The 71,754-nt window shown below is 48.7% G+C and overlaps 1 protein-coding gene across 1 annotated transcript; it reads right to left on the minus strand.

Moving 5' to 3' along the window:
* Positions 1–4,566: 4,566 nt before the first annotated feature.
* NCF4 (neutrophil cytosolic factor 4) lies at positions 4,567–23,105 on the minus strand. Its single transcript, XM_079935946.1, has 10 exons — positions 22,784–23,105; positions 17,270–17,354; positions 16,644–16,797; positions 14,395–14,465; positions 11,024–11,151; positions 9,888–9,945; positions 9,112–9,210; positions 6,697–6,827; positions 6,352–6,417; positions 4,567–5,184 (listed from the first exon to the last, which is right to left on the minus strand). The coding sequence occupies exons 1-10, from the start codon at positions 22,813–22,815 to the stop codon at positions 4,989–4,991; spliced, it is 1,020 nt and encodes a 339-aa protein (XP_079792072.1). The 5' UTR covers positions 22,816–23,105; the 3' UTR covers positions 4,567–4,988.
* Positions 23,106–71,754: the final 48,649 nt, after the last annotated feature.

Consider the following 71,754-nt stretch of genomic DNA (forward strand, 5'->3'; position numbering starts at 1 on the left):
GTTTACTGCACCAGCTTCTGGGGAAATGGAACATTAGCCAGAATTTCAAAGGAGGAAAGTCCCAAAGTTTACAGGTTGGGAAGAGGCTTCCAAGTCTCTCGCCACAACAGCGCCTACTTGGATCCCTGCCTTGGTCTTTCTTCTCCAAGGCCAGGCTCACCAATCCACAACCTCATCCTGGAAAACCCCATTTCTATCACGTCCGTCAGCCAGAAGAGTCGAGAAAACATGTTAAGGTCACATTCACGGACTGCAGCCTTGGGCACTGCAAAGCATAGAAGTCACTCCCTCTCAGAAAATCATCCTCCTCCAATTATTGTAGAGACAGGAAATTGTCAGCCCTCAGTCCTGCCATGGCCGTTCTGGAGCGGGGAGAGAAAGAACTGATCAGTCTCTCTTCATGTCCAAAAATGTACAAATTGACCCAAGGGAGGGAGCCAACGCTCTCTTAGCATAAGAGATCAAATAATTAATTAACACAAAATGAACGCAAAGTTCTGAAGCCTGGAGAATATGAATCTCCCATGGAAACTGACTTTTAAACTTTTTAAAATTGAAGTATAGTTGATTTACAATGTTGTGTGAGTTTCAGGTGTACAGCAAAGTTTCAGGTGAATATACATATTCTTTTTCAGATTTGTTTCCCTTAGAGGTTATTACAAAATATTGAGTATTGTTCCCTGTCCTATACAGTAGGTCCTTGTTGGTTCCCTATCCTATATATAGTAGTGTGTATATGTTAATCCCAACCTCCTAATTTATCCCTCCCCCTCTTACATTTTTAACCTCTAATATACCCTTAATGTCTTAGTGGTACATAGAAAAGAACATATGTAACATGTATGTAAGCTACAAAGTATAACAAACAGCTGTGAACCTACCACTCACACCCTGAGTACTACAACACATTACCCACCATCTGTATCCAACTGTCTTCCTCCCCTATGTATTTCCTGCCTCCCTCCCGGAAGCAACTTCTATCCTGAATTTTGTGTTTGCTATTTTTTCTTCATAGTTTTTGAGCTTTATAGAAATAGAATCCTATCTTCTGAGACTTGATGTTTTTCATTCAGTTATGTTTCTAAACATCATTTGTGTTGCTGTGTGTTTCACCATTGTGCTCTAATCAACGAATGAACCTACTATTCTCTGATTGAGAGTTTTGGATGGATAACCTCTGTTGGCGGTTATTGCAAAGAGAGCGGCCGTCTCCTGGTCCCATGCAAGAGTTCACTCTTGGATCATAAGATACACAACTGTTCAACTCTCCAAAATAATGGAAAATGGTTTTCCAAAGAAACTGAATTAATTTACATTCCTCTTATTATTACTGAGCATCTTTTCATATATTAATTCGCCCTTTATTTTCTCCTCCCTGGTGGAATATATGTTCATGTTTGTTGCTCACTTTAAATATTATAGAATTGTTTGTATTTTTCTTTTCTAGATGTGGGAATTCTTTAATATTTTAGATACTAATCTTTTGTCATTTATATATCTTGCAAATATCTTTTAGTTTTTGCCTTATCTTTTCCCATGCATCTTTTGATGAACAGAACTTTGTATGTTTGACAGAACGTAGTCAAATGTATTAATATTTATTTTTGTTTTATTTAAGAATGTCTTCCCTACTCCAAGATTAGATAGGTAGTATTCTATATATCTTCTCAAAGCATTGCTTTTCTTTCCTACAATCTAATATATCTGAAACTGCCTTTGGGAATTGTTTGACTTAGGGATTCAGTCTCATTTGTTTGGGATTCCGTACAGTTGAGCAATTTGTCCAAGTGCCATTCTTTGATTTTCTTCCTCCTTTCCCCTACAGATCTGCAAAGCTACTTCTATCACATATCAAAAATCATGTACGCATGGTATTCCTGGGCTGTTTGTTTTGCTCCGTTGCTAGATTGTCAATCCCTGTCCCAATATCACACCATTTTCTTTTCCATTGCTTTACAATGTCTTTTTTTTTGCGGTACGTGGGCCTCTCACTGTTGTGGCCTCTCCCGTTGCGGAGCACAGGCTCCGGACGCGCAGACTCAGTGGCCATGGCTCACGGGCCCAGCCGCTCCGCGGCATGTGGGATCTTCCCGGACCGGGGCCCGAACCCGTGTCCCCTGCATTGGCAGGCGGACTCTCAACCACTGCACCAACAGGGAAGCCCTCATTGTAGTTTTGATTTGCATTTCTCTAATGATTAATAATGTTGAGCATTCTTTCATGTGAAACACTGCTTTTCATTAGGTCAGGAAGGGGGCGTGCGTAGCATTTTTCCAGGAAGGATGGTAACATCTCACCAGTGTTTTTGTTTGTTTGTTTGTTTGTTTGTTTTCCGCCCGTCCCTGCACTGAATATGCACCACTGGTACAAGCAGTTGCTAATCAGTCGGGAGATATTTCTCTGGTTACCCACGCTGTCTGGTTTCTCTGGACAGCACTTCTTATCTGAACTGAAAAGGACTGCTGCTTCACATTTGCTTTCTAAAAGTCTCTTGCAAAATGTCTCTTCCGGCCCACGCTACCCTGGATCCATGCAGGGAAGGACGTTCTTGGAAATATAGTTCCAGCTTAGCTAAGTCAACACAAGCCCAAAACTTATGTTCACCTTTTTGTTTATCATTTGTTCTTGCATCTCAGACTATCCCTCTAGGGCCATTCTCCCTCTTCTCGAAGCATGTACTTTAATGATACTTTTAGTTCAGGTATCTTTTCTTTTTTTTATTGAAGTATAGTTGATTTGCAGTGTTGTGTTAACTTCTGACGTACAGCGTAGTTCAGGTATCTCGATGGCAGATCCTCAGTTTGTAGCCACACTTGACTTCATTTCACCTTCATTACTGAAAGAGAGTTTTTCTGAGCATAGAATTCTAGTTTGAAAGTTATTTTGTCTCAAAAATCTGAAGATACAATTATATTGGCTTTGGCTTCCATTGATGCTGTTGAAAAGTCCACTTCTCATTCTAATTGTTGTTATTTTGTAGCGATCGCCACTTCTCTCTGACTGCTTTTAAGATCTTCCCTTGCACTTCCATGTTCTGTAGTTTTGAAATATTGTAGCCAGTTGTGACCACTTTTAATTTATCCGGCTTATCCAAACATGCTTCCAGGCTCTGGACGCACTGGCTCAGCGGCCATGGCTCACGGGCCCAGCCGCTCCGTGGCATGTGGGATCTTCCTGGACCGGGGCCCGAACCCGTGTCCCCTGCACCGGCAGGCGGACTCTCAACCACTGCGCCACCAGGGAAGCCCTGTTTAATGATTCTTAAACAGATGTTTCTAGTGCATTCTTACGGTTGAATTGTACTCCCCCAAAAGATACGAACCCCCAGTGACTCAGAATGTGACCTTACTTGAAGATAGGGTCTGGACAGAGGTTATTAAGTCAAAATAAAATGATCAGGGTAGGCTGTAATCCAATATGACTGGTGTCCTTATAAAAAGGGGAAATGTGGACACCGAGACAGACACTCACAGAGGGAAGGAAAATGTGAAGACACACATGAAGATGGAGGATTAGAGTGAGGTGTCTACACGCTAAGGGATGGCAAAGGACGCCAGAAAAGTACCAGCAGCTAAGAAGAGGCAAAGGAGGATTTCCCAGCAGGCTTCATTGGAAGCGTGGCCCTGCAGACACCTTGATTTCAGTCTTCTAGCCTCTAGAACTGTGAGACAATAAGTTTCTGTTGTGAAAGCCACCAGTTTGTGGTTATTTACTTATTTATTTTATTTTTGGCCTCGCTGGGCGGCATGTGGTATCTTAGTTCCCTGACCAGGGATCGAACCTGTGTCCCCTGCAGTGGAAGCGTGGAGTCTTAACCACTGGACTGCCAGCGACATCCCTGTGGTACTTTGTTATGACGGCCCCAGCACACAGATGTAGGGGGCCGTGATGGCCTGGAATAGCGCTTCCACAACACAGGGCTGTGGGGATGAGAGGCACTGGCCGCCTGCCCTTTCTGGGGCTGAAATGGCAAACGACGGGGAGCTGAGGGGAGAGGGGTCCCCCATCTTCTTGGCTGCATTCACTCAGGATAGCGCATCTGGAGCAGAGTTTCCATCACATGGAGCAGGGGATGGGGAAGGGAGGGGAGCACATGGAGGTTCAAATGCCACAGACTCATTGTTCTTAGAGACTTAGTAGGCTTTTCTAGAATAAATGCTTCTCCACTTCCTGTATGCCCTCAGAACAATTTCCAGAAACTTTCAATGGTTGGTTTTTAGTATCGTTCATCAGTTAAGCGGTTGTGTCACTGGGGAGGGGCGTCCGCCAAGCTCCTCCTGCCGCCCTTCTGGAGGTGACAGCTATTGCCATCTTAGCTGCTTAGGAGAGAAAAAGCTTCAGCTCACAGAGGAAGATCCCGTCATTCTGCTTCCTCTTCCTCCCCAGTGGGGCCAGAGTCTTCCCCCCGCTCACCCCCTACTTACAATGGAGACCACCAACACCACGACCCAGGTCTCTGCCCCTCTGCAGAGCAGCAGCAATAAGGCAGAGGAAGCCCTCGACCCTGGTCATGCAGAGGGCTTGGTGTTGGCCTGACCCAGAGGGCTCCCGGGGCAGTATGACTTCCGTGAGGCAGGCGGCCACTCCTGGGAAAGGGCGTAAAAGGGAGTGACCAGAAGGGACGCGAGTGTCGCTGGGTTTCACCACACGTGGGGACAGGGCGAGGGAACAGGGCAGCTGGATTAGCGGCCCAAAGCCAGGGCCCCCTTCCGTATATAAATGACCCCTCAGTGACGCTCATTAATGGGTATTTTCCTCTCTCTCCTCTCTCTCTTCAAAAGACACTATCTTCCTCAGTCCAGCACTTTGAGATGAAATGGTTTATTTAATTCAGAGACCAAATGTAGAGATGGTACAAGCCGAGGCCAGTAGGTCCATCTGGTGCAGAACCAGGAAGTGTGTCCCGTGCTCCCAGCCTTTCTTGGTCCTAATCCTCTCCGAGGGCTCTTTGCTAGGTGTCCCCTCACTGCCCCAGGGATGCCGCTGGCTCAGGGGACCGTGTTGTAGACCTTGTAGTTGTCCTCCTGGGTGATATGCAGCTTCCAGGGGAAGAGGTGCTTCTGGGAGGGGAGACCTTGGGTCCACTTCACCATGAGCCTCACATCCTCGTCTGATAGCAGCCGAACCAGATCCCCCTCGGCATCCTGATAATTGAGGGCGATGTCCTCCCTCTGGAACTCCCGCCTGGGTGGGAGAGATCAGGGTTCAGGAAAGGTCCAGTGGCCTTAGGCTTAAGCATGGGGGCAGGGAGAGGGGACAGAGGGAGTTTCAGGGCCGGGATCTAAACATCAGAAGAGGTCAGAGCTGGACACCAGCCCTGTCATCCGAGTGGTCCAACCTCCTACTATACAGATGGGGAAACTGAGACCTCCAGGGGACAACGGGACTTTCACAACAAATTAGTGGTGCAGCTTGAAATGTCTTGTGCATAAATGTGCTGAAGACTTAAGAACCGTCATAGGGAAGAAGAGTGGGTTTTGCCGGGCGCAGAATAGAGCAGAAAAAAGCCCGTGTATGTGGCTATGGAGAAGAACCTTTTAAGGATTGGAACCGTCCCACCTGGGGTGCAGGTAGATGGGCGAAAAGCCATCCAATTTTCCATAGGTAATCTGACAAAATGGGTCAGAAGCCCCATCAGACTCGCAAACACCTTGATCCCCAAATCTCACTTCTAGAAAGTCGTCCTAAGGAAATAATCAGGCAAGTCGGCAAATATGTGAATCCCAGCACTACTGACAGTAGTAAAAAAGCGGAAGATAACTTCAATGGCCACAGAAGGGGATGTGGCTACAGCAGTTACCGTGCATCCGCAGAACGATGCTGTGCAGCCAAGTAAATAATATTTAAGGGGGAGCGGGGTGCAGGTGGGGTGTGTGCTGAAGAAATCTGAATACGTGTCAGATAATGAGAGGAGCAAAATGCGAGGGGATTTCACCTCTTTACGTTTTCTGTGATTTCTGACATTCTTTTGAAAAAATAATGAATAGATATCGCTTTTGCAGTCAGGCATATAACGATGCTATTTCCATTCTGTAAAATAACTGTTCGTAACTCAACTGGATCTTGGGAGGTGGTGGTTCCCTGAGGGCGGAGGGTCCAAGTCCAAGGTTTTGAACCTAGAGAGACTTTAGCAAATCCAGGCCCACAAACTGTAAGCCCCTTTACCTCTCTGCAGCCCCCCACTCATCTCTAATGTGGAGAGGCGATACCCACCCCTCAGGGCTGGGCTGTGGATAAAACAAGAAGGTGACATAGATGCAGAACCCCCAGCCCCTGAATGCACTGTTTCCCCTTCTGTTCTCTCCTCCAGGGTGTCTGACGCCCCCAGCGCCTCCCACCCCAGCCCCTCACCTCATGAGCTCCAGCAAGTCCTTGAAGAGTGGGGTGCTTTTGAGGTCTTCCTCCACTGCGATGTCCCTAAGGGGACAAGAGGCAGGGGTGAGGAGGCCGCAGGCTGGAAGGGGGAGAGGCGGATGAGGCTGGCCAGGTCGTGCTGGACCCTGACACCCCGTGACAGCCTTTTGGCTTATCCGGAGGGCGCTGGGAGCCCCTGCGGGCTTTTAAGTGTGTGTGTTTGGTGGGGGGACATGCGATCTGGTTTGGGTCTTAGAGCCCAGAGTGTGACATGGAGGTGGGGGAGGGGTGGGGAGGGGCAGGGAGGCTGGACAGGCCCCTCCCTCCCAGCAGGCCACTAACTTGATGGTGCTGATGGTGTCCTCATAGTAGTAGCAGCGTAGCCAGTTGGTGGGGTCCTCCTCCTCCGGGAAGTCCTTGAGGATCTTCACAAAGGACACCGGGAAGATGCCTGTGGTTCCCCGGACAGTGCCCTGTGGGGACGGGAGGGGGAGAAGGCACTGCCCTGCCTGCTATCAGCAGAGGCAGCGGGGCCATGCCCCGGGGACCCGCCCCTTTATAATGACAGGACAGGCGGATGAGCTCTGGGTCCCCTCAGGCAGAGGGAGGAGAAAAAGTGGGCAAGGTCACCAAGCTGTTCACCCCAAGGCGTCCATTTTAGAACAAGTTAAGACCTGAATTTATCTGGAAAGTTGCTTTCACCTCAGTCATTGATTCACTCAGTCATTCATTCAGAGGCTTCTTGAGTGCCGGCTACGGAGCAGGCTCTGGGCACTCGGAAGGGATGAAAATCCCTGCCCTCCCTCCTGGAGCTTCCAGTGTGATGGAGGGCGACAGACAAGGCACAGGTAAACAGGTGGACCTCACGGGGACTCAGGTGGTGGTAGGCGCTCAGGGAGAAAATTGTGGGGGGAGGGAGGAGGGAGGGGTGGGGCCAATTCACTCATTTGTCCATGGATTCCATCTGCTCTAGACCAGACAGCCAGAATCTCCCTCCAGCCAGGCCTCTCTGCTAAACTCCATCCAAGACCCAGCCACTGCCTGTGCTTTGTCACCTGTTCTCTTAACCTTCGCAATACTATGGAAGACATATTGTTTCCGCCCCCTTTTACAGACGTATAAACTGAGGCTGAAGTGCTACCCTCACTCCTCCCCAACCCTCCCTTCCATCTGAGGCCAGAAGTCGGCCAGCATACTGACTCATAGAACCTTCTAGAAAACAAGAAGTCAACAAACATTTCCTGTTTCTGGAGAATGACCCAGCAATACCCCTCAGCTGTAACAGCTTGTAGACTGCCTGAGACAGAACTCCGGGACTGGCGTAAAATCAAAACCGCCAAGTTGCGAGACCAACGGTTGGTCCACACTCCTCTCCAGCCCCTGGATGCCAGGGACCCTCCCCTTCCCTCAATGATTCCAGGACCCCCGGGGGCTGGCCCTGCCTCCTGTGCCATGACCTCCTTCACACACACACCCCCAGGAGCCCTGAGAAAAGAGAGTTTTTCATAACTATAGGACTTAATCCAAAAGGCTGGCACCAGGCCAGGGCCTCCCACCCGGTGACCCCCGTCCCCCACCTCCAGTCATGCTATGAACCCTTGTATGGGTCACGCTTGCCGCGTGCAGGGACAAAGCATGGCCAAGATGCCACACGCCCAGGCTCCCTATGGGCCGAGCCCTGAACAGCGGCGCCTCCTTCAACCCTTCCCGGAAACCTGTGAAGAAACGGCCACTGTTAGTTGTCTCCATTTATGGGAAAGGAAACCACGGGGTTGAGTAAGTTTCCCAAAGTTGCAAAGCTAGTTAAAAACAGAGCTAGGATGTCACGCCAGACTCTGGAGCTCAAGTCTCCCTCATCACCTTCACCCGCTCCCTGCGTGGTGAGTAACGTTACCCCAGATTACGGACAGTGCGTCTCAGCTGGGTGTGATTCTGCCCCCCAGGGCCAGAGGTCTGGGGACACATTTGATTGTTGCATCTGGAGGGGTGCTACTGGCATCTAGTGGATGGGGGCCAAGGACGCCGCTAAACACCCCGCAGTGCACAGGTCAGCCCCCCAACAGAGATCTGCCTGGCCCCAAATGCCAGTAGTGAACAGGCTGAGATACCCTGTTATAGACCAAGAAATTCAACTCAGAAGGTTAGCTGACTTGCCTAAAGCGACTGTTGGTTGGGGTCAGTACCAAAGGCAAGGGTAGGCTCAGAACCCGCTGCTCCAGCCACACACAGCTGTATCTCCTCAGGCATCCCCGGTCCACCTGCCCAGATCCCCAGGACTACCTTTGGACAGCATCTCTTCCCTGGGGCCTTCTCAGATACCTCCATGTTCTCTGATCCCCTCACGGACTTGAAGTGACTTCACCTCCAACTTAACTTCTACCTCACCTCCATCCTCACCTCCAACCTCACTTCCATCCTCACCTCCATCCTCACCTCCAACCTCACCTCAATCCTCACCTCCATCCTCATCTCCATCCTCACTTCCATCCTCACCTCCATCCTCACCTCCATCCTCACCTCCATCCTCACCTCCATCCTCACCTCCAACCTCACTTCCATCCTCACCTCCATCCTCATCTCCATCCTCACCTCCAACCTCACCTCAATCTTCACCTCCATCCTCATCTCTGTCCTCACCTCCAACCTCACTTCCATCCTCACCTCCATCCTCATCTCCATCCTCACCTCCATCCTCATCTCCATCCTCACCTCCAACCTTACCTCCATCCTCACCTCCATCCTCACTTCCAACCTTACCTCCAGCCAGTCTTTGTTGATCCGACTGAGAAGAAAGATCACATCTCCAACTTTGAAATTCAGCTCCAGTTTGCTGTTCCCAGTGAAGTCAAACAGGGCCTGGGGAGAAGGTGGAGTGAGGAGGGAGGGAGGAAACATTCACTGAGCTCCTGCTAAAGTGCTTACATGCTTCAGCATCCCATTTAACAGATGAGGAAACTGAGGCTCAGAGAGGATAAGTGACTAGTCTGAGGCCACTCTGTTTGTTAGCGGAGGAGCCGGGTTTAGAACCCATGTCTCCCTGACTCCAGAATGGTGCTCCTTCCAGGCCTGCCAGGATAAGCATGAGAGGGAAGGTGCCAGACTCCATGGACTGGGCAACTCCCCATCCCCCAGGCCTCACTGGGGACTCCAATGCCCCCATAACCCCTAGGGCATTGACCACACTGGTTTTGAAATGCCCATTTCTAAGGGTGCATCCCTGGGGAGCTGTGTGAGCCCCTTGAGGGCAGGGCCTGGTCTGAGTCACCTCTGAAGCTTCAGTCCCCAAGGCAGGGCTGACCCAGAAGAGCTTGCTGAATGAATGATGGATGGGTGGATTCCCCTTTGCCTCTGTGTGCTCCTCACACGCCCTCCCCTCAGCTGGCTGGGAGTCCTCAGGCGTCCAAGGCCATGGTTGTGGGTCCTTCCACCCCCACCCCCAATACCCAGCCGCATCCTGGGCACACAGCGGGCGCCAGCAGGATGGGCTCAGTGGCTGAAGGGTGGAGCTAGGCTGCTGCCCAGTGGTGAGGTACCTCCGCTCGTGGAGCTGCCATGCGGTCAAAGCCGGCGCCTTGTGGGGACGTGCTCTTTCTGTGGAGAGAGAAGAGGGGCTTGTCACCTCTCCTGCTTCTGTGCCCAGAGGAGACCTTCAGCAGAGGCAGGAAAGGCAGGGGAGGGAGAGGGTGTTAAAGATGCAGCTACAATTGCTCCTCTGGACCAGCACACTCCCCACAGCTTTCACTGCCCTGGAGGAGGATTGCCTCCCCTTCTGTGGACCAGGAGGCATAGGCTCAGATATACATTTGCTTAGTGCCATAGCTTGCCAGCCCTTTCACATTACTCCCACACTCAACCCCTAATTTTTCAGCTGAGGAAATGGGCTTCAAGAAGTGCTGAGCTCCACCCCAGGACACAGGGCTGCTGTGGGGCACAGCTGGCATTCAGAGCACACCTGCCTGGGTGCACAGGGGAGATGGCCAGGCACCACACAGAGAGGACACTCAGAGATACTGGCCAGAGGGAGGAGGGAGGAGTTGTGTGGGAGGGCGGGGCTCAGGAGCCCTGCCCTGGAATTCTTAGCACCAGCAACCTCTTGTTTGGAAGCCCAGCCCTATTTCCGTGGCTTGGATTTTTGAAGACTTTTTCCAGCTTAGGAGGCTCTGGAGGGAGCTGCGGGCCCTTTGGAATAAGGGAGTGAGTAGCAGCGCCCCCTGGGGACCAGTGTGATACACGAAGGAGCCACCGCCGGCCCCATGGAAAAAAACTAACCAGGGACAAGGCATCCCGGGAGAGGCTGGGAGGAGTGTTTGCAGACAGAACGATCCCTCCTCCCTTCCCTCCTCCCTACTCCCCCCAGGCACCCGAAGCCCTCGGACCATCCCCAGTGGTTGTGAGGCACCAAGCTCTCCCCGTCAATGGCCCAGCCCCTGTCCTCCAGCCCTTACTGTCAAACACGCTTTCTGTCCTCTAGGCCCTACGCTTGATTTCCCAAGCTCACCTAACAAGCCAAACCACCCTGGAGTGCTTAGGTATAGACCTGGTCTCTACTCCTTGCTTCTTTCAGGGAAAATAAGAGCCTTTGCCGCAGAGGCCTGTGGGACAGAGCGCCTGATTAGGAGCAAGTGGCCCAGGGCTCTAGCTGATGAGGGCACAGGGGCCGGTCACTTACACTTTCCGGGTGCGCGGGCGGAGCCGTCGGAGAGCCTGGGGCACCTGCTCCGCGTCATAGGACGACTGGTAGAAGAAGATGCGGACGTCCTCATCCATCAGCACCCAGATGGGCAGGCTGAGGAGGTGCTGCGTTTGGGGAGGATGCAGGACAGGTGGGGTGGTCAGCAGAAAGCTCTCGACATCACAGCCCAGCTGCTCCATCCCCGTCCCCCATGCTGGGCCCACCTCTCTCCACTAATGGTCCTCTGCCTGATAACAAGTAAGACATATTTTAAAATCTCGGTAGGCTGAGGGTAACACGTCACAAGGTTTGCCCCTGGGTTCAAGGTCAGGAGGGGGCCAACTAGCTTGAACAGTTCATTTGGAAAAGACCAAAGGCCTTCAGACATGACGATAACGGTGACGACAGGTAACGTGATGTGGTGGTGACTGTCCAGGCACTGCACTGAGTGCCCCACGGTGTGACCTCGCTCCATCTAACAATAACCTGGGAGTGAGGGCCAGAAAGGTGAAGGGACCTGCCCAGGGCCACACAGCCTAGCGAGTGACACCCAGAGCCGTCTGCCACCAAGGCTCATCCCTTACATCAAAGCGAGACAATGGTGGGGGACGTATTCCCCCAAATAACCCAAATTAACAACAGTTAGTGGAATTACAGCCTAAAAACATGCTTCCTGATACTTCATCTCATATCACAGTTGGGGAAACTGAGGCTCAGGGTGAGAAATTGCCCGGGCCGGTGGGCAGAGCTAGGAAGTGGTGGGGTCGGGACTCTCAATCAGATGCTGGTTACACCCACCACAATGCAACGACCCTCAGGCTGTGAGGATGCAGAGTGCCCAGGACCTGCCAGGGTCCCCCCAAGCTGCCCACTGCACGGGTCCCCAGGAGCACTGTGATTGGCTTTGAGCGCTACCACTCCAGAGGCACCCAGACCCCCTCAGAGAATTCCACGGGGGCAGCAGCATGGGGAGGGGCGGGAACTCCTCTCCAGAGGAACTGGGAACGCAGAGCCTGGAAAAGACACGGTTGTCCTATAGGGAGGGCAGGGGGCCAGCCCAGAGATGGGCTCAAGGGCACAGAGAGAGCCAGGTGATGCCCGGGTTAGCATCCCAGCTCTGCCGCCCATCTGGGTGACGTGGAGCAGGGGTGCCTCTGTATGTTCATTAATACAATGGAGGTGATATTATTTCCCCCGTGGAATTGTGTAAAGATTAAATAATTGAATACGTGCAGAACACTTAGAACAGCATTGGGCATCTAGCAAGGGCCCTATCCAAGCTGGATATTATCATTGTTGCTGTTACTTTTATTACAATACAGCACAGTGGGTAAGAGCACAACCCTGGAGTCACAGAGATGTGGGTTCAAATCCCATCCTACCACATATGTACACTACCAGATGTAAGGTCGATACCTAGTGGGAAGCAGCTGCATAGCACAGGGAGATCAGCTCGGTGCTTTGTGACCGCCTGGAGGGGTGGGATAGGGAGAGTGGGAGGAAGGGAGATGCAAGAAAGAAGAGATATGGGAACATATGTATATATATAACTGATTCACTTTGTTATAAAACAGAAACTAACACACCATTGTAAAGCAATTATACTCCAATAAAGATGTAAAAATAAAAATTCCATCCTACCTACCTAACTGCTCTGTGACACTGAGTGAGTGACTCTACCTCTCTGTGCCTCCATTTCCTCACTTTAAAATAGGGATAAGAGTATTGAACTCACAGGTTATTGAGGGAATTAAATAAGCCTATTTATTTATCCAATAAATATATATCAAGAGCCTCCTTGTTGCCAGTCAGAGCACTCCACATAGTTCTAGGCAATTGTCATTGTCACGCGAGCCCTATTCTTCATGAGCACAGAGGTGCGACCGGTGGGTAGAAGTCACAGGGAGTCGGGCTTTTCTAATAGCTGTCCGACAATGGACGAGCAGCCTGGGTCAGGGGAGAGTGGTAGTGAGCTCCCCGTCTCTGAATGTTTCAAGCCCAGGGTGAGGTTACCATAGTACTGATTGGCCTCTGAGCTTCGAGGAACCCACTCAGACACAGACAGGCAGAGATGAGATCCTTCAGGCTGCTGGTTGCCAAGACCAGGCGTGGATGGAAGAGCTCCAGCTCCACAGCCCCTGCTCCCTCCTTCCAGCCCCGCTGGAGGAGAGTGGAGCCGCCGGCTGCCCAGAAGGAGCAGCTGTCACAGCGCCCCCTGGAGGGGAGATGCCTCCAGTACTGGAGCCCGTGGGCTTTCCCACCCTACCTCTCCTCTGCCCAGAGCCCAGGATTCCTGCAGCCACTGGGGAGGGCAGGCGGCCACCTCCTCCCTCGCCCACCCCCTTTATACTCCTGGGGTCCCCTCATTCCACTAGGAGTCATGCTCTCTCACATTCTGGAAGCAGGTTCACAGTTTACAAAGCACCTTCCTGTCCTTTTCTCAATAGATCCCAACATCACTCCCCTCCTGTGAGACAGGAGAGCTGGGGGCACGGCTCCATTTCATAGGTGAGAAAACCAAGTCCTAGACAGAATGAGCAAATAGCCCTAAATCACCCACTCAGTGTCAGAGCAAAGACCAGAGCACTTAGCTCGGTGCTCTTTTCCCGTAAGAGTAGAACAGGGAGGCCTCACTGTCTGTGACGATGCCTCTGGGCTATGAAGAGGGCTTCTCGCCCCAGTTTCCTAAGGTTGTCATCAAGCCAAGGTTTGCATGCCTCTAGTGATAGGGTGCTCACTACCTCACGAGGAAAACTATCCCTCTCTTGCCCAGCTCTAATTGGTGGAAGGTCTTTCCTGACCAGCCTGGCTCTCTGCCTTTAAGATGTTCCTTCCTCTGCGTTACCGTCCTCTGAGGAGGTAGACAGTTTACAGGTTGGGGAATACACAAGGGCATCCATCCAAGGCCCATGCATGCAACTAAAATCCAGCCTGTGGCCTGTTCATACAGAGGTGCTATGTGAGAAAGCCGGGGCCTTGGTCTGCCGTGCCCTTGTTATACAGACCGTACCCCTTTATGGTTTCATGACCCACCTGTCTGTATTCCCCCTGGACAGCGGGGACCTTGGGGCAGGCATTGGATCCTATTCTCCTCTGTACCAGGACACCCGGCACAGCCATTAGATTTGTCAGTTCAAAGTGTGGCTCTCTGAACTTTCTCCATTGCTCCTGTCCCATCCCCAGGAACCCTGAGGACACATCCTGTTTCTCTCCCTAGGCTTGGCCTTTAAGGATTGAAGATGGGAACCATCAGAGCAGAAGAGCCAGCCCTAGTTCCCAAAGCCATGCCCAGGGATGGTGCCTGGGCCCCGCCCATCCTCAGCATCCTGGGCCCTCCCAGGGGCCCCCTGGCCTGGCCCCTCTGTTACCTTCATATAGGCGTTGAGGGCGGGTATCCGCGTCTCGGCAATCTCCTGTTTCACACCCACGTAGACTTTGGCTGAGGAGACACAAAGAGCTGTCCTGGGAATCTGACCCAAGAGTGTGGCCTCTGGGCCCGGAGCTGCCCACCCGGGCCAGGAACCCTCCACACTGGCTCAGCGCTTTTCCCTTTCCTCTTCCCACAGCGCTGCGGTGGCCACCATCCAACGTGCATTTTCTGAGTTGTACTATCACCAGTTGATATTTTTCTTCTTTTAATTGTTTATGTATTGCCTGTTCCTACACACACACACACACACACACACACACACACACTTCTTCGCTCTGAGAAAACAGGATCTTTGCAATGCTCATAGCTGTGTTCTCATCACCCCAGCTGCACATTCGTGTCACCTGAGAAGCATTTAAAATCTCATTGCATAGGACTCACCCCAGAACAATTAAATCAGAATCTCTGGGAGTGGGACTCGGGCATCGGGATTCTTCTTTTTTTTTTTTTTTTTTTTTTTTTTTTTTGCAGTACGCGGGTCTCTCACTGTTGTGGCCTCTCCCGTTGCGGAGCACAGGCTCCGGACGCGCAGGCTCAGCGGCCATGGCTCACGGGCCCAGCCGCTCCGCGGCACGTGGGATCCTCCCGGACAGGGGCACGAACCCGCGTCCCCTGCATCGGCAGGCGGACTCTCAACCACTGCGCCACCAGGGAAGCCCATCAGGATTCTTTAAATCTCAAGGTACTTCCAATATGTCACCAAGGTTAGGAACCATGGTGTAGAATAATGCCCAAATCGATAAATATTTGTGCAGTGGATGGGTGAATCATTCTTCACAAGCAAGGCAGAGTGTTTGCGGGGAAAGGGAAAGCGATGACGGCTGACCAAAGACAAATGTCCTCTCCAGGAGCCTCAGGTGGGGGTCCTGGGAGAACTGCCCACCCAGAGAGCCCCCCAGAAAGCGAATGTGAGACGGGTCGGCTTCCTGCTGCCCGCTGCCTGTGAGACACACCGGCTGGTGTCTGGCGGTGTAAGGAGGGTAGCGTCTGAGGTCTGGGGTAGAGAGAGACATTGGGGAATTAGTAGCCAGAAATGGGCAGTTAAAATCACAGGCACGGGTCAGATTGCCTATGGGGGAGTGAGAAGACAGAACTGAGGATAACGGTACAGAGGATGCCCGCCTTCCAAGGAGCACCAGCGGAGGCAGAGATCTTTGAGGGGCCTCGGGGCTCAAGGAGGCTTGTGGCCAGAGTGCCCACTTAGGGCACGTGCTTGTTTAAAGATGGAAGAGAACCGAGCCCTCCCGTGGCGAGGCTTGGCAGAGAATCAGAAGATAAAGGAGAAGGTGAGTCTACAGGGAGGAGAGGTCAGCTGAGATCAAGAGGGACCCCTCCTCCCTGCTGCTCGGAGAGGGGGAGGGGGCGGGGCGGGGCGGGGCCAGGGAATGGGCGAACCCCTGGGAGACAGTCTCCTCCCTGGGGCTGGATGCTGGACACTGGAGGCAGGGAACCTCGGGCACTGGCTGAGGCAGAGAGGAAAGCAAGCTGGAGGCAGGGTTTGGAGTTTGAGGAAGGGAAGGTCAGGAAGTGTCTTTGCTGTTTAGGGGAACGGTGATTGGATGCAGCCTGCAGCGTGTGCAGGGCACAGCCATGACCACTCCGTGGACCCGAACCCCCACTCTGGTGGAGTTTTCTCCTGCTGGGCTCATGCAGGCTGGCCTTGAGAAGCCAGAGGTTTGGGCCTGTCCAAGGTGAGGACGGAGCAGGGGAGGCAGGTCAGGAGACAAGCGGTGAGGGGACTGTCCAAAAGCAGAGGTGCGCGCCCACAGCGTCCCAGCAGAGCAGGGAAGCAGGGGGAGCCGCGGGGACCTGGGGAGTGAGAGGGCAGCTCCCCCACAGGGGACAGAGGGAGGGCTGGAAGATGAGTCTGTGTTTAACGTGGGAGACACGGGGATTCCTGTCTCGAAGAGGAGAGGCCCGGGCTGATGCGCTCCGAAGCTGGCGGTGGGTCGCTGAAGCAGGGCGGCCGTAACGCTCATTGGAGAGCAGGGGGTCAAGGGCTGTAAGTCCGGAGAGCCAGAGGTGGCAGCCCATGGCTGGCAGGAGGGGGGCCGTGGACTAAATGAACGGTTTTCACTAAAATAGAAGGGTTTGTGCTAAAATAGAAGCACCGATCAGCGCCCGCAGAGCTGGGAGGAGAGGCTGGCGGGCGCCGCTCCATCCTGGGGCAGCCCGTTGGTGGCCTACCTGGGAGCGTGGGAAGGATGCAGGTGTAGGGGCTGGCCTTGTTCTCCGGCCCGAAGCGCTCCTCCAGCTTGCTCTGCAAGGCGTAGAACTGGCGGTAGCGGCGGTAGATGAGGTACTTAGACCCCCCTTTCGTCTTCACCTCGATGACGAAAACCTAAGGAGGACAGAGGCCAGGGGGTGGGGCCTCGCAAGCCAGGGGGTGGGGCCTCGTAGGCCAGGGGGTGGGGCCTCGTAGGCCAGGGGGTGGGCCTTTGCAGACCAGGGGGTGGGGCTTTGCAGACCAGGGGGTGGGGCATCGCAGGCCAGGGCCAGAGCAGGGGAGAGGTCCACAGGTCCTAGGGTCAGAGCAGAATTTCTCGACCTTGGTATCACATGTGAGGCCAGGTAATTCTTTGTCGTGGGGACTGTCCGGTGCACCGCACTGCGTGAAGCAGCATCGCCGGACTCCAGGCAGTAGACGCTCTGCCCCAAGCTGTGACAGTCAAACCTGTCTCAAGACATTCACTGCCAAGCGTCCCTTGGACGCGGCACAATCGCCCTGTTGAGAACCCCTGGGATAGAAGTGAAGAGAGGAGAGCGCTGGAGGCTCAGAGGTCAGAGGGTGAAGGTCCAGGGGTCTCTCTTACAAAGTGGCTGGTGAAGCCTTTCTTCTCCTCGATGTCGGCGATGTTGGCTGAGGTGGCAATGTCGTCGGGAAGCTGGTTGAAGTCGCTGAGGGAGGCGGGAGGAGAAGAAACCCTGGTCATCACCCTGCTGTGTTGGGTGGCCCCTGGGTGTGAGGCCCCGTGCAAAGTGAACCCGTGTACCTGCATTACCCCGTTCAACACCCCTCTCGTGCCAGGCAGCGACACAGACCAGACCTTGACAGTGAAGGCATTTGGAATCGGAGCCATATATCAACAGCCATAGGAGAGTCTAGCAAATCGCTTTGGGGCTGCGTTATTCATCCGGGAACAGGGAATCAAGCACCCCTGCCTATCAGACCCTGTTCTAGGCCCTGGATCACAGGGGTAAACAAAGTCAACACACACCTCCCAGGGAGAATGGCTCATTATACCCGGGGGGAAATCCTCACAGAGCAGGTGACATTGGAGCCAGGTCTAGAAGGCTGAATAAGAGTCCACCAGGTAGGACCGGGGAGGGGGAAGGGCCTTCCGGCAGAAGGAACAGCACGTGCTAAGGGTCTGAGGCCCCAGGAGTGGTTCCAGGTCTAGTGTGGCTGGAGTCTGGTGTGATCGGAGACTGAATAGGCGGATGAGGCCAGGTTGAGGAGGGTCTCCAGTGCTGAGCTGAGGAGTTTTATAGGCAACGGGGAACCATGTAAAGCTTCAGAAGAGAGTGAAAACACAATAGGACCCCGGCTTTAGGAGGCCATCTGGGGTGGCTGCATGGAGAGGAAAAGGAGGGCAGAGACTGAAGGGACAGAGCTCCCCTGGGATGCCCTGAAGGGGTCCAGCTGAGAGAAGATGTGTCCCTGAGCCAGACAGTGGCGACGGGAGGAGAGGACAGACACAAGGGACACCACCCTTGGCAGGCACTCTTCCATTTTTGTGTCCCCTGCTTCTTCCTGCTAAGCAAGCTCCATTTTTTTTCAGGGTGGCAATGCCTAGCCCCAAGGTGATAGATGACCATTGGTCTGGTCTGAGCCAAACATACTAATCCCATTGCTGTTTCCCAGACCCCCTTGCAGCTAGGAGCAGCCCTACGAGCAGTTCTGGCCAATGAAACCTAAGAGGAAACCTAGAGGCTGTAGCAGCCTCTAGGAGAGTGTTCACTTCAAGATCCAGAGGATTGGACAAGGCTAGCATGGTCTCCTGCCCTTTCCCCTTCTGCCTGCCTGGAAAGCAGGTGAGACATCTGGAGCTGCAGCAGCCACATTGCATCCATGAGGCAAAACCATGAGACTGATCACAGGAATCTCTGGAACGCTGGTCCTGAAGTCACTGAGCTGCAGAACCAGCTGTGACCTCTATGTCTGGACTTCTCGTTATGTGAAAACATAAACCCCTGTTTGTTTCAGCCACTATCAGTTCCTCTGTTCTCTGCAGCCTTATGCATATCCGACAGACACACCACTACTTTGTGAGTCATTCCAGAGTTACGACCAGCAGGGTTTGGAGACGGTTTGGACGTGGAGATGAAAGAAAGGGCAGTGTCAGGAGTGACACCCACATGTCACCCGTATTCTGACCAGGAGGGGTGGGTGGGGGGGAGCCTGGTTGATGGGCTCAGTTTGGGGCATGCTAATCTGAGAGATCCCTTGGGCACACAGGTCGAGGTCTGGCAAAAGGTGGCGTGTGGCTCTGGAGTTCAGCGTGGGTGGGGCTGAACCCCACTGGAGTGGGAGTGGTAGAAACCATCTGCCCTGTGACTGCTGGTTAAGACCCCCAGGGAAGAGCAATCACTGAGCAGAGGAGGGGGCTGAGAGGGACAGATGGAGGAAGAGGAAAGGGACCGCCAAGGAGATGGAGAAGGAACAGCTAGGGGTCTCTGAGTCCAGCCGATTGTGAACAGATGAGGAAATGAGAAGCAATTAGCAATTCTGTTACTGCTGCAGCGACTGGGAAACAGAGTGGGAGTGGGGGGCAGGGCTGCCCCGTCCGAGCCTCAGAGCTGGCTGGGACCTCAGTCGATATTGGTTTCAAAGTCTACACACCCAGTCCCAGCCCTTGCTGGTCCCCACGTGACCTGGGCTGCTTGGGGTCTCAGGCTACCTCAGGACTCTGGAGGCTGGCAGGGAGGTGACTCAGGGTGCCAGAGGGCGGGAAGAGGAAATCCCCAGCACTTCCAGAGCAATTTGGTGGTGGCTGGCAACCTCCCCAGTCACTTTCCACACATGGTCCTGTGGTAGCACCCATGGGAGAAGCTTCCTCCTCCACTTTCTCCCCTGAGACTGTGCATTTCCTGGGTATTTCACCCGCAGTAGGATGGGGGTGGGGCAGGAAGAAACCAGAGAGGTAGAAATGGCCCCTTCCGGGGAATCAGGAGGGTTGGGTAATAGTAACTACAGCTAACGATTTCCTGAGCACACACCGAGCACCAGGTGCCTTCTAAGACAGCGTCACCTTCTTCCAGACAAGGAAACTGGGGCACGCAGAGGTTAACGAACTTGCCCAAGTAAGTAAAGAAGCTGGGATTTGGCTCCAGAATTTTGTTCCCAAACACTGCTGCACTGGCCCTGGTCTGAAAGCTCCCAACAGCTTGCTGCGTGAACTCAGATGAACCGCAGCCCCTCCCTCCCAGCCTCAGTCACCGGATAATTATTATTATCCAGAATAATAATAATAACATTGTTAGCACCTACTGTAGCTCAGACCCTGTTAAGAACATGAGGACATGGCCTCTGCCTTCCTGGGTCTCATAGTTGAGTGGAGGAGTTGGACAAATAATTACCTAATTTCAGTGGTCCTAGAAGCTGTGAAGGAAAAGCCCACGATGTTTCGAGCTGCAGCAGGAGTCTGGCCATTATTGTATTCCCTCAACGAATTGGTAGTCGTGGGCAAAAAAGCTTGGCAAGCAGAAAATTCTAAGACGAGGGTGACGTTTATCAGAGAGAGAGAATCAGGGGTCCTGTGTATATAGGACAAGGTGCGCTCAGATCAAGGATGGTAGGGGAGGGCTTCCCAGAAGAAGTGGCACCAGGTCAGGGGGAGAAGTAAAGAGGACCTGGCCCCAGGATGACAGGCAAGTGAAAGAGCGAGTGCAAAGACCCCCAGCCATGCAAGAGGAGGCACGTTATGAGGGACGAAGCCAGCGAGACAGGCAGGGCCTGCTCACGAAGGGCCCCTGAGCCTCACCCTTTGGTGGTGGGGTGAGGAAGGGATTACGTCGGGAGACCTGTGTGTCATGGGGCGGGAGAGCACAGGTGAAAGATGAAGACCTGAATTCGCGCTCTGCCGTCACCAAGGTCAGCAGCCTTGGGGAGACTCCTCTCTGCACTCTGGCCTCTCCCCGACTCCAAAATGGGGACCATGGAAGTATTTACATCCCTGGAGGGTTCAGAGGTCACATCTGTAACAAGCACAGCTGGAGAATCCCCACGAGAGCAGGGACCCTGCTCACTGCTGCATCCCCAGGGCCCAGAACAGCCCCGGCACATAGTAGGTACTCAGGGAGACGCAAGGCCACTCCCTGTGTCTGTCTTTCAACAAGTCTGCTTTGCGCCACATGGAAATAGCCTGGCTGCCAGGGGGTTGGGTGCGGGGAGCTGAGCCTGGAAGTTGCTGTATCAGGGCGACGCCAGGGGTGCAACAAACCCGGCTGCAAGGCCCAATAGAATAGCTGCCCGCTAGACACCTCAGCCGGGACCCCTCTGAGCTGAAGTCAACTCAGAGTCCATAGATTCATATCGTTCGTGAGAAGTGCATTTTGGGGCCCTGCACGGGAAGGGCTGAGTAAGGCGTGGAAAGACCCTGAGGCAGCAGCTAGTTCAGGTTTTGTGCTGCCCGCGCACAGTAGGTGCTCTAAACACGTCTGTGGGAAGCAAACTCCCTCCCCCCATGGCAGTCCTTTCCATCTTTAGACGTCTCGGGTCTTAGAAAGTCCTACTGCCAGAAATCTACTGCCCTCCCATCACATCCTCCGCTTCGGCCTCAAGCATCGGGGCTCACTTTCAGACAGGCATCCAGGTGCAGGGAGGCTGAGAGACCCCAGGGCCTGGCTCTACAGCTCCATGAAGGAGGGGAGCAGGGCGCCTTTCCTCCGTGGAGGGCCAAGGACATCTGCAAAGGGACAGGGAGCGGGAGGGAGGGGACACACTGTCCGGCTGGCCGGCTCTGGTCATCCTCTCTCTGACCCACGTGCTCTGAGAAATAGGAAGTACCACCAGCCTCAAACAGCAGCTGTTTTCCGAAGGTTTGGGTTGGCGTGCCAGGCCCAGTCTCCAGGGAGGACTCGTGGGCTGGAGGGGCTGGGATCTGGTGGGAAAACCTCACCCCAGCCCCGAGCACCACCCTCTGTGGCTCTCAAAGGCCACTCTTGAACTACCCTCCAAGCATCTGCTTCTGCTGCCCCTCCCGCCATACACACAAGCCTTCGGGAATTCCACCCCGGGTTCCACTTCCAGCCACAGACTCCCCCACAGGCCCTCTGCTGCCCACTTCGGCCCAGAGCAGCCTAGCCCATCTCCAGTGACCCTCAGAGCCACCTCCACACTGTTACCACACTCTGATGTCACCTGCTGGTGTCACCTGCTGTTCCAATCCAGGAGGGCAGGAGCCAATCCCTGTGTCCTCAGGTCCCCCTAGAGCTCGGAGCACAGGCCTGGCTACTGAGGAAACATCCAGAAAGTGTCTCCTGAGAAACGAGGCGAGGCCCTGACAAGGCTGTGCTCTGAGCCCCAGCCTTGCCATTCATTCCATGTGACCCTCAGTAAGTAATTTATTCTCCTTGGGGGCTCAGTTTCCTCACCCATACAGTGACAGGATTGGACCACAAGGATCTAAGAACATTTTCCAGCTCAGTGGTCCATTCATGCCTTTATTCCTTCATTCATTCACTCACCAGCATTTACTGAGCACTTAGTCTGTACTGGCATTGTTCAAACCCTGGGGATATAGCAGTTATCAAAAGACATAAATACCCTATGGGACTTGCTTCTAATTGGGGAGCCAGTGGTAAAGAAAACCAATGAGTTGAGTATAGACTATTATGCCTGCAATGTAAGGACTACACAGGAAAAGGAAACAGGGCAAGTGTTCAGAGGGGGCTATCAAGGAAAGCTTCTCGGAGGAGGTGATATTTGAGACAAGCCCTGGAAAAGAGCCAGATTCTACGCCTCTGTCTGAACAGAAAATGAAAAGCCATTACTGAACAGTGTGGAGCAGCAAGGCCCAGCCTGGGCCCCAGGACACCTGAGTTCCCGTCCAGACTCTACCACCCACTCCTGCGTGACCCTGGGAAAGTCACTCCCCTCTCTGAGCCTCAGTGTCTTCATCCGTGCCTGAGGGAGGTGAGCCATGACTTGGAGTTTCCTTAAAACAGTTCTCAGAGCCTGCATTTCTGAGTATTTGGGTTCTGACTCAACTCCAGTCTCTCAACTTTCGACGTTGATAAGGGGCTGCAGGAGGGCAGGCCTCCATCCCCCAAGGCCTGCCAGGAAGAGTGAGGAGGCCCCGGGAGGGCAGCGCCCCTGCACTCACCTCTCAGCACGCAGCTGTTGGGCCGTGGCCATGGCTGTCAGTGGTCCAGGGGAGGGGGTGGCGGAGGTTCTTTCCCAGCCAGGCCCAGGCTGAGTTTGCCCCTCACTTCCCTCCAGCCACCCTGCGTCTCGGCTGTGGTCCCAGGAGTCGTCAGGAGCTGCCTTTAGGGAAACCCCAGCCTTGCTTCTCTCAACTCTAGAAGAGGCTCCTCCCCCAGGCCCTCTGGGGCTGGCCTGTGGCCCACACTTCCTCTTCCTCACCTCCCAGCTCTACCACAAGTGGGGAAGTGCGCACCCGCTGACACTGGGTATGCAGGAGTGCACTGATGTGGGGGGTGTTGGGGACTTCCTCGATGTCAGTTCTCGGGGCCAGGCTTCAGCTGGGCATCAGAGACCTCCTCTCCATCAGAGATCGGGTCCCTGTGCTGGCCAGCCACCACGGGGACTTATAACCTGAGGAGTCACTTCACATCCACTGACTCATCAAATCCAGCCTGCACCCCTTCACTGTTGAGACTTACCCAACCTATTCCCTAGGCCTGGAGTGCTGGCCTCCACCTTGCCTACCTTCCCAAAGGCCCAGGTCAGAAGCCACCTCCTCCAGGAAGCCTCCCTGGTTCCCCCAACGAAGTTAGTGCTTACAGGTGCTTGTGTCATAGTAGAGTGTGAAGGTTGGTTTATGCTTCCGTCTTCCCCTTTTCCTGGAGCTCTGGGCTGTACTTTCCTCATCCCTAGATCCCTGGGCCTACACGGGCCTGCCATAGCCAATCCTCCCTACAGGGCTGTCACGTTACAAACCTGATCACACCATTCCCTGCTTAAACTTTAACTGCTTCACCCTGCACTTAGGAGAAAGTCCAAACTTCTAGCCCTGTCTGCCTCCAAAGTTCTGAACACCCTACTGGCTTCCCCAGCCCCCTCTCCCAGGCTGTTTCCTTCCCACACTGGCCTCTAGTCCATTTCTAGAATGTTCCAAGATGTTTTCTCCTCTGGGTCTTTGTGCATGCTGTTCCCCTGCTGGAATGTTCTTCCCTGTCTCCTTTAGGGCTCGACTTGGAAGTCACCTCTTTAGGGAGATCTTCCCTGAACACTCACCCTACATATGTCACTCTCTCTCTGATATTCTCTCCCAGATCCCTGTGCTTTTGCTTTAGAGCATTCGGAACTATTGTAACTTCATGTTTGTTTGTGTATTTATATGTTCGACCACTGTCTTCCCAGCTAGCGCAGTGCCTAGCACATTGCAAGTGCTTACCCAATATTCAGGAAATGAACACAATGCTTCTAGTTGGTGATCCTGTGGCCCCTCTAACATGTCTGGCTATTGGATTCCGAGGGAGCTCTCCCTAGAAGTTCACAGCCACACCCAGGAACCCCCAACTGGTCACACACACACACACACACACACACACACACACACTCATATTCACATTCATATAAACTCATGCATCACAGATACAAAGTAGAAAGGCAGCAGGAAGAGGATATAGATGATGGGGAAACCGTGCCTTGTACCATCACAGAATGGGCCCTTCTGACTCCCTCTGCCCCAAACCCATGCTGAATTAAGACCCCCCAGGACTGGGACAGGGTTCTGCAGGGACAAACCCGGCTGGGTGGAGCCTGGAACCAGGACTTCCCACTGCAGTTCCTTTGTTATTTCCCAGACACAGGGACTGGGAATACGAGCCATTCTCAGGATCCCAAGGGCTGTCTGGCTCCAAGAATGAAGGGCAGCTGGAAGCCTCAAGTCCTTCCTCTGAACCTCGTCCCGCTCTACCCAGCCACCCCAAGGGACCTTCTGCCCCCAGTAGAGTTCAGGGTGCAGGCAGAGTCCCCAGGAGGAAATATGCTCTGGGCCCAGCACTACAGTCCTGACCCAGTGAGGATCTCCCTCCCTCTCTTCAGGGCCAAAGGCTCTTCTGAAACCAAGATCCTTTATGGACTCCTTGGGAGGCAGAGACCGCTTTGGAGAAGGACAGAAGAGAAGACAAGAAAGGAGAAAAATGGAGAGAGATACCCAATCAACAACTATTTACCAAGAAAGGCATTTAGAATATAGATATAAACTAACATGGCAGGGTGAACACAAGTTGAAATTTCTCATCCTACTCCAGGCATATAAAAACTGCTAGATAATAAATTTTTAAGTATTTTAAACATAAAGAGTCCAGCTCAAAAGCAAGAACGTGTAATTTTCCGATTTTAAGAGAGGGGAAATCTATACCAGTGAGAGGCACGCCACACCCAATGGGAAAACCAAGGGTGGAAATGGGTTCATAGGGCTGAGATTTTAATGCCTAATCTGGGACTAGGTCCAGGCTATAGGTCCTGCTCAGTCGGCAGGAAGTCAAACCTGCGCTCCCAGTGTGAAACTGAGTGTCAGAACTGATGAAAGGAATAGAACGTCTCAGCTATCAGCCTGGGGTCACTGCAGGAATTGAGATACTCTCCCAGGCCATGGGTGGAATGAGAGAGACATACACCAGATCAGAGCCTCAAGGCTGAAATGTGCACTGATCTAAGATCTAAGCTGCCCACATGGTATAGAATTCCCAAGCTGCAGCATTACCTCAAAATACTTTGGAGTCCATGAGCCTGCAGAGCAATAGCGAAACTGTCCCGTGGGCTCACAGACCAAAATTACAAATGGTGGAAAGAGCCTCTCCACTATGAAAGCTAGCTTATAGACCGAACGTACAGAAGAATTCACACCCAAAGAGCCAGAAATAATACAAACAATGACTCCGACCCAGTCCCTGGTGTCTCAGGGTTCCGCTCAACTGGAAGATGAAACAACTAAATGATCAGTAACAGGACAGGGTTACTTGCGGCCGATGTGGCCATTGTCTGTGAGTTCCAAGAGGGGCAAGCGCTGAGCCGCGGCTGGGGTCCAGGAGGACGCTGGCCTAGAGTTGGTCAGGAAAGACAGGAAGTGACAACAGTTTTAGCCAGAAAGTAGGATCCAGCACTGACATGCGGTTGTGTGCATCACCATACGTGTATAGTTAAAAACACGTATTGTATACAAACGTGTTTATAAACACGTACAAGTCTGTGTAGACAAGCGTGAGTGTGTTTATGCTGTGTCTATCCAAGCATGTGATGTGTACAGTAGTGACATTGTGAGTCTGAGAGGATATATTTATATATATTTATTTATTAAAAAATTTTTTATTGCGGTTGATTTATAATGTTGTGTTAGTTTCTGGTATACAGCAAAGTGATTCCATTTTATATATATATACATATATTCTTTTTCAAATTCTTTTCCATTATAGGCTATTACAAGGTATTGAATATAGTTCCCTGTGCTATACAGTAGGTCCTTGTTGTTTATCTATTTTATATATAGTAGTGCATATATGATAATCCCAAGCTCCTAATTTACCCTCCCCTTCCCCTTTGGTAACCATAAGTTTGTTTTCTGTGTCTGTGAGTCTATTTCTGATTTGGAAATAAGTTCATTTGTACCATTTTTTTAGATCCCACATATAAGTGATATCATATGATGTGTGTCTTTCTCTGTCTGACTTACTTCACTTAGTATGATCATCTCTAGGTCCATCCGTATTGCTGCAAATGGCATTATTTCATGCTTTTTATGGCTGAGTAATATTCCATTGTGTATATATCCCACATCTTCATTATCCGTTCATCTGTCGATGGACATTTAGGTTGCTGCCATGTCTTGGCTATTGTACATAGTGCTGCTATGAACCCTGGGGTGCATGTATCTTTCCAAGTTAGAGTTTCCATCTTTTCCGGATATATGCCCAGGAGTGGGATTGCTGGATCATAGGGTAACTCTATTTTCAGTCGTTTAGGGAACCTCCATACTGTCCTCCATAGTGGCTGCAGAGAGGATATATTTAAATGCTGGAATCTAAGTGGGCACAAAATGACCATAAACATGAATACGTTTACAGCATGTGAACCTGGGTGAGCTAATATGTCCTTTTTCATCCTTTCTTTACTCATGTGTAAAATAGGTTTACCGAATGGGGTTGTAGTAAGAATTAACAAGAAAAAAATGTGTGAAAAGTGCCTAGATGTGGGAATTTCTAAATCTTATTCAAAGTTTTCAATGTGTACGTGTGTGTGTGTATGTGTGTGTGTGTGTGTGTGTGTGTGCGTGTGTGTGTGTGTAGGGTAGAACAAGCCCTCAAATTCACCTTCCCAGGTTTCTCAAGGTCTTCCCTCCCCATCCCCGGCCCCCTCCACCCCCAGAAGCCTCCCGTGGCCCTGACTCGGCGGTAGGGGGGCAGGGACAAGGATGTCCAGGGAAGGGCTAGGGGCCTGCGGTGGGCCAGCTCTTTCCCTCCCCAGCTCCTTCTCTCCCTTTCTTCTGTCCCTGCCCGTGGATCTGCTGAATATGGGTATTTTCCCCGTGGCTCCTCGTATACAGAACACTGTTGCTAATTTTACGCCCGAGCTCTGATACTGTGTAATTTGAGGCCAGACACTGTCAGCAGCCGGCTTCCGTCCCGCTGCCGCTGCGGTTCCCCGTGTCCCTCCGCCTCTACCACTGGTCTTCCGCTGCTGCTACTGCCGTAGGAGGAGAACGAGGCAGAGGAATAGCCAGGAAGGGGAGCCAAACCCTTCACACATTCCAGCAAAGCACATCTGTATCCAGCCTTTCTGGGTAGATACAAAGAAATGCCTGAAGTGACCTTCTGCATCTCGAGAACTGACCTGTGATAACCTCCCCCCTCCCCCTCCCCCCGCCACAGCCTGTGAGTAAAACTCACACACAAGTCATCCAGCTGTCCGAATTGGTAGCTCCCGGTCCGGGCAGTAAAGCTCACATATTTTATTCACAGAAGCATGCACGCTGGCCCTCCCTTCCCGCCAGGTTACTTTGAAGGTTACACCCAAACCTAACAGCTCAGAGGTTTGAAGCACAGAATCAGGAGGAAGAAAACTGCTAGGGGCAGTCGGAAGCCAATGACAGTAAAGTGACATTCAGACAGTGGCAAAGAGGATGCAATATGAAAAGTAAATAGGCTCAAGGACCAAATGCTGGGGGCCACCCAGAGAAGGGGCATCGCTGCATTAGGAAGGTTTACTAATATCCATTCATAACCACGTCTCCAAGGAAACTTTCAATACACTCAGAACATACCTGAGGGATTGCAAGAGCCTGAATGAGGACTGGATCTAAATGTCACCAAATGCACAGCCTTTTTCAAACCTCACTCATTCGGGGGCTGTGGGTGTGCGAGATAGAATGAGGAAACCTACCTCTGAGTAGCCACTTGTTGGGGCTAAGAGCTCCAGCTGCAGGAAAGGGAGCGTGGTGATGGTCAGGGGCTGGGGAGGAGGTGTGCAGCTTCTGCAGGACCAGGAGATGCTCCCAGAAGCCCATCATGGGAACGCAGTAAATGCCTGCTGCCTGAATCAGTGACTCTCTTAGGGAAGAGAAGGAAAATCTTAGATTAGACTGAACAAGATTCCTGGGGAATCCCTCATGCCCTGAATTCCCCAACCCTGACCCACATGTGTCTCTTTATAGTTTATGAGGGGAGCTTCACTGGACCTCCTCTCTGAGCCATAAGGAGCCACCTGGCAGGCCCTCAAGAGCAGTATTTGAAGACAGGAGGCCACGTGTGGTGCCCTGCCCTCCTCTGTGACGCGCCAGCAGCAGAGCTGGGTCTGGAACTCAGGTGCCCTGGCTCTGGCACACACGAGCTCTGTGACCTCTCTGACCATCAGTTTCCTTGTTCATTTTTCTAAATAGAGAATATTTGCTTCATAGGATTATTGCCTTATTCATTTGTTCAAAATGCAGTGAGCACCTTCTACATCCCAGACACCTACTGTGTGCTAAGTTCCAGATGAAAGTCGTTGTTCTTGTGATACGTACCTTCTGGAAGTGTGTTAAATAAGGTGGTTGGACGCCAAGCACTCGGTACGATGCCTGGTCCATGGAAGGTGGGCAGTAAATCATTGATGTTAATGTTATTATTGATGATCATTTCCTTAGTAGGTCTTGGTCCCTTCTTGGTCTATCTCTCCCTGCACACCTTGCTCCCCTCTGACTTAAAACATCACATCGAATTCTATTGTTTTCCCCATATATGTCATCCACTATCCCTGCACTTGAGTTGTGGAAACGGCTCTGCACGTAATCAAAATATTTACGGAAATAGACCACCAGGGGGCGCTGCGACCCAGAGGCCCAGTTCCCACTCTGCCTCGCTACCTAGAGGAAGAATGTCGTAAACCGCAAGAAAACTACCGGTCCGACCAAAGGGTCAAATTGTGTGAGAGAGCCTGGCAGAGCGCTGCCTGCTGGATCTCACAGCCCTCTCCAGACGGCCTCATCAGTCAGAATCTGAGCAAGATTCATGAGAAGATGCTCCCTGAGGCTTAAGGATCCTGAATATCCTCTCCGTTGATAAGTATGATAACGGCCGAGAGGCTCTGAGTTTACTGTTTAACTAACCCTCCACCATAAAATTGCAGGAGTGAGGCTTCCCTGGTGGTGCAGTGGTTAAGAATCCGCCTGCCAATTCAGGGCACACCGGTTCGAGCCCCGGTCTGGGAGGATCCCGAGTGCCGCGAAGCGGCTAGGCCCGTGCACCACAGCTACTGAGCCTGCGCTCTAGAGCCCGCGAGCCACAACTACCTGTGCACCTGTGCATCTAGAGCACGTGTTCTGCAGCAAGAGAAGCCACGGCGGTGAGAAGCCCGTGCACCCAGTGAAGAGTGGCGCCCGCTCGCCGCCACTAGAGAAAGCCCACGTGCAGCAACGAAGACCCAACACAGCCGCCCTCCCCGCAAAAAAAATTGCAGGAGTATATGAGTTAGCACTTGCAAAGCCCTTACAACAGTGTCTGGCTCGGAAAGCAGCTCAGTGCACGTTGGCTCTGATTATTGTTACTTAATCCTCACACCAACCCCCATAAAATAGGTCATATTTTTATCCCCACTCTGAAAATGAGGAAACCGAGGCTCTATGGGATTAGGAAACTGAACCAAAGTGACATAGAGGGTGAGCTGCAAAGGAAGATTTTGACCTTAAATCTGGCTGACTCCAAACCCACACTGTTAATAACTGTGCTATACGGGCCCATTCATTCATTTATTCATTCCACAAGCATTTAGCAACCACTCTTCACAGGTAGAAAGGGTAGAGAGATGAATCTGGCACAGGTGCTGCCTTCAGGGAGCTCACACTCCTGTTGAAGTACACATGTAAATATGCATGCATGCATACACACGTGCACACGCGTGCACACGCATGCAGATGCACGGGCATGCACGCACCTGCACACACATGCACATACACAGACATGTGTGCACACGCACACATGGAGACACACACACGCATGCATGCATGCCCACACATTACACGTGCATACAGAACAAAGCACAATACGGGGAGAAACCAGGAGATACACGTTAAGAATCCAGTTTCCCTGATTCTATGCCCAATGGTGTCTTCAGCCCCCAGGGGGTTGCACACACAAATGTCTCCAGGGACCTGGCAGGTATCCTCAGTTTCAGATGGAGCCAGGGTGGAAAGGCAAAGGGGTGGGCAAGCTGCGGCCTAGGGTCTGCCTTCCATGCCATCACCTTCTGGCACAGAACTCCAAAAGACTCCAAGACTTCTAAATTTGAACCTGGCCTTCTAGCTTGCCATGAAGGTCTGCTTGTCAAGGTAGAAGGGCAGAATTGTTTTATTTGCTGTTTGTGGGCTTGTTCTGCAGCCTTATGTATTTAGACACATGGTACACGGGCCTCCATTTGTCCTACCGCTCCAGTCCCCGTAGTGTTGGGGTCCGTAAGTAGGGCAGAGGGACTTGTAGGCCACAGTCATCCTCTGGATTTCTTTCAAAGGGGAGAGAGAATCCATGAGAGTGTTTTAAAAAAAAAAGAGTGATGTAATCTGATTAACTTTTTTAAAAAAATTTATTTATTTATGGCTGCATTCGGTCTTCGTTGCGTGCGAGGGCTCTCTCCGGCTGTGGTGAGCAGGGGCCACTCTTCCTTGAGGTGCACGGGCCTCTCATTGCAGTGGCCTCACGGGCTCTAGGCACGCAGGCTTCGGTAGTTGTGGCAATGGGCTCAGGGGTTGTGGCTCGCAGGCTCTGGAGCGCAGGCTCGGTAGTTGTGGCTCACGGGCTTAGTTGTTCCATGGCATGTGGGATCTTCCCAGGATCAGGGCTCGAACCCGTGTCCCCTGCATTGGCAGGCAACTCCCAACCACTGCTCCACCAGGGAAGCCTTGATTAATGTTTAAAAGATCCCTTTGTCTGCTACTTGGACGGTGGCTCACGGGAGGTGGACTTGGAAGTGAACAGACCATGTGCCCCCTTCTAACAGCATTGTTTTTAAGAATTGGCTTTATCGAGGTATAATTTGCATACGATAAAACTCACCAACTTAAAGTGTAATTCAATGGGTTTTGACAATTAGGTAACCATCACATCACAATATAGGAGATTCCCATTATTCCTAAAAGGTCCCCTAAAAGATCGTGCCCCTTTGCCATCAGTCTCCTGCCTTCCCCACCCCAGGCCCCGGCAACCACTGACCTGTTTTCTATCATTCTATTTTGCCTTTTCTCAAATTTCATACAAATGGAATTAATTATAGAGTATGTAGTCTTTTGTCTCTGGCTTTTTTCACATGGTATAATTCATCAGAGTTGGTGTGTACATCAGTAATTTATTCTTTTTATCGCCAAGTAGCAGTCTATTGTGTGAATATACCACAATTTGGTATCTATTCACAAGTTGATGGACATCAGTGCTGTTTCCAAGTTTGGGGTTATTAAAACAAAGCTGCTAGAAACATTCATGTACAAAGGCTTGTGTGGACATGAGTTTTCATCTCTCTTGGGTAAATATCTAAGAGTGAGGTGCTGGGTCGTATGGTAGGTGCCTATTTAACCTTCTAAGAAAACCATTTTAGAAAGTGGTTGCAGCATTTTGCATTCCCTGCAGCCAGCCAACAGGAGGCATATATGTTCAACGTTCCAGATCCACGGTGGCTCAGAGACGGGGGCACCGGGTTTGTAAAGACCAGGGGTCTAAATGCGTCCGTAGCCTGTGGGCTAGTTAGTATCTCCTCTTAGCTCCAAACCTACCCTTCTGTGCTCAGCTTTCTTGAGCTGGGGTTGGGTCTCCAAACCACATTTCTGCTTTGCCAACTGATTCCCAGTAATCTCTGCCACTAGGGGGCACTAGAGGGAGGCCGGAAGGATGGAGACTAGACAGGCATTTATTCCTTTATATTCAGTCACTGTACCCAGCAGTGCTGCCCTGGAAGCTGTAGGTGGTCCCAGTAACAATCGCTTCTAGTTTCTAGTTTTTTCCACATTCCCAGTATGAGGCTCACCTCATCCCCTCCTCAGCGATCTGAAGTTCTGAGTTCCAGCTACCTAAGGTCTCTTCTCCAAGTTTCTAAGGCACCAGCAGCAGCTGGGCAAAAACACCCCCTCCACCATCTCCCTCCTCCAAGCTTCTAGGTTGTGACAACCCTACTCTCTTTCTCCTGTTCCCATGGTCGTAGGAAGCAGTTACTATCTAGTTACCTCAGTGTTCCCTTTTGCCTTGTCAGTCTTCTGAGATCTGTTCAACCAATTCCCTATATTAGATTCTCACTGCTAAAATAATTTGTCTGCTGTTTCCCCAACACCCAGCCAGCCTCGCAGGCCACAAGTCTCCCTCCCAGCTAGAATGTCCCCAGGGAAGCAGGAGGACAGGCCCTTGGACAACTCACCTAACCACTCTGACCATCAGTTCCTTTATCTGTAAAAAGCACCAAGCTAGAGCCTGATCTAATTGAGGGCTCAATAAATATTTGAGGAAGGAAGTGGGGGAAGGAGGTATTTTGTATTAGTTACAGACGCCTGCTCAGTTTGGGCATGTTACAAATTTTATTCCAATATCTTACAGGGAATGCAAATTCCTCTCCCTCCTCACTCTGTGCTTTTGTTCTTGACTACAGAATGTTCTAGAATCCATGTTCCCCTTCTTCCTTTGGTAATAAAGTCCAAAGGAAGTTGGGCTGGACTCGTGTCCCCCTGGTAAAGGTACCATTTCCCAATCTACCTTGTAGCTACGTGTGACCACATGACCAAGGGCTGGTCAGTGGGATGGGAGGGGAAGCTATGGGCACGACTTCTGGGCTGTACCCTCAAAGGAGGAAGGCGTATCCTCCACTTTCCTCCTCCCCTTCCTGCTGGCTAGAGAGGCCCAGGGTAGCGAAGGTCGAACAGCAAAGGCGAGGGAGCTTGGGTCTTGGACCCATGCTGCACAACTCGCATTCAGCCCGTTCATGAGAAAGAAAGAAATCTCTATTGTGTTCAAGCCGCTGACATTTTGACCTTCGTTTACGGCAGCTGAGCCTGTGTCCCACTTCACGCATTAGAGCAGTGTTGGCAAACGTGTTTTGTGAAAGGGCCAGGTAGTAAATATTTTAAGCTTTGCGGGGCGCCGTTCTCGGTCAGTCCTAACTACTGGACTCTGCTGTCACAGCGTGAAAGCAGCCATAAACAATAAATAATTGAATGGGTGTGGCCGGCTTCCAGCACAACTTTATTTACAAAAATAGGCCACAGATGCGGCCCTTGGTCCGTACTTTGCAGATCCCTGCAGCAGACTTAAGAACCAAGAGTCTCCCTGATAACGGTTCACAGAGGCTCTCCTGAGAGCTAAGGAGAGCTCAGGTGGGGATGATGCCCTGCCCCCACCCAAGGTCGCCTCCTTCCTGGGGATCTGCTTCTGTTTCTTGGTGCCACTACGATGCCACTGTCTTTAATTAAAACTCTGCCCCAGAAAAGAAGGGCTCCTCTGACTGTGGTCTGTACAGCCTGGCGATGTTGGTAATGGATGTTGTTTAATGATTCCATTTATTTTTTCACATTTTTTAAATGGAGGTAGAGTTGATGTACAATATTATATAAGTTTCAGGCGTACAACATAGTGATCCGTGATTTTTAAAGGTTATCCTCCATTTATAGTTATTATAAATGATTGGCTATATTTCCTGTGCTGTACAATATATACTTTTGTAGCTTATTTATTTTATACATAGTAGTTTGTACCTCTTCATACTCTATCCGTATCTTGCCCCTCCCCCTTCCCTCTAACTTGACTTTCTTAAGGTCCTTTTAATTCTCTGCATCACCTAAGCTGGTCAAAGACTTTTCCTGAAGGCTGGGCGGCCTCTCTCTCTAGCTCCTGGGAGTTGGGGTTCTCTATCAGATCGTCTTCTAGACTTTCCGCCTCTTCCTGCTGAAGATTATGTACCACGAGCACATTCAGGTCAAGGACTGTGTCATATTCATCTATGAATCTCCAATGTCCAGAGCAGGACCAACAGGAGTTGGTGGGAGAGAGGAGGTGAAGAAGGGGCACAGCAGGTGAGGGGCTTGCAGCCGGCTGGGACTGAGCTTCCGGTCCCAGGAACTCCCCTCTCCCTGGGCCAGGCTGGGACCCTGGTGACCGAGGTAATACGTTTCCTCTGCCTCATGGCTCTGCCTTCTGTGTGAAAAGAAGCGCTTCCTCTCTCCTAGCCCACAACGTGCAAGAGCTTCCCAGAGTGCCCCGCCGCCCCGGAAATGTACACCCAGGAATCGGACAGCTTTGCAACAGGAGATCCTAGAAATTCTGTAACCGCCCTTCCATCCTCTCCCCCTTTGGCAATCTGCTCCCACCCCTGAGTCCCCGGGACCTCCTGCCAGAGGGGCCGGTACTGCTCTCGGTGCACCCACCTCAGGCCTTACATAGGCCCCTTCTCCGGCCTTGGCCTCTTCCGATGCCCACGAAGCGGCCTTGGTTCCCTGGCACCGCCTCTCCAGCATCTCCTCCTGGTCTGGGGACTCCACCCCAGACTCCTCAACACCTGCTTCCTCAGCCCCCTTCTCACCCTTCACACCCTCTCTGGCTGTGGGTTCCATCCACTCCCCGGCCTCATTCCCCGCCTCTCCCAGCTCCAGCCCACATTGCAGGTTGGTCCCCGAGCATGTACACAGCTTCTCTGCTTGACCAATTCCCACTTCTCCTGAAAGACTCTATGTACCGTCTACAGGAAAGGTGTCGCACGGATTAGAAATGTGGTACCTCCTGGCACACAGTAGGTGCTTCAGATGACGAGGTTAGCATTGTTATGTGTAGGGGACCCTAGAGCCCTGGGGGTGCTGGCAACAAGCATGGTTACTGCTTTCATCAGATCCCAGCGTGGGCTTAACCTTCATAATGACATTTGATGCTCTGACCACTCCAACCAGTGTAGTGGTGAGAGGAGGGGTCATCCTTTCCCCATTTCACTTAATGGCAGGATCTAGACCTTCTCCAGCCCCCAGCCCTGATTCTTTCCAAGAGTCCAGTTTTTCTAGAAAGAGGAGGAAGAGGGGCCTTAACTCTACTACCCTGCAGCCATACCCTTCCAGCCCTACCCCAGCCCCCTTGGGCCCTGCAGTATCCCACGTGGGGCATGGGTCTGCCCCTCATTCCCCCCCAAACCACATTTACAGGCTTCTATGGAAGGGTGGAAGGTGTGGGCTCGACCAGAGGGATGAGAGGCTCCTCGCTGGCTCTCTGTCTTGGGCCAGAGGCATGGCCCACTGCAGGAATCTTCTCCCATGGAAGATCCTTCCTTTCCAACTCTCCTCCCCACTCAGTGGCTCTGACTGCACCTGTTACTTCTTTTCATGGACGTGTCACCGTTTGAACAAAGGATGCAGACACTTATTTCACAACAAGGAAGAAGACTTTGAGGGATGCATTGGAGGTTAATGCACTGAGTCCTTGCACACCTGAAAAGGTCTTCATTCCATCCTCATGCTTGTTTGGGCTTAGCTGGATAGAGACTCGTTTGTTGAAAATCATTTTCAACAGAATATCAAAGGCAGTTTTCCACTGTTTTCTAGCATCCTGTGTAGGTCTTGGGAAAAACAGAAATACCAACTCCATTCTTATTTTTGTTTCAATGGATTAAAACTTTTTTTAAATGTGGAAGCTTTGGGGACCTTCTCTTTATCTCCGGTCTTCTGAGGTTACACGATGATGTTTGTGGTGTGGATTATTTCTTGTTCGTTTTACTAGTTCCCAGTAAACCTTCTCAATCTTCAGCGTGTGGAAATTTTGTTTCTTTGATAATTTTCTTTGCTCTCTCTCTCTCTGTCTTTAATTCTTCTAAGTCAAATGTTAGACCTCCTGAGTCGTTTTTCTAAGTCTTTTTTCCCCCTCATATTTTCCATCTCCATGTCTTCCTGTTATACCCAAAAGATATTTCTGTGACTTATCTTCCAAAGCTGCTACTGAAATACTTATTTTAGCTACCTTATGTTAAATTTCAAGATCTCTCTCTTGTTCTCTGATTGTTCAGTATTTTCCTATTCTTGTTTTATGAATTGTATCCATCAGCTTTTGCTGTGTAACAAACAACCACAAAAATCGCAGTGACACGTAACAATAAGCAATTTATTTTTGCTCATACATCTGTGGCTTGACTGGAGTCATGCTGATCCAACGAATCATTCTTTTTTTTTTTTTTTTTCACCACGCTACATGGCTTGCGGGATCTTAGTTCCTCAACCAGGGATCAAACCTGGGCCTCAGCAGTGAAAGTGTGAAGCCCCAACCGCTGGACTTCCAGGGAATTCCCCAGTGATTCGTTCTTGAGTCCAATCTAGTGGGACAGTGTTTCTTCCAGTTTCTTTTTCTTTTATCATTTTAGTCTGGTATCTCTGTTTCACATGGGTGGTTTTCCTCATGTGTCTAATGTTTTTTGGTTATTCATTAGTATTTAAGACAAATGCACTAATAAAGTTGATCAGAAGCTCTGCAAGGGTGGGAGATGGCATGTGCATTGACAGGTGTCTATTTGGGTGTCGGGGCAGGGAGGCATCTATGTTGTTGGGAACCTCACAAAGATAGCATGTATAAGTCTGTTTCTCTAGTAAATTTTCCAGTACTTATCTTGCAGCTGACCTATGACTGCAATGTAGGAGTGGGCAAGTGTGGACTGGGGGTGAGAGGATATAGGGAGGATGTTCTGACCACTCAGAATGTAAATTTCCAATTAATACCATTTTCAGCCCTGGCTCTTGTCCCTGTCCTCCGCCATGCTGGTGGCTTTGGTGTCCTGAGAGTCTCCCCTCCACCATCTCCAGAGAATAAATCTCTGGAGGAGGCTCAAGGGTAAGCCCCTGCCTACTGGCTCTCAACTCGCCCCATCATCCCCTCCACCTGCGCCCCTAAAGTCCCGGTCCTTGTTGGGGTCCTGGAGGTTCACTCGTTTTCTTCTCACTGGAGTCCGCTTCTGTGTGCTCTGGTTTCTGTTGCCTTCTAAATATGTTACCATCATTCCAAACAAATCCCTCTTCTAAAAGTGTGTTGCACTCTCTCAATGCACCCTTACTATTCCCTTTGTCCTTGTGGGATTATACTGTTTATATTTTTTTCTCTATAACGACAGCTCGTGCTCAGGAGGGAGGAGAATCCAACACTGCTACCTTTTTTCTACAAAGTAGTTTATTGCTTTTTGTGTTTATAAACATCTTTCATCCAGACTTCGCCCAGGGGGCCTCTCTAGTAACAACACAAAAATTAATCAAGGGATTTTCCTGAACTAAGAAGTCATCATCTGCTACCAACTCCTCCAGGAACGAAGCATAACAGGCATTTAAAAATTGGCAATGCATATTGTTTTCTTTCATTTGCATTATTCCTCTCATTTCATAGATGAGGAAACTGCAGTTTGGAGAGGGGAAAGAATTGTCCAGGTCACAGAGCTGAGCTGGGACTTGAGTTCCATCCTTCTCATTTTAGAGTGCCTGCTGCTTCCCCTGCACCACATGGCCTGGGGCCCGGAGTGCTCCTCGATGGAGAACGCAGATGCAGGGGCCACACACAGACCAGGTGTTTCACCTGGCTCATTCAGCACTGCCGGCCGCGACGGTCCCCGTTTATACACAAGGAAACTGAGACTCGCCAGAGTGACAAACTGCACATTCTCAGAGGGCAGCTCCCCCTCCACGAAGGGCTGACTTCCACAATTTTCTGATGCTTCTCTTACAGACATTTCTAACTTTGTCACAAATTCAAAGATGGCTTTCCGACAGACCTAGCTTAGGCATCCAACAAGCATCGGGTGCCATGGAGACCGTGAAGCAACAGAACCATAGGAGAGGGTTTTCCCTTTGGAGACTGTCATCTGCCCTGGCCCGAGGAGACCCAGAGGCCTGGAGAGGCTGAGTACCTGGTACAAGGTCACTGGCCCCCATCAATCCAAGAGCTCTCGATTCTCACCATATGAGAGAAAACACCCTTCATTCTTAAATGTGGTGACTAAACTGTGTCTCAAAAGCTAATCCAATTTGCAGACCTATTTGGGTGGAGGTCTCAGGTGGTGAATCATTGTTTTGCATGCCCCCCTGCTGTTTGTGTAGCATGTGCTGGGGACGGGTGAGGGGAGCCGGCTGGGAGCTCCCTGGCCCCCATCCTGAGTGTGTGGCCCCCGGCCGAGGGACTTTTAGGCTAAAGAACCAGGCCAGATGGGTGTCCGCAGTGCCATGTGGGGAGGGAGGATTTCCAAGCCCTGTGGACTAACTCTGGGAAAAAAATGGGTCACCCTAATGCTGTACAGTCTTCAAAATAAAAGTCTCCAAATAGTAATGGGCTGGAGGTGGCCACAGAGCAATTGGGCAAGGAAGCTGGGGAGAGGGGAGGAAACAGGGCCAGGGATGGGGAGGGAGCTTTCCAGAGAAGCAGGCACGGCTGAGCCATTGTCAGAATATAGATATGCTTCTACACCGGTCAGTTAAAAAGCACTGCCCCTTGGTGCCTGTGCACTGCCCCCCTTCCCAGCACTCGCCCCGGAATTCTGCAGCCTCCTCACAACGCGGCAACTAAAGGGTTAACGCCTGGTCTATCAGGTGGCCTCCAGGACACTGCTTCGGACCAGACGATTGTGGTGACAGATTTTGAAGAGGACCCCGGAAAAAATAATGACATTAACTGACACGGATGCCACGCTGGCTTAGAGCATTCACCCTCTGCATTAGCCCACGGGCACCTCCACGGAGCAAGGAGCCTCTGCCGTGTGCCAGGCCCTGTGCTGGACCCTGGGGAGTCCGGCAGGATGCAGGTGTAGCTCAAAGTCAAGTGAGGCTCAGAGACCTGGGAGTTGGTTCATTTGGCTGCAAATAGAGCAGAAGCGGAGAGAGAGGCGAGGCGAGGCGGAGAGGTCAGCAGCGGACAGACCAAGGAGGGTTTTCAAAGCCAAACGAAGGAGACTGAAATTTATCCAGCAGCCCAGGAACACCTGGGGAGGGATCTGAGCAGGGGAGGGACCGGATGGGATTTGCGTCTTACCTAGAACATCAAGGAAGCCAAGGGAAAGATGTGCGGGAGCAGGGCAAGACGAGAAGCTGGAAGACTGGGCAGTAGCCTGAGTCTGTATCTAGGGGAGGGTCTGAGGAGAAGGACAGACAGAAGGCAGGATCCCAAGATCCCTGGCTGATTCCATACAGCCACACTGTGTATGGAGCAAGGTTCAATATCATCCCCATTTGAAACGTTGAGAGTGTTGAGGCTGCAGAACGATAAAAGTAGCCCACCTATACGGAGTGCTTACTGTGTGTTCTAGCTCTGCTCTAGGGGTTATACATGTAAAGTACCAATAAGGTATCTCTTCCTATGATTTCCATGTTACAGACGAGGAAACCAAGGCAAAGAGTCAGTAACTGGTTCAAGGTCATGCTGCTAGGAGGCCATGTGAGAAGAGAAGAAAACTCAGAAAGAGACTCATGCTGGCTTTGAAGAGACGTAAATTCATTCTGTGTGTCGTTAAAAGGAAATTCCAGGTAGGATAGAAGGAAATGCCAGCTCCATATAAAGCGTGTTCTGACAGGCCAGGCTGCCTTGTGAAGCGGTAAGCTTTGGGTCAATGGCAGTCTGCTAGCGCAGTGAGGGGTCCCTGTAGGGTGAACCACCTGGAGCAGAGGGACATCCTAAGAGGGGGCTCTGGATCCAGGTGAACTGGGTTCAAATCCTAGCATGCTACCTTCCAGCTGAGTGACTTTAGAAAGTTACTTAGCCTCATTGTGACTCAGTTTCGTCATCTATAAAATGGGGCTAAGAGTAGTGTCTGTCTCCTAGGGTGGTTAAATGAGTCAATACATGAATTAACTCACCATTATCAACACCCTCATCGCCTGAAACCGAGCCCCTCTAAAACCAACTTCCCTTCCCGAGTTTATGATTGCTGTCTCTACCCAAACCCTTTCTTATTCCCTCTGACCTCAATCTTGTGCGAACTGAACGCTAATCAACGGAGTCAGATGACTAAAATTGCTGTTGTTAAGATCATTAATGACTAAAATTGTTGTTGTTGATAACATCGTCGATGTACTAAAATTGCTGTTGTAGACATCATCATTAACATACAAACTCAGGTTGTTTGTCCAGGGAAAGATGGGTTAACAGGCCCTGAGCCATGGACCACCTGGCCAGAGAATCGTAAACTGGAGACATCCTGACTCCTGAGACTATAATTAAGAAATGTCAGAAGATGACGATTCATCCCAGCTTCTTTGTTCTTCTCCTTTAAAAATACCCCCAACTCAAAGACCAAGTTGGAGGGGATCTGAGACTTGCCTCCTACTCCTTTGCTTGGCGCCCTGCAATAAACACTTTGCTGCAAACACCCACTGTCAGTGTTTGGCTTTTTGCATCTCAGGCACAAGAGTCCTTCCTTGGTATCAACACCCCAGGGTTGCAGGTTGGCAAATGGCACTGAGCCCAGGAAAGTAGGCCAAGAGCTAGTTAGTGAGGGACCCAAGAAAAGCAGGCTTTCTCTGGATTCTCTTGAGTGACAGGCTGCAAGCAGGTTCCAAACACCGGGTGATGAGCTGAGCAAAAGACGTGCCTAAATTCATGTCCTCTTTGTGTGTACTTCTCAGCTGCTCTCCCTTGGGGTTCAGTGAAGTCTTTTGACAGTTTCAGGATGATTCTGCCTGAATTCCAAGGATAAATGTAGGAAGGAGTTTGTGTCCCTGCTTGTGCTGGAACATTAAGGGATCACAGTATCCCCTTCCCAGCTCTTGAGGCCAGAGTGAAGGTGATGACAGATCCAGACTCCAGGGAAGACCCTGTCCAATGCCTGTGAGGAAATTGCACTTTCTGTGCTCCACCTTCATCTCGCTATGCTCGCACTCTTCCTGTCAGGGTTGTAAAAGTAGAAAACCAAAACCAAGAGGAAGGAGACAGCTCAGTAAGTCATATGAGAAGATCTGTCTCATCTCTTCACTGTGAAGAGTTCTTTCTGATGCAAAATGGACAAAAACGCAAAAAAGAGGGCTTCCCTGGTGGCGCAGTGGTTGAGAGTGCGCCTGCCGATGCAGGGGACACGGGTTCGTGTTTGCCCTTCTGCTTGCTGTTCTCCGGAGCATCACCTGGCCTCACATCTGCACCCTAGCAATGGCCCTTCATCTCCGCGGCAGCACTTGTTACCATCTCCGGTTTTTCCCAGCACTCCAAACTAGCCCTACTGTATTTCCTTCACATCCCAGAGCCAGCTGGCGAGTGTCCCTTCTCAGTGGTTCAGATCTCAGTTCTCCAGGGTCCCGTCTATGAGCCTCTAGGTTGTAAGACCTGTCTAAACAATTCCCTCTAGTAAATTCTCTCTATTAAAATAACTGCTTTCTCCTTTTTGGCTGGACCCTGAGTGAGGCACTAGGTAGATTTGATTTGGGGCAGTCACCATTCTTTAGACCCCAGTCTTGGGGAAAAAAAGAAGAAGAAGAGAAGGGGAAGGAGAAGAAGGAGGGGGAGCAAGAGGATCAAGCTGCCTTTTTTGCAATTTTTTTTTGCGGTACACGGGTCTCTCACTGTTGTGGCCTCTCCCGTTGCGGAGCACAGGCTCCGGACGCGCAGACTCAGCGGCCATGGCTCACGGGCCCAGCCGCTCCGCGGCATGTGGGACCTTCCCGGACCGGGGCACAAACCCGTGTCCCCTGCATCGGCAGGCGGACTCTCAACCACTGCGCCACCAGGGAAGCCCAGTGCGTTTTTAATTTGGATAGAAATCACCAAATTTCCCTCCTAAAAGGGAAATTTACATTTCCTCTCCTCATTGCCATTGTTGGATGGGATCACACTTTAAAGTTCTTGCCAATCTGATAAAAAAAAAAAAGCATTTCATTTTGATTTGTGTTTCCTTTATGGCTGATGAGACTGTGCAGAAGTTAACACATTTATTAGCCGTCTGTATTTCTTTCCCTTTTACCCTCCTGTTTGTGCTCAGGACCCTTTTTTCCTATCAGATTGTTCATCATTTTCTCATTGGTTATGAGCTCTTTGTAAATCAGCACCAATCAGCTCCTTTTCTATTGTGCGTGTTGCAAATATTTTTCTGTCCATTTTGTTGTTTGCTTTTTGATTGTATATATATGTATATATATACAATTTTTTTTTTTTTTTTTTTTTTTTTTTTGCGTCGCAGATGTTCTACATTTTCTTCCAGTCGCATTTTTCCATCCATTTATTTATGGTTTCTGGGCCACCTGGTGGTTTTAGAGCTGTCCTTCTCCTTGTTAGCAGGTTGCTCTGTGTTGCTCAGTGACTCAGTGACTGGCTCCATCCCTGTGCTCACTCTCCACCACCCCTACGCAGGGATGCTCCCCCTGAGAAGATTCAGCAAATGCGGCCCCTTGGCCTGCTTTAATCTGGGAGGCCTCCTGCCTCCACCTTCACGGCGAACTTCGGGATGCATCGGCTTTGCTTCTCCCCTGACATCCACTCCTTTTAAGGAGCTGTGCATCTTATATGTTCCTTAATCCGCCAACTAAATTTACCAGCTCTTGCTTACAGCCAAGGCATCAGCTAAATTAAACTTTGGAGTCGTGAACACAGTGTGTCAGATGCACCCCAGTGAGGAGTGATGAGAGTAGCCACGCCCCATCTGTCCTGAGGGCTGAGGGTCAAGCCCTGCCTCCTGGCATCTCCCTTCATTGAGAAATGCCACTGTGGTAGGGCTCCCCGCAACCTTGAGCATCCCAAGCCCAACCATGACCACGACCTGACCAATTTCAGATACTTAGACTCCACCTTTACGTTCACCTACGTTGGTGGCCCCAAAAGTTGGGCATGTGTAAAATGTCTTGAGGAGAACCTTTAAGATGGCAAAGGAGTAAGATGTGGAAATCACCTTCCTCCCCACAAATACATCAAAAATACATATACATGTGGAACAACTCCTGTAGAACACCTACTGAACACTGGCAGAAGACCTCAGACTTCCCAAAAGCTGTGTGGCTGACAGGGTCTTTGTGCTCCAGCCAGGTATCAGACATGAGCCTCTGAGGTGGGAGAGCCAAGTTCAGGACTTTGGACCACCAGAGACTTCCTGGTGCTACGTAATATCAATCGGCAAGAGCTCTCCCAGAGATCTCTGTCTCAACACTAAGACCCAGCTCCACTCAACCACTAACAAGCTCCAGTGCTGGACCCCCATGCCAAACAACTAGCAAGACAGGAACACAACCCCACCCATTAGCAGAGAGGCTGCCTAAAATCAGAATAAGGTCACAGACACCCCAAAACATACCACCGGACGTGGTCCTGCCCACCAGAAAGACAAGATCCAGCCTAATCCACCAGAACACAGGCACCAGTCCCCTCCACCAGGAAGCCTACATAAGCCATGGAACCAACCTTACCCACTGGGGGCAGACACCAAAAACAATGGGAACGACAAACCCGCAGCCTGCAAAAAGGAGACCCCAAACACAGTAAGTTAAGTAAAATGAGAAGACAAAGAAATACGCAGCAGATGAAGGAGCAAAGTAAAAACCCACCAGACCAAACAAATGAAGAGGAGATAGGCAGTCTACCTGAAAAAGAGTTCAGAGTAATGATAGTAAAGATGATCCAAAATCTTGGAAATAGAATGGAGGAAATACAAGAAACATTTAACAAGGACCTAGACGAACTAAAGAGCAAACAGTGATGAACGACACAATAAATGAAATTAAAAATTCTCTACAAGGAATCAATAGCAGAATAACTGAGGCAGAAGAACGGATAAGTGACCTGAAGATAAAATAGTGGAAATAACTACTGCAGAGCAGAATAAAGAAAAAAGAATGAAAATACCTGAGGACAACCGCTGAGACCTCCGGGACAACATTAAATGCACCAACATTCGAATTATAAGGGTCCCAGAAGAAGAAGAGAAAAAGAAAGGAACTGAGAAAATATTTGAAGAGATTATAGTTGAAAACTTCCCTAATATGGGAAAGGAAATAGTCAATCAAGTCCAGGAAGTGCAGAGAGTCCCATACAGGATAAATCCAAGGAGAAACACGCCAAGACACATATTAATCAAACTATCAAAAATTAAATACAAAGAAAAAATATTAAAAGCAGCAAGGGAAAAGCAACAAATAACTTACAAGGGAATCCCCATAAGGTTAACAGCTAATCCTTCAGCAGAAACTCTGCAAGCCAGAAGGGAGTGGCAGGACATATTTAAAGTGATGAAAGAGAAAAACCTACAACCAAGATTACTCTACCCAGCAAGGATCTCATTCAGATTCAACAGAGAAATTAAAACGTTTACAGACAAGCAAAAGCTAAGAGAATTAAGCACCACCAAACCAGCTTTACAACAAATGCTAAAGGAACTTCTCTAGGCAGGAAACACAAGAGAAGGAAAACACCAACAATAACAAACCCAAAACAATTAAGAGAATGGTAGTAAGAACGTATATATCGATAATTACCTTAAATGTAAATGGATTAAATGCTCAAACCAAAAGACATAGACTGGCTGAAGGGATACAAAATCAAGACCCATATATATGCTGTCTACAAGAGACCCACTTCAGACCTAGGGACACATACACACTGAAAGTGAGGGGATGGAAAAAGATATTCCATGCAAATGGAAATCAAAAGAAAACTGGAGTAGCAATTCTCATGTCAGACAAAATAGACTTCAAAATAAAGACTATTACAAAAGACAAAGAAGGACACTACATAATGATCAAGGGATCAATCCAAGAAGAAGATATAACAATTGTAAATATTTATGCACCCAACATAGGAGCACCTCAATACATAAGGCAAATGCTAACAGCCATAAAAGGGGGAGCTGACAGCAACACATTCATAGTAGGGGACTTTAACACCCCACCTTCACTAATGGACAGATCATCCAAAATGAAAATAAATAAGGAAACACAAGCTTTAAATGACACATTAAACAAGATGGACTCAGTTGATATTTATAGGACACTCCATCCAAAAACAAGAGGATACACTTTCATCTCAAAAAGTGTCCATGGAACATTCTCCAGGATAGATCATATCTTGGGTCACAAATCAAGCCTTGGTAAATTTAAGAAAATTGAAATCATATCAAGTATCTCTTCCAACCACAACACTATAAGACTAGATATCAATTACAGGAAAAAAACAGTAAAAAATACAAACACATGGAGGCTGAGCCATACACTACTTAATAACCAAGAGATCACTGAAGAAATCAGAGAGAAAATCAAAAATACCTAGAAACAAATGACAATGAAAACATGATGACCCAAAATCTATGGGATGCAGCAAAAGCACTTCTAAGAGGGAAGTTTATAGCAATACAATCCTACCTCAAGAAACAGGAAACATCTCAAACAACCTAACGTTACACCTAAAGCAATTAGAGAAAGAAGAACAAAACTCCCCCAAAGTTAGCAGAAGGAAAGAAATCACAAAAATCAGATCAGAAATAAATGAGAAAGAAATGAAGGAAATGATAGCAAAGATCAATAAAACTAAAAACTGGTTCTTTGAGAAGATAAACAAAATTGATAAACCATTAGCCAGACTCATCCATAAAAAAAGGGAGAAGACTCAAATCAACAGAATTAGAAATGAAAAAGGAGAAGTAACAACTGACACTGCAGAAATACAAAGGATCATGAGAGATTACTACAAGCAACTATATGCCAATAAAATGGACAACCTGGAAGAAATGGACAAATTCTTAGAAAAGCACAACCTTCCGAGACTGAACCAGGAAGAAATAGAAAGTATAAACACAACAATCACAAGCACTGAAATTGAAACTGTGATTAAAAGTCTTCCAACAAACAAAAGCCCAGGACCAGATGGCTTCACAGGTGATTCTATCAAACATTTAGAGAAGAGCTAACATTCGTCCTTCTCAAACTCTTCCAAAAAACTGCAGAAGAAGGAACACTCCCAAACTCATTCTATGAGGCCACCATCACCCTGATACCAAAACCAGACAAAGATACTACAAAAAAAGAAAATTACAGACCAATATCACTGATGACTATAGATGCAAAAATCCTCAACAAAATACTAGCAAACAGAATCCAACAACACATTAAAAGGATCATACACCATGATCAAGTGGGATTTATCCCAGGGATGCAAGGATTCTTCAATATACACAAATCAATCAATGTGATACACCATATTAACAAACTGAAGAATAAAAACCATATGATCATCTCAATAGATGCAGAAAAAGCTTTTGACAAAATTCAACACCCATTTATGATAAAAACTCTCCAGAAAGTGGGCATAGAGGGAACCTACCTCAACATAATAAAAACCATATATGACAAACCCACAGCAAACAACATTCTCAATGGTGAAAAACTGAAACCATTTCCTCTAAGATCAGGAACAAGACAAGGATGTCGACTCTTACCGCTATTATTCAACATAGTTTTGGAAGTCCTGGCCACAGCAATCAGAGAAGAAAAAGAAATAAAAGGAATACAAATTGGAAAAGAAGAAGTAAAAGTGTCACTGTTTGCAGATGACATGATACTATACATAGAGAATCCTAAAGATGCCACAAGAAAACTACTAGAGCTAATCAATGAATTTGGTAAAGTTGCAGGATACAAAATTAATGCACAGAAATCTCTTGCATTCCTATACAGTAATGATGAAAAATCTGAAAGAGAAATTAAGGAAACACTCCCGTTTACCATTGCAATGAAAACAATAAAATATCCAGGAATAAACCTACCTAGGGAGACAAAAGACCTGTATGCAGAAAACTATAAGACACTGATGAAAGAAATTAAAGATGATACCAACAGATGGAGAGATACACAATGTTCTTGGATTGGAAGACTCAACGTTGTGAAAATGACTATACTATCCAAAGCAATCTACAGATTCAATGCAATCCCTATCAAATTATCAATGGCATTTTTTATGGAACTAGAACAAAAAATCTTAAAATTTGTATGGAGACACAAAAAAGGCCAAATAGCCAAAGCAGTCTTGAGGGAAAAAAAACAGAGCTGGAGGAATCAGACTCCCTGACTTCAGACTATACTATAAAGCTACAGAAATCAAGACAATATGGTACTGGCACAAAAACAGAAACATAGATCAATGGAACAAGATAGAAATCCCAGAGGTAAAACCACGCACCTATGGTCAACTAATCTGTGACAAAGGAGGCAAGGATATACAATGGAGAAAAGACAGTCTCTTCAATAAGTGGTGCTGGGAAAACTGGACAGCTACATATAAAAGAATGAAGTTAGAACACTCTCTAACACCATACACAAAAATAAACTCAAAATGGATTCGAGACTTAAATGTAAGACCAGACACTATAAAACTCTCAGAGGAAAACACAGGCAGAACACTCTATGACATAAATCACAGCAAGATCCTTTTTGACCCACCTCCTAGAGAAATGGAAAAAAAAAAGTAAACAAATGGGACCTAATGAAACTTAAAATCCTTTGCACAGCAAAGAAAACCATAGAAAAGATGAAAAGACAATGGGAGAAAATATTTGCAAATGACAAAGGATTAACCTCCAAAATATACAAGTAGCTCATGCAACTCAATGTTAAAAAAACAAACAACCCAGTCCAAAAATGGGCAGAAGACCTAAATAGACATTTCTCCAAAGAAGATATACAGATTGCCAACAAACACATGAAAGGATGCTCAACATCACTAATCATTAGAGAAATGCAAATCAAAACTACAATGAGGTATCACCTCACACCAGTCAGAATGGCTATCATCAAAAAATCTACAAACAATGCTGGAGAGGGTGTGGAGAAAAGGGAACTCTCTTGCACTGTTGGTGGGAATGTAAATTGATACAGCCACTATGGAGAACAGTATGCAGGTTCCTTAAAAAACTAAAAATAGAACTGCCATATGACCCAGCAATCCCACTACCGGGCATATACCCTGAGAAAACCATAATTCAAAAAGAGTCATGTACCACAATGTTCATTGCAGCTCTATTTACAATAGCCAGGACATGGAAGCAACCTAAGTGTCCATCAACAGATGAATGGATAAAGAAGATGTGGCACATATATACAATGGAATATTATTCAGCCATAAAAAAAGAAATTGAGTTATTTGTAGTGAGGTGGATGGACCTAGAGTCTGTCATACAGAGTGAAGTAAGTCAGAAAGAGAAAAGCAACTACCATATGTTAACATATATATATGGAATCTGAAAAAAAAAAAGGTTCTGAAGAACCTAGGGGCAGGGCAGAAATAAAGTAGCAGACATAGAGAATGGACTTGAGGACACAGGGAGGGGGAAGGGTAAGCTGGGACGAAGTGAGACAGTGGCATGGACATATATACACTACCAAATGTAAAATAGATAGCTAGTGGGAAGCAGCCACACAGCACAGGGAGGTCAGCTCGGTGCTTTGCGACCACCTAGAGGGGTGGGATAGGGAGGGTGGGAGGGAGACACAAGAGGGAGGGGATTTGGGGATATATGTATTCATATAGCTAATTCACTTTGTTATACAGCAGAAACTAACAGCACTGTAAAGCAATTATACTCCAATAAAGACATTAAAAAAATTTTTTTCATTAAATATAAAAAAAGAGAAAGAAATGCCATTGTCCCGCCACCAGGACGTCATTAATATTGAGTTGCCTCCTCTCTTTCAAGGATCCACCCATTCATTCAATACGTATTTATCGAGTGCTTCATTTTGCCAGGCGTCAGTTCTGGGGAAACCTCTGAGGTTTGCTTTCTAGTGGGGGAGACAAATGATGGAGAAATGAATAGGCAACCCCCAGGCAAGCAGCCGAAGAGCCTTGAAGAAACAAAAGCAAGTGAACAGAGGGAAGTGGAGGGGAAGGTTGGATGCCACCGTAGACTTGGTGGCCGGGGATGGCCTCTTGCATGAAGCAACATTTGCGCAGAGACCCTGATGAGGCTCTAGAGAGTGCCATGAGGGTAAGATATCTGGGGGAAGAAGGTTCCAGGAGGAGGGAGGAGCTAGGGTAAAGGCCCCAAGGTAAGAACACACGTGGCATTGTGTCCCGAGACCAGCAGGGTCACCAGAGTCCCTGGAATACACAGTGAAGAAGGAAGGGCAGGGTGGGAGGTGAAGTCCGAGGGAGGGTGGGGGGAAGCACCCAGAGCTTGCAGGTCCTGGGTCCTGGGAAGGAGGTGGGATTTCCTTCCACATGTGATGGGGGTGTCATGGGAGGGGTGAGCGTTGGGAGTCAAGGGATCTGATTTCCATCTTTACTGGATTTGGTTTACATTTCCCCTCTGTGGCAGCCTACATGGTGGAAAGGCCAGACATGGATTCCCACTAAGAGAGGCCTGCCTGGTAGCTACATTTGAGCTCTAATGGCGGTGTTCCTGGTACCACCACCACTCCTGTTCCATCTTGGGGATGTGCACGAGGCCCTTCCTGCTCTGGGCGGGGTCCCAGGCAGCGAGGTCCACCTGGCCCAAAGCAGCATCCTTCCCACCTGGAGGGAAGAGGCCCCTCCATCCCTGGAGACTCAGGCCCAGCAAGTTTTGTACGTGGGCCCAGCTGTGATGCTGCATTCCGGCGCCAGGCACCAGCTGCTGGTTGGGGCGGGAGTGGCAGGGGGGTGACCGTCCTGTGCAGACGCCACAGGCTGGGTCTGGCCCTCGGTGTTGAAGGCTCCAGAGTTGAATTGACCAATGCAGCCAGAGCTGAGTCAAACGTGCAGCCCTGTGCCAGCTTGTTAGGCTCCTAGGAGGAACAGTTATAAAGCACCACAGCACACCTGGTGGACAGCAAGGCCTGGAGAGATACGGCTCCCTCCCGGGCTCCCTCTCCAATCTTGGCTGGTGAGATGCACGGTCACCTCCAGGGGGGTGGCTGAGTTAGGAGTGTCAGGACCAGCCCGGGAGGAGCCCAACCACAGGTTCCTGACTTGATGTCAACCATACACACACACACACACACACACACACACACACACACACACACACACACACACACTCACATAGTGTCAGCTGCATATGAATAGGCTCCCTCATCTATTTTTGCAGAGCGAGGGCTCCCAGGCCCAAGAATCACCCCCATGATTCCATTGTTAAGCCCCAAATTCCACCATTAAATTCCACCTGGACCACCAAACTCTGCACATATGTAGCTATGGCCAAGAAAGACTGACTTAATTTTTTTAAAAATTTTTATTGGAGTATAGTTGATTTACAATGTTCTGTTAGCTTCAGGTGTACAGCAAAGTGAATCAGTTATACATATACATATAGCCACTCTTTTTAAGGTTCTTTTCCCACACAGGCCATCACAGAGTATTGAGTAGAGTTCCCTGTGCTATACAGCATGCTCTTATTAGTTATCTATTTTATATATAGTTGTGTATATATGTCAGTCCTAATCTCCCAATTTATCCCCCCCCCCATCCCCTGGTAAAGCCTCACTTAATTTGACTTCCATTGAACATATAGAGCAGGGTATGTCACTCAAAGTGCCTCTTGGTTGTTCAGTATTCCAATAAATTTTATGGAAATTTTATGCCCATCAAAGAAAAGATTGCCGTTTGGGGATAAATCATCAAAGCTTTATGTGTCTAGGTCCTACTATTGGAGCATCTGCAAATGTCATATGTGCAAATGCGGCTGAAAATAAACACAATCACAGCTTCTTTTTTAACATATTCTCTAATCCTCCTGCATAAATCTTCCTCCAGACCGAAATTAGCTTTACAAAGAGAAGAGAGCATTCCTCTACAATTTCCACTGCAAGTTAATTCTTCTGGAGTTCCTGGGATGACGGCAAACAGAGAGAAAAGCTCTTAGGAGCTGAAATGATGGCTCAGCGTTGCTGGGGCCTTTTGAATGTAATCAAAGGAAGAAGCTGGAAGGTAAAACATCCCTTGACAGAGGAGCCCATCATGTCAGGGGAACATGCGGCAAGGCTGAGCAGATTAATTTCCTCCTGGCACAAAATATTCCTTCTGATCGTAAAGAAATTTGTTCAGAAGTAACTCCAGCAAAATACAGAACCGTTACAGGAGAGGTGCTGGATGACAAATGACAACTTGGATGGCGACAAAAAATAGAAAAAGTGAGCATCTCTGGATTCAACTCTGTTCTTCCCTGTCATCCTTCAAAGGCGAGATCTCCAACCCCACCCTCCCCGCCACTAGAGAACATTAAGCCTCTCATACCCTAGTATGAATTAGACTGTCTCTGATCAAGAAGGGCAGGCAGCCAGTTAACCCTAGGGAGGAAAGAGAGCAAAATGGTTAAGACGAAGACACAGGATCAAGAATTCAGCCCGGCTCCTCGGCACTTTTCTGAACGTCCACCATCTTTTGCATCGGGAAACTGGAGTTCTCAAAGTGTGTCACGTGGAATACAAATCACATAAGATCCTCCAGTGGAAACGTTTCCAGAATATTTAGGAAAACAGCATAACAACATACTATAGGCCTCTTTTTGCCCCCTTGGAGAGAAGGCTGCAATGAAAGAAGCTTATTTACATTTTGTTTTTTCCACTGTGCATTTCTCAAGTTTATTTGGCCATCAAATGCTCTATTTGTCAAACACCTGAAACAGTGTGTTGAAATTTAAGTATTTCCATCTAATTTTTACCTAAGAGTCCGAGACAAGAGCTGCCAGCTGTTCCCACATACCAAAAGGAGATTCTAGATTGGAAAATTTCTCTTAAAGGGCCAGATATTAAATATTTTAGGCTTTGTAGCTCATACCTCATGAGCCAGTAAATAAATTATAACTCAGTAAAACTGGGAGAGGAGAGGTGGTTGGCTGGATTTCGGCTATACTTTGCCAACCCCTGTACTAGATCCCTTATGCTGGTCTTGCAAAAATGAAAGGGTCAAAAAACTCTTTTGTGACCCTTGGCCTCTCCTCCACTGGAAGCTATAAGAGGGTTAAAGTTGGAGAGGCAGAGAGGTTGAAGGTTAAAGATTTTTCCTTAGAGGGATTTGTTGGAGGATGTGCCCCAACTCCAGGGGGTAATTGCTGGAGTATGTTTCAATTACCTATCACTGTGGGAAAACCCATCTCAACCTTAATCTTCAATGATATATTATTTCTCATGATTCTTTGGGTTGGGTGGTTGGACAGTTCTCTTGCTCTGTGTGGTGTCATTTGAGGATTACTCACATGGCTACACTCAGCTGGGATTTAGGTGCAGCTGGGAGACCAAGGGGGTGTCACCCACAAGCCTGGGACATCAGGTGGGGCGGACCGGAGGGACTGGAGCCTGGCTGGGACTCTCTCTCTCCATGTGGACTCTCATCGTCCAGTGGTTTAGCTCAAGCTCTGCCACAGGATGGTTGGATCCTAAGAAACTACAAGGCATCTTGAAGCCTAGGCTCAGAAACTCACACAGTGTAACTTCTACCCATGCTGTTGGTCAAAGCAAGTCAGAAGGACATCCCAGAGTCAAGGGTTTGGAGAAACAGATTCCACATTTTGATGGGAGGAGTGGCACGGCCTTGCGTGCCCTCGCAGGGTGAGATAGGGAAAAGATAACTTCAGCAGATGCTTCCATTAAAAAACAAGAGAGAAAACAGAAGGTGCACAGCCATCCATGGGCCACAGCAATTTGAACTCCAGCAAGGCACATGTCGCCAGTGGATTCAACATTTGTGTGGGTTCAAATCCCACTTCTGGTAATAACTCCTGTATCAGTTTTCTATTGCCGAGTTAGTGTTAAGCCCAACATATAGTGTCTTAAAATAACAACAACTGTTTGTTTGCTCATGATTCTGCAACGAGGCAAAGCTTGGTGGGAACGGCCCATCTCTGCTCCATGTGGTGTTGGCTAAGTTGCTTCAGCTAAAGCAAAGGATTCAAGCTGGTTTTTCTAACGCTCCCTGGCAGCACGAAGAGTGAGTGGAATGGCAGGGCTTCTCTCTCACCCTTTGTTGTCATTCATCCTCCAGGTCTTCTCTGTCTGACAGGGTGATCAGATGTCTTTATGTGATGGCTGGCTCTCTGCTGCATTGCGTCGGTCAAAGCCAAGTCACAGAGCAGCCCAGATTCAAAGGGGGGAATGTAGACTGCACTTCTTGATGAGAGAAGATGCAAAGAACTCGTGACTATCCTTAATCCACTCTAGGCTGCCCTTTGGCCACAGATATCACGCATATAAGTTACCCTTCTCCCTCCCGAGATCCCCAAAGTCTCATTTCATTTTGCAATTAAGCTTAAGGTCCAGGATCTCATCATCTCCATCATACAGGCACAGGTGAGGCTCCCCAGAGGCAGCTCCTCAAGTTCAGTTTCCTCCTGATTCAGAGACTCGTGAACAAAAAGACAAATTTTCTGCCCCCCACACCCAGGAGACAAGGGTGAGACAGGGATGAGATCACCGTAATAGATGCGACCATTCCAAAAGAGGAGGAAAGGGAAGCACGTAGCAGTCACTCGTCCATAGAAAATCTGGAAACCCAGCTGAGCACATGTTACCATTTTCCCCTGCTCTAGGACAGTAAAAGCTACTTCACTAGGGAGTAATTCCTTAATCCACTGGCTCTTGGTCTACCCTCTGTGCTCTTGGGTCCACCCTCTGAGACGTCTTTCCTTTTCCATAAGAAATGGCCCATCATCTGCAGCAGAGTAGCTTGCTTGACTTGCTTCCTGACTATAGAAAGTTGGGATCCCAAAGACCTCTTTTCAATGTGAACGATCTCTCTTTCTCTGAGTCCAGGCTGATTAACCTTTCACCAATCACTCTCCTCAAAAACTTTGTAAGTTTCTCATGCATGTTATTGGGATTTACTCTGTGTCCCAAAAGACCCACCCATAATTCTTTCCAAAACAGATTTCTTTTTCCCTTGAGCATGGCAGGGTGTGTGGGAAAACTCCCTTAAGATTTTTGAAAACTTTGGTCTATCTGAGAGGGTCTATAAAGAAAAACCTTAAATGTTTACAAACTCTTAAAAGAGGTCTTACAGCCTTGATATGATCTGTAACCTGACGCCGTTATTTAACTGGCAGCCCCTGTGTTTTATCTTTGCCCTGACACTAGTTCTTACTTTGAGAAGTTTTTTGCTGACTGGAGGGCTGTCCTGGGTCCTCTGTTCCCTCAAAATTCTACCTGAATGGGACTTGCCTGGTGGTGCAGTGGTTAAGAATCCGCCTGCCATCAGCTCAATATCAAAAACACAAGCAACCCAGTGCAAAAGTGGGCAGAAGACCTAAATAGGCATTTCCCCAAAGAAGATATACAGACGGCCAACAAGCACATGAAAGGATGCTCAACATCACTAACGATTAGAGAAATGCAAATCAAAACTACAGTGAGGTATCACCTCACACCAGTCAGAATGGCCATCATCAAAAAATCTACAAATAATAAATGCTGGAGAGGGTGTGGAGAAAAGGGAACCCTCTTGCACTGTTGGTGGGAATGTAAATTGGTACAGCCACTATGAGGAACAGTATGCAGGTTCCTTAAAAAACTAAAAATAGAACTACCATATGACCCAGCAATCCCACACCTGGGCATATACCCTGAGAAAACCATAATTCAGAAAGAGTCATGTACTACAATGTTCATTGCAGCACTATTTACAATAGCCAGGACATGGAAGCAACCTAAGTGTCCATCGAAAGATGAATGGATAAAGATGTGGCACATATATACAATGGAATATTACTGAGCCATAAAAGAAACGAAATTGAGTTATTTGTAGTGAGGTGGATTGACCTAGAGTCTGTCCTACAGAGTGAAGTAAGTCAGAAAGAGAAAAACAAATACAGTATGCTAACACATATATATGGAATCTAAAAAAAAAAAATGGTTCTGATGAACCTAGGGGCAGGACGGGAATAAAGACACAGACGTAGAGAATGGACTTGAGGACACGGGAAGGGTGAAGGAGGGAAGCTGGGACGAAGTGAGAGAGTAGCATTGACACATATACACTACCAAATGCAAAATAGATAGCTACTGGGAAGCAGCTGCATAGCACAGGGAGATCAGCTCGGTGCTTTGTGACCACCTAGAGGGGTGGGATAAGGAGAGTGGGAGGGAGACGCAAGAGGGAGGGGATATGGGGATATATGTATTCATATAGCTGATTCACTTTGTTATACAGCAGAAAGTAACACAACATTGTAAAGCAATTATATTCCAATAAAGATGTAAAAAAAAAAAAAGAATCTGCCTGCCAATACAGGGGACACAATTTCAAGACCTGGTCCGGGAAGATCCCACATGCCGTGGAGCAACTAAGCCCATGCACCACAACTACTGAGCCTGCGCTCTAGAGCCTGCAAGCCACAACTCCTGAGCCCACGTGCCACAACTACTGAAACCTGCACGCCTAGAGCCCATGCTCTGCAACAGGAGAAGCCACCGCAACGAGAAGCCTGCGCACTGCCATGAAGAGTAGCCCCCGCTCGCCACAACTAGAGAAAAGCCCGCGCGCAGCAACGAAAACCCAATGCGGCCAAAAATAAATAAATAAATAAAGTTTTAAAAAATCTTACCTGAAAATTGAACAGTTCCTTCTTTAACTTAATTTTCTTTTGAAATACCTATTATAGGTCAGTAAAAGAAACTAGTTGTCGTTTCAACATTCTGCCTGAAAATCTCCTTAGAAGATCCACAAATTCATGAAGTACGTTTTCTATCATCTGCATTATCGCAGGCAACAGTGTTGCTAAAACTTCTGCTGCTACACAAAGGGCTCCACCTTTCTCCAGCCTCTAGGAGAAACTTTCTCAATGCTCTTGCGGCCTCCACTAACAATTTCCTCCCTACCCTTCTCTCCGCCTGCCACCAAGTCCCAAGGCCAATGCCATGTCTTTTAGGTCTTGTTCCAGCAGCACCGACTTCTAGGTACCAAATTCTATTTCCGTTTTGTTTTTCTTTTTTCTTTTTTTTTTGGCCACGCTGTGTGGCATGTGGGATCTTAGTTCCCTGACCAGGGATCGAACCCATGCCCCCTGTGCTGGGAGCGCAGAGTCTTAACCAATGGACCGCCAGGGAAGTCCCCTGTTTCCGTTTTCTATTGTCATGATTAGCGGATTAAAGCAACAGTGCGCTATGTCTCCTGATTCTGTGGGTCCACTGGGCTTTGCCGGGCAGTTCTCCTGCCACATGGTGTCGGCTGGGGTCACTCATGTGACTGTCTTTGGCTGAAAGCTGGAGTGGTTGGAATGGTGGGGGTGCTGGCCAGGCCTCTCTCTTTTCGTGTGGTTTCTCATCACTCAGAAATCTAGCCTGAGCTTCTGTACGTGGCAACTGGACCCCAAAAGAGCAAAGGTGGAAACTGCACGGTACGTTGAGGTCCAGGCTCCAAACTTGCACGAATCACTCGTACCTTTTTGGTTGGTCAAAGTCAGTCACAAGGTCATCTCCACCCATCAAAAGAGCAGAGGAATAGACTCCACCTCTTGCTGAGATCAATGGCAGGTACATAGAGATGAGAGGAATCGCTGGTAGCCGTCCTTGCAGATTCATCCATCGTGGGGTACTTGAGTAGATCCGAGCAGACCAATGGGAAAGGTTGACCCGAGTATTCTGGGTACTCCCGGCCCCACGGATTGCTGTCTGATGAAGTGTCCGGGGGCAGCAGAGTACAGAACTTTGATTGACAAGTGACAATACTCCCAGTTACATAAAGTCTAATGCTGTCTGGGAGCTTATTTTCTGTAAATGTGGTCACACAAGACAGCAAGCCAGCATAAGATGATCTTAGATCCTGCCCTTGACTGCTGCCTGGAGGGGTGAAGAGACCTTGGCAGAAGACCCGGAGGGGTAGAGGTGGGCACCCAGGGTTCAGGAGAGGAGTAGTCAGTGTCCTTTCTGAGAAGTGTCACCCACAAGAGAGGGAGAACTGCCTAGCAGCGAGAGTCTCCGAAGAACCCACATAAGTGGCCTCCTGAAAGACTCAATTTTAAACATCTGACAAACCCAGAAAGAGCCTATACCACTTCCCAAGAGTGCCAGAGAGGTAAGAACTTCCCTGTCCCCTCACCATCAATTCTTAGCAAGCCAGGGGATGAGTCGTAAGAGTGAAATGCAGCGAACCAAGAAAAGTGGGCCCCACTGCAGGCTCCCCCTCTGGCAGCTAGACGAGGGGCGAAGCTTTATCTCTGAATAAAATCTGGAGTTTAAATCATTAAATAAAACTGGACATGCTAGCTATGGAACTGATATCTACGGTGGCTACCGGCACGCGAGAGCTTTTAATTACCTAAGAGTGAGACAGTTTCCTCCAAGACCAGAGTAGAACAAGCCCCATAGCATTGGTGTGGGACAGGAGAGATGAAATTGCTTCTGGTTACACCTGCTCAGTCGCTGTGACAGCTGTAAATCTATTCCCATCCCAGAGGACACTGCTTGGGTAAGCCTCAGTGAAAATTAGCAGGATGCCCTGGAGGCCCATTAACGCTCAAACGGGTCCTGGTTCACACCGTGATGTACCTGTTCTCATTTCTGGCTTGATTTTAAAAATTCTATCCCATGCTGATAGGGATAGAGTCGGATCATTAAATAGTTTAAAAATCCCACCAGGGGATTAAAGACAGAAAGGGAATTTTAAGGGAGTTTGGGAGACTGTTGTAAGCTAATGACCACTCAAGAAAAGAAGCTAGTAACCTAGCAACAATCTACTCTACCTTGAAGGAAGACCAGGCATGTTCAAGCGCCAGACACACTCAAGCCACCAATCCTGATAGTTAAAACACAAGACAATAGATATGGGTCTGAATCTTGTAACATGAAGTCACAGTGTTAACGGTCCTTGAAGAATTGCACTTCTGCGTGTAGCTAGTACAGGAATATAAGTGAAAAGTGAAAATACTCGGGAAAGGGGATATTACACCAAAACCTGAGATGAATTACCATATTTTAGTATATATTATCCCCCTTCTGCTACTATACATATGATGTAAATAGCACCATGACAGTCCCAGTGAGACCATATAGGGTCAAAGGAGGAACTAAGGATGTAAGCCTTGACGTCTGCCCAAAAATGAGGAAGAAGATTGTCTTCTCCCCTCCCCACTTTTTCTTTGATTATAAAAATGTAGCCCTCTTTGTTCTTGGGGCTGTGCTCCCTTGCCTGCCCGCTTGTATCTCTCATAAGCATCCTATGCTAATAAACTCACTCTTTGCCTATCACTTTGCCTCACACTGAATTCTTTCTGCATCGAGACAAAAGAACCTGAGCTTCAGTAAGTCCTGAGATCAGGTGAGAGGTTTCAATGAAAAGACAGTGGGTTCGAGTCCCCTCCTAAGTCAGGGATTGTGGGTTCAAGTCCCAATCTGAGGTGCAGCTGGGTTCGAGTCCCATCCGAAGGAGTGTGGTTTCAACGCCATCCCTGTGGACAAAATACCAGAACATCTCCCTGACCCTCCATGCCTGTGCTGCAACGTGGAGGCTCATAGCATGGGATTTGGGGTCAGAAAACCTAGATTCAAATCCTAATGCTGCCACTTATTATTCATGGGATCTAGAATAATTCACTTAATTTCCCTATAGTTCAGTTTTCTCATCCATGAAATGGGGATATTATGTCTCTCGCACACAGTTGCTATGAGGATGAAAGAGATAATGGGTACCAAGCATTTAGCTGGTACAGGGGAAATTCGTGATGCCTACTTGTGTGTACAGTGGGTTACCTCCTAATAATAATAAAAAGGGAGAAGTCTGCATCTGTTTGGAATTGCGGTTGCCCAGACACAGAATATCTCTTGAAGGAATCATAAGACGCTAATGACATTGGTTGTCTTTGGGGAGGAAACTGGGTGCTTGGGACAGCAGAGGAGGAAGACTATACTGTTTAACTTTTGATACCTTCCAAATTTTGAAGCATGTAAATGTGTTTACTACTTTAAAAGTAAATTTAAATTAAAAAATTTTTCAACATTCTATTATGAAAAATTTCAAATGTACAGAGAAATTGAAGGAATTCTACTGGATACCAGGTACCCACTGCAGAGAATTACTCTTAGCATTTTGTTAGACTAGCCTTATCTCATATACTTTAATTTTTTAAATAAAAATTAATCAATCCCTAAGGTCTAAGAAAGTCACTTTACTTATTAGAGTCTTGATTTTCTCTCTGAAAAATGAGATGCATGGAGTATTCTTCTCCCTGTTTTTCACTATACCAGGGCTAATCCGAGTGGTAGAGCTGTTGACCATCTTGCCCATAAAGTGTAAGCACCTGTTGGGGTGGCTTCCTGGTTTAAAACAGTTCCCTCTCCTTGAGAACAGCCCCCTGTCACACATGAAATTAGATGGGGCCATGTGACTAGCTTTGGCCAATGAAATGTAACAGGAAGTAAGGCATGTCCTTCTAAGGGAAAGAACTTAAGAGCCAACGTGCTGTACTCCATGCCTGTGTTCACCTGATGTGCCAACCAATTAGAGGCCATGCTCCAGATGGTGTCGCCACAGGATTCTGAAATCTCCCTCGGTCTGGATTGTTGAGTTGCTACAAGGAGATCAGCTGTCCTGGAAAGTTGTCTGGACCCTCAGCAGTCCATATACCCTTTGGATTGAATTCCATCTGAAGTATGTTCAGTTCAAAAATACATTCTAAGGACGAACTGTGCCTAATGCTCTGGGTTTTGCCCTCTGCAAACACTTTCCCTTGCTGTTCATTCAGTCATTCATTCATTGAAAGCAATGTTGATAGAAAGTCAAACGTACGCCACGTTCTAGGCTGGATCCCAGGGATACGGCAACGCATATGATACGCTTGTGGCCCTCAGTGAGCTCACAATCTAATTTGGGCAGCAAACATGTAAACAATAACAGCAACAATAAGAAAAAGAATAGCTGATACTTAGTGAACATTTTCTATGTGCCAGGCACTGTGCTAAGCAGTTTACATGCACTATGTTACTTAGTTCTAACAGCAACCCTATGAAGAAGTACATTAGTCAGTGCTTCAGTTATCTACTGCTGTGCAACAAGATACACCAAAACACAGCGGCTTAATACAGCAATCATTTTATCATCGCTCCAAATACCGTAACCTGAACAGGGCTAGATTGGGTGATTCATCAGGTCTCGCCTGGGATCACTCATATGGCTGCATTCAGCTGGTAGGTTGACAGGGGGCTGGACTCAGCTAGGACACCGGGAAGTTGAGCTTCTAACTCTCTGTGTGGCATCGGGACCTCTCCCTCTTCATGTGGCATCTCCAGAAGGTCTCTCCTGAACTTACAGGACAGCTCGGGCCTCCCAGGAGCACAGAAGCCGTCAGGCCTTCTTCAGGCTTAGGCCCAAGTACTGGCACAACATCGTTTCCATCCAGTTCCATTGATTAAAGCAACTTGCAAGCCCTGCCCATAGTCAAGAGGACTTAACAACACAAGGGCATGAATACTAAAAAGCATGGCTCATCAGGAACCACCAATCGTAGTCAGAATTCTCTTTGGTGTAAGGTGTAAGCAAACTTGACACTTGCTAACTTAAGTTTCAAAGGAAAGGTGTGGGGAAGGATTTATTGGCTTTTGTAATTGGAAGCCCAGGAGTTTATCTATCTTCAGGAATGGCTGGATCAAGGGGCTCATATGATACAATCAGTGTTTCATCTTTCTCTCCATTTCTTAGATAGATTCTTTCTATGTGGTGGGTAAGAGAGCTGCCCACCTCTCTAGAACCACATTCTACTTGCTTAGCAATCCCTGAGTGAAGAGACAATCTCTTCCTATTTTCTTATAGAAAGTTCCAGACAGGCGTGGATTAGCTTGTTTGGAGCCACTTGCCTATCTTTAAGCCAATCACTGTGACCAGGAGATGGAGCCCTCTTTTTTTTTTTTTTTTTGGCAGTACGCGGGCTTTGCACTGTTGTGGCCTCTCCCGTTGCGGAGCACAGGCTCCAGATGCGCAGGCTCAGTGGCCATGGCTCACGGGCCCAGCCGCTCTGCGGCATGTGGGATCCTCCCGGACCGGGGCACGAACCCACGTCCCCCGCATCGGCAGGCGGACTCTCAACCACTGCGCCACCAGGGAAGCCCGTAGCCCTCTTTTTGTCCAGGTCTGGAACACCTGCCCACCACTGTAGCCCTATCAAACCACATGGGATGGCTACTTTACTTTAAAATAGAGACAAAGGAAGAGAGAAAGAAAGGCTCTGTTATCAGAAAGTCACGTGATGCTGGGAAGACAGGTGGTACGTTCGAGCATCCTCATTTTACGGGTCAAGAATCTGATGGTCAAAAATAGTGAAGGTATTTGCTCAAGTTTGCCCAAGTTCACAAAGCTAGAAGGCGGTATAGCCAAGACAGAAAACTGGGTCTTGTGGGTGCCAAAGCTCCGGTACTCAATGGCCACATTATACAATGGTGTTTGCAAACAAACGACCATGAGACAGTGTGATGTGAGCAATGGTAAAGAACCGGCCATGGTACAGAGATAATGGAGCAGAGCTGGGCAACGGTGGGGTGATGAGATGAGTCAGGGGAGCACTCCTCAGAGGAGAGGGTGCTTAAGCTGGGTCCTTAAGAAGGGTCACTCCAGGACAAGGGATCAGCATGTTCAAATGTGCCTCGGGAACCTGCAAAATTTCGGAAGAGTGGAGGGATAAAGATTCCCAGCTAAGGGATAAGGATCTCTGGGTTCAAGGATTTGTATGGTCTGAGAATTTAGCTCTGAATCCAGCCTGGTTTATAAACTGAAAAAATAATACATCCATATCACAATTCGTCAAATGTATTTTAAAGTATTACTGAATTCATGGCAGCTTTTTTTGGTAGATGTTTTCTCAACTAAAAGTAGAACTATTACCATGCTTGGTTCAGGAATTATTTTGACATTGTAAAGGAGGTTTATACTGAAAAAGAGACATTGATTCTCAAATGAGTGTTACAAAAGGGTCACTTCTAAAAATGAGGCAGAGGAGGGCAGCAGGACCTGCTCAAGGGTTTTCAATGTTATCCCGAAGTCAGGGGTGAGGGGTGGGCTGGAGGGTTTTAGGCAGTGGAATGGTCGATTCAGAGTGTGTGGAGGGTGGTTGGAGGGGCTGATTCTGCAGACAGAGGCGCATATAGAGGCTGCTGCTGGTGAGTGTCAGGAGTTTACAGGATGAAGAGCACAGGCTCTGGAGCCAGACTGCCTGGGTTCAAATCTCAGCTTTTTACTTATCTGCTGTGTGGCTTTGGGCAAGATACTTAGCCTCTCTGATGCCCTAGTTTTTCCATCTGTAAAATGGGAATGCTGATAGCTTTAGAGGATAGAGGAGCTGAAAAATGCAAAGTGGCTGGAATTACACCCAGGGTTAACACCACGTAGGAATATTATCACCTCTTATGTGTGTATATATTTATATGGACATTTACTACTATGGTCCAAGAAAGTCTTTGCAGCAGCCTGAACTGCAGGGCATAGAGAGCTGGTGAAGAAACAGTTGGAGGCATATACACATTTACATGTATCTACCAAGTTACACGAATCTACTTCTATTTCAAATAGCATATAGTTATATTGATATCTCTATCTATACTGTAACTGCATACTCTTTGAGGGCAGAAATATATTCCTAGGTGTTTTGCTCCCCCGGCTAAGGACCCACTGACTGATTTCCCGTCATGGAGAGAAAGGTTCTGGGGTCTGTCTTTAATGCAGAGAACGTGGACCTGGAGAAGGACACAGAAGACTCCTTTCGGCCCAGGATGGGCAGTCAGTCTGCAGACCTCTGAGGGAGCTTCACAGGAGACAGGTGAGGATGCAGCCAGGCTGGGATCTCTTGTTTCCTCAGAGCTCAAGAGTACAGGAGAACGGGGAGCAGACCTGGAGTGCAGCCGTGGGACGAGTGACCATGCTCTGGGGCAGGGTTGGCTCCTGGGACATTTCTGCCCCTCCGCACTCCCCCCTCAGCACTTCCTGGGCTCAGAGGGGACTGGGGAGTCCCATCACTGCCTTTACAGCTCACAGGCTTTCCTCCATGGGAAAAGGGGCAGCACACTTCCCCCATTAGCCAGAGGAGGAAATGGAGGTCCGGAGAGGCAAGTGGTTCTATTCCATGTGAGAGGGAACGGAGGGAACAACCCTGCTGAGCCCGTGCGAACTGGGGCCTTAATGTAGCATCTCAGCAATCTGCTGAAGTGGGTGGATGGTGCCCATTTGCCAGGCGGTGAAACCAAGCTCAGGCGGTTAGAGTATTTCCTTGAGTTCTCAGGCAGCCTAGAATTTGCAGTACCTTTCCTTCCATCATAATGAGCAGGGAGGGAAGTGAGAGGAGGGCATTCAGGGATCAGCCCACGTGTCTGATTCATCCTACTGACGTTTCTTTGTCATGTGTGGATCTAAGACTTTAACTGAACTCTTGCCCTCGAGTTTGGAGTCTCTAGGGGGCTGCTTGCTGTAGCCCCGTCAGCCTGGAGAGTGGGGCCCCCCTCCCCCCTTCTCCAAGGTCACTTAACTGTGGGCCTTGACTTTCACTCGCCCTGGAGGACAGTTCTGGTCATGGCCCTCCCCCCTCCCTCTCACCCTCCAGAAGTGGAGGGGCCTTAGCCCACACCTGTGGTCTGAGGGAATTCAAGTGGGGGCATCACTTCCTGCCTCTGGCCCTTAACTGCTCACCCCTCAGCCTGCAACACCAGGTACCAGCTGTGCCAACAAGAATGGAACTCTCCTAAAGCTCTAATTTGAAAAGATGCACGCACCCCAGTGTTCACAGCAGCACTGTGTACAATAACCAAGACGTGGAAGCAACCTAAGTGTCCATCAGCGGATGACTGGCTAAAGAACATGTGATATATACACACACACACATACATACATATATACACACACACACAATGGACTGTTACTCAGCCATAAAAAGAATGAAATATGCCATTTGCAGCAATGTGGATGGACCTAGAGACTGTCATGCTGAGTGAAGTCAGAGAAAGACAAATATCATATGATTTCACGTATATGTGGAATCTAAAATATGATACAAATGAACTTATTTACAAAACAGAAACAGACTCACAGACACAGAAAACAAACTTATGGTTTCCAAAGGGGAAAGAGATGAGGGAGGGATAAATTAGGAGTTTGGGATTAACAGATACAAACTCCTATACATAAAATAGATAAACAACAAGGTCCCACTGTATCGTATGGGGAACTATATTCAATATCTTGTAATAAACTACAATGGAAAAGATTTGAATTTCTCTAATAATTAGTGATGTTGAGCATCTTTTCATGCGCTTTTTAGCCATCTGTATGTCTCCTTTGGAGACATGTCTATTTAGATCAACATGCCATTTTTTGATTGGGTTGTTTGTTTTTTTAATATTGAGCCGTATGAGCTGTTTGTATATTTTAGAGATCAATCCCTTGTTGGTTGCTTCATTTGCAAATATTTTCTCCCAGTCTGAGCATTTTCTTTTTGTTTTGTTTATGGTTTCCTTTGCTGTGAAAATGAATATGAAAAAAAATATATATATATATACATATATATGTATATCTGAATCACTTTGGTGTATACCAGAAACATACAACACAACATTGTAAATTAATTATAGTTCAATTTTTTTTTAAAGCAAAAAAAGAAAGAAAGGATCTCTCCTCTCTTGCTTATCTGAAAATCATTTTAAGAATTTGGGTAGGAATTTGGAGTTCCTGAAAGTTCACTGCTGAAGAATCTGTTCAGAACCCAGCAAGGAGTTGAGTATATTTCTATTTCTGGTGCAAGACATCATTCTTCCATCTCACAGTGATGCTACACAAGCAAGGCAATCTGGTGGTACCTCTGCGCATGTGCAGCTATTGAGTGCATGACCCATTCCTATGGCCACTCTCTGTATTAGGTCTTCCCATTGGTGTGACACTCTAGGGAAGTCCTCTCATGAGTCCCCATTTACACAACCAGAAATGGAGGCTCAGAGAGGGTGACTCTCTGGCCACATCACACAGGAAGAGCTGGCAGCTCAAGCTAATACTATCCTTTCCTGTCCCCGGGCAATGGTAGCAGGCATCGCTGTCCCCAGACACTCACCCCCGGGACTCACCTCCTTGCTGCCCCAGCTCGGCCCTCCTGCACCACTGCAGCCCTCCCTTGTGGACACCAGGCTGCCCATTCTATGGTCCGTCTGGTCAGGGAGATAGTCTGACAATATTCGGAAAGGGCTGAAACTAAGGGAAAAGCAAAAGCAATACAATAATAATGGAGAAGGAGAAGGAGTTGGACAAGAAAAAGGAAAAGATAAAAGTCTCTCAGGGAATGAGATCATATAATCAAGACACCTTGGCACCGTCCTATAGGGAAAATATCAACTTCATTCTCCAGATGGGAAACTGATGTTCCTAAAGGTTAAGCAATTTGCCCCAAGGTCACACAGCTAATAAGTCGGCCAAGCCAGGCTTTGAACCCAGGTCGATGTGGCACAAAGATCTACATGGTTTCCTTTCCACTCTGCCGCTAAAATGTCCCTGACCTCAGCAGGCTCATAGACAGGGTGGGAGCAGGCAAGTCAGTGGGTAATTGCTCCACAGGAACTGTCCTAGTAAACGCAGGGAACATGAACATGGAGTGTAATCAGGGGGCAGAGGGAGCAATCAAGGAGGGCTTCTGGAAAGCGGTGACGCCTGAATTAAGTTGTGAGGGATGAGTGGCTGCTGTCATGGGCCTGCAGGAGGGAGAGGGTGAGGAAACATCCAAAGAGGGAGCACGGTGTCAGGTCTGGCCATTCCTACAAGCCGTTGTTATGGTGGCTTAGGAAATCCTTCAAAGCAAACGGAGGGCAGTGTCTCCAATGAGTGTGAACCACCATGACTACACCTGTGAAACCAGCTGTCGTGTGATATGTTATCATCTGCAAATTCACTAAAAATCTTGCGAAAAACCTGTTTTTAATTGAGGTGACAGTCACACAACAGAAAGCTCCCCATTTTAAAGTGAATCATTCAGTGACATTTCATGCCTTCACAGTATTGTGTGACCGCTACCTATATCTAGTTCCCAAACCTCTTCATCAACCATAATAAAATCCTTTATCCATTAAGCAGTTACCCTCTATTCTCACCTCTCCCAGTCCCTGGCCACCACCGACCCACTTTCTGTCCCTATGGATTTTATTCTTGATTTTATCTCATATAAATGGAATGGTGCAGTATGTGGCCTTTTGTAACTGGTTTTCACTGAGCGTGTTCTCAAGGTTTCATTTGATAATTTATGTCTTTTCCAGTTAAGAAGGAGAGAACAGAGCACGGACCGTGGTCTAATTATGACCCAGCGTCTCCAGCCCCTGCCTGGGCCCTCTCCCTCCACATCTCTCCTTCCTCTTCCCTTCGGCATGTCCTACCCTCCTTCAGGAGCCAGAAGGTGATCCACAGGCCTGGGTGTGTGTCCTCACTCTGCTGTGTCCCTTGACGTGTTCCTTTGCCTCTGAGCCTCAGGCTTCCCATCTGTAAAATGAGATGGTTGACACAACAACGTAACACACTTAACACAACTGAACTTTACACTTTGAAGTGGTTAAGATGGTGGATGTTACGTATTTTTTTATCACAATTTTTAAAAAAGCAATACAAGGAAAGAACTTTAAAAATGAGACGGTTGAATTGATCAATTGATAGCTAAAAGCCACCCAGTCCTATAGCACAATAAGACGAAGGACTCATGATTGAGAGTTGTGGAAAAGAAAGGCTGGCCAAGGAGACAAAGGAAGGAAAGGAAAAGTCCAGTCAAGGAAGAGAGAGAGAGGGAGGGGATATGGAGAGAGGGGGCATGGGGAGAGAGACGGGGGAGATAGTAAGAGAGGAGAGACAGGGGAGAGGAGGGAGAGGGGAGAGAAGGAAGGAGAAGGGAAGGAGAGGAAGGGGGAGAGGGAGAGAGGAGAGGTACAGGGGGAAGGGGGGAGGGGAGGAGGGCTGTCCTGCAGTCTTTCTCTGCCTTGCTTTGCCCATATGTTTATTTCCAGATTCTCAGTTATTGTCAGTCACTGTCACTCCCCGAACTCCAGTCCGATCTCTCATACAATCTGTGGATTAGTCTACAGTACTGGAGCAAGATGGGAACCACAGGGTTTTCGAGTAGATTCAGCTTCTGTGATTTACGATATCTTTTCAATAGAATTTGACCCAGAACCAGAATGAAAGCAATACAGAGCAGATAAGAAAAAGTGATGATTCAACCATGTCCTTAAAACACGTTGGTCGTGTCACCAGGGGCTTTCCCGCTAGGGGCCAACATCAGGCCTCCCCCCATTGGCTGAAGGGACACCAAGACGTGTAGGAGGCACCAAATATTCCAGATTTGCTTAGTCTGGTTTCAAATATCCAGTTCCCTGTTCCCCAAAGCACCCTCTCTTATCAGAATATGAACTACAATTTTTGGCCTATAAGTGAGAACCCCATGAATATGAGGCTTGAACCCCAAGGGAAGGCTGCAGTTCCTGAACGACTAATTATACACCAGCAGGTGCCCCTGAAGTACAGGTGAATAAGTGGATTTAGATGGCTTTATAAGTAGCAATCCAAGAATGTTTTAGAGAACAGCGACTGTCCACACATAGCCCGAAATAAAAACATCAGTTTGAATTATTCTCCTTGGAGGCCCTCCTGGAGAAGCTGGACGCCGGTGTTTGTGCCTCAAACTCCCAGCTGAAACGGCAGCTGGAAGCACAGAGAGAACAAGTGGAATAATGGGGCCATTACCAAGGTAGTGATAGAGGTCAATGCAGGGGCTAGGAGTGGCATATGGTCAGGGGGGAGAAACCAAGGAGGGCTTCCAGTAAGTGGTGGCATCCAAGCTGAGTCACCAAGGGTGATTGGCAGGTGGATGACCTGGCAGGAATGGGAAGGCAAAAAAGCCTCCAGAAATGATAACAGTGGCTGCACTTGGGTAGCAATGGATATGGGTGACTCTCCCACCCTAGCCCCTCTATTTTCCATTGTTTCTATAAAGAGTATATATCGCTTTTATAATAAAAACATTTTTTAAGAAAGTAAAGGTAACCATTTCAAAAGACTTGGAGAGTTTTCATGAGAACGTGGTCCATGTCTTGGTGGTGGAAACGGAGACCCCTTCCCTCTTGCACCCCTTCCAGCAGCCCCTCTCTGTTGCTGGCGTAATAGTTTGCTGGGGCTGCCACAACAAAGGATCCCAGGCTGAGGGACTTAGACAACAGACATTCATCTCCTCACAGTCGTGGAGGCTACAAGTTCAAGATCGAGGTGTCAGCAGGGTTGTTCCTCTTGAGGTCTCTCGCTTTGGCTTGCAGACGGCCATCTTCTCCCTGCGTCTTCACATGGTCTTCCCTCTGTGTGTCCGTGTCCCAATTTCCTTTTCCTATTAGAACGGCAGTCACAGTGGATTAGGGCCCACCCTAGTGTCCTCATGTTAGTTACCTCTATAAAGACCCTATCTCCAAAAACAGTCACAGTGTGAGGTCCTAGAGGTTAGGACTTCAACAGATGAGTTTTCGGAGGACACAATTCAGTCCATAACACTGGGGTACAGATAAATAGTTCAAGATGAGTCTTTTGTTTTCCCCCATTGCTGTGGGAGAGTTCAGGACGTTAGTATTTACTTGATTTTTATGCAAGGATGCTTGATGCTGGAGAGGACGTATGTGGGTTGGTAGAGCTCCTGGGGCCACCTGTGGGGAAGTACCAGGCACCACCGTCCATCCCAAGAGCCAGTTAAGAGCACACCGATGGGAGTCCTGGAAAAACACATGGAAATTTATCACCCTTCTCCTGCGGGTGCGCCTGCGTGCACGCATGAGTGTGCGCACACACACACAGACCACGTAAACAAACACACAAACGTACACATCACATACACACAGAAATACACAAGCTCTTTCAACGATCATTCTAACTCTTCGTTATGGGATGTGGGTTGTTTTGATGATGGGAGCCAGGACAGATGCAGGTAGAAATGGATTGAGGAAGAGATGATAATGTGAGAAAAGCTGCTGCCTTTAGAACCTAGGATGGCTTTATCCGTCTGAGCTGGGCTCAAGACAGGGTGTTGTCCGTTCCCCTGATGTCAGCAGGTGTCTGGGAGCCAAGAGAGCCCTTAAACACTCTGCAGACCAACCTCTCTCTGCTTGTCCACACACATCCCCCAGCACGATCCAAGAAGGGAGAGTCCCAGGTGCTGCCCAATTTCTACCAGATTTTCTGACTTTCACAGTCATGACCTTGGGGTGTCCTGCTCCCCTTTATAACTCCAGCTTCACAGGGACCAAACCCTTCCCTGATTTTCTCTGAGCACCACTGAGATGGGACGGAATTTTCAAGGGAGGGACACAAACTCAGGTGGCCAAGAGCCCTAATCACCTGGGTTTACAGACCCCCAACCCTGGTTTACTTGTCAGAGTCCTAGCTCCATCTAGGACCACCCTGGCTCTCAGAACCCGCTCTCAGCCCCTTGCACTTTTCACATCCTCCACCTTTCCTTCTCCCTTGTCGGTAGCTCCTGACTTCCCCAGCAAGGACACTGAGTCCAGCCTCAGAGACCTTCCTGGGAAAGCCAGGGTTGGCACTCCCTGGTTCCCCACGTTTCCATTCACAAAGCCACTCTAGGGTCCTCTCAGTGGGAGGACTGGGTCAAGGGTAAATTCCTCACAATGATAACGACCCTGATTATCATTTCTCTATCCTCCAAAGCCCTTACTCAGAGAGGGTCTCATTTAGTATTCAACACAGCTTCCTCTTCAGCTCCATTTTACAGATGAAGAAACTGAGGCCCAGAGAGGCGAAGCGACTGGCTCAAGGTCACACAGTGGGTAAGTGGCAGGGACCCAGGGCTGTCTATCTGCATGCCTTTAGCACCTTTGGGACTCTCTACCCCTTGGCCTCTTTCTCAGTGGTGAAATTGTACTTTAAAACAGGTGAAAGGCGGGAGGGGAAACAAGGCCACACGCTCAAGATCTGGCTCTCAGGAATGGGGCCAAGATTCCTTCGAGTTAATACACATCATCTCACAGGGTTGACCTCATAAATATCATTAGATCCTGCAGCCTCCACCCAGCCTGCCAGGGCCCTGGACGTGAGGAACTCTGTATCCTGTTCCCAGCCACAGCACGTGGAAATAGTGTGAGCTAATGAAATATCACCAGCGAAGCTAAAAGCTGAATGCTCGTCTCCTGGCAGATGGCAGCTAGGAGACTGCTGACCCCCACACACTGGCCTCTTTCCCTCCACCAACTGGGAGGCCAGAGCGGGCTTTAGGAAGAACACTGGACAGGGGCGGAGGCAGACACACCAGGCTCTGGTCTCTGCATGCTGTGTGACCTTGAGCAAGTGACTTGACCTCTCTGAACTTAAGCTTTTTCATCTATAAAAAGAAGATAATGGGATCGATTTCCGTAATATATACATGGAAGTGTTCAGCTGAAGGCCAGACACAGTTTGGGGACCAAGGGGATGGAAGAGGCGAGGTCAGGGTGGGGATGTGACATCCATCTATCTACCCAGCCCACCTCATCACTGTTCAGAGTAAGAAACCCTGAAGCTAGAAGAAAATTCCACTGGGCACTGCTGCTGCCTTTAAGTAGAGGCCCAAGGGGGTGGGAGTAGCTGCCTGTCAGGCCTCATAAGGATCAGGATGGGGTTGGAGATCTCAAGTTCAGAAAGGCCACTTTGGGCCCCAGAGTGAATCATTCTTGAGAAGTTCGGATGTGTTCTGTCATCAAACTCACCAAGGACTTAGGGCATAAACCTCCTTAGTGCCTGGCATGCTTGGGCATCCCCCGACCCCAGAGACTAGCTCAGTTCATGGCTTTGACCGCCCAGAATCCCTTACCTCCTCCCCACACAGTTCCTATAGTGTGGCGCCTTGAAGGCGCCTTGCAGCTCAGGTCTGTGCAATCCTTGTAATTGATAGTGACCAGTTTAGGGGTGGTATATGACCAAACCAAGCTAATCACAGCCAGTGAAACTCAACTCTGGGAATTTTGATCAAGATCTTAGGGCACTGGACTCCCTTTTCCCCACAGGACTTGGACCTGAAAGTTTATAGCACTGCAGGGGAGGGCAGTGCTGTAATCCTCAGGGGACAGCCAGTCTGAGAAGGTGGCCAGTGCAGCACAAGACAATGCTGAGAAATAGAGAGAAACGGCATTCTCGTGGGAGCCGAGGTCTGGATCAAGCCATACCTGAGCCTTCCTGGCCTTATCAGTCACATGAGTCAATAAATGCCCCTTTTGCCTTTTTTTGGCATAGAATTTTTCTTTCTGCTCTGTGACCTTAGGCAAGTCACCTAACCTCTCTGAGCCTTGTTCCCTCATTAGTAAAATCCTGAAGGCAGTGTCTACCTTGTAAGGAGCGTTACAAGGACAAAAGCATGATGCAGTGTGCACCCCATAGTACTCAACAAATGAGTGTGATTATTTCCCCAGATCCTAGCCAGGGATCTTCCTCTAGGGCTCGTCAAGATGCTGCATTCCCGCCCCCCAGAGCTCAGCTGTGCCTGTGGCTTGACCTCCCTGATGACCACCAAAGCTCTGTGTCCAGCCCGACCTCTCTCCAGAGGTCAGAGCTCCTGGGCACGTCCACCAGAATGTCCTCCAGGCGTCCCAAACCCAGCACAAGGTTCTGGCTGGTTCACTACTCTCTGTGTGATGTGGTCTTGGTCTTGGTTTCTCCACCTATAACATGAGAAGGTTGTAGTAGATCATTACAGAGGTTCTCCCAGCCCTAACATCCTAGGACTCTCATCTGTCATGTATCATCCCCCCAGCTTGACACCACTTCCTCCCCAGACTTACCACCTTCAAAA

Source organism: Stenella coeruleoalba (assembly GCF_951394435.1).
Source record: "Stenella coeruleoalba genome assembly, chromosome: 11".
NCBI classification, from domain to species: domain Eukaryota; kingdom Metazoa; phylum Chordata; class Mammalia; order Artiodactyla; family Delphinidae; genus Stenella; species Stenella coeruleoalba.

Coding starts and splice junctions, on each gene's coding strand:
- NCF4 (XM_079935946.1), bottom strand. CDS start 22,815: ATGGCCACGGCCCAACAGCTGCGTGCTGAGAG. Junction 11,152..14,394: donor CCCTCAACGCCTATATGAAG/GTAACAGAGGGG, acceptor CCCCAAACGCAG/CACCTCCTCAGCCTGCCCAT. Junction 6,418..6,696: donor GACACCATCAGCACCATCAA/GTTAGTGGCCTG, acceptor TTGTCCCCTTAG/GGACATCGCAGTGGAGGAAG.